Consider the following 72,089-nt stretch of genomic DNA (forward strand, 5'->3'; position numbering starts at 1 on the left):
CCTTCCTATAGAAGTCAATAAGACCTTATTGACAAGATGAAGGGTCAATTGATATAAATTTAAATGCCAAAGAGTGGTGACAGGTGAAAGGGATATTTTAGAATAAAATAATATTTTTATTAATAAAATAATATTAAAATAATCCGATGTTGGAATGAGTCGTATCTTGCAAGAAATAGGTTAAGTCTAAGTGGGGGAGACCAATAATAGAATTTTTTGATGACATGAATAAAAATAATATTTTATTCATTTATATTATATTGTATTACTTAGGTAGAGAAATTATTGGTCACATGCAAAATTGGATGAAAAAAAAATAATTAGTCAAGGAAAATAAGGTTATGTGGAAGATTGGCACATGCATGCGACAATACTATTACATGTAAAAGATGGTATATAAAGGTGTAATCTTAGTGAGGAACATGTGGCACCTCACCATGTGACAAATAAAAAGGAAGGAGACAAATGTAAAAGGTGAAATATGCATGTGATTTTACTAGTTAAAGAAAGCATGGAAGATTTATGCATGGAAGACACTTGGTGGCAATGTTGGACCAAAAGAAACGAAATGTAGATGCATGTAATGTTATTAGCTAAATGGGAGGTCAAATGAGAAATAATGCGGGAGAATGCATGTAAGGCTATTAGACATAAGTAAGGTGAATGACATGGAAATGCATTAAGAATGCATGAAGATAGATTAAAGAATGGATGGATAATGGAAGTAGATATTCAACCAAGTAAAAGAGATGGAAATTGTTGCATCAAAATTCATAGGTTGGCAAGGTGGCCAAATAACATGAAAAGATAAAAGAGTGTATAAATTGTAATTGGCTAAGTGGGTGGCCAAATAGAATAAAAGAATGAAAGTGTGCATGCAATTTGATTGGCTAAGTGGATAGCCATATAAATACGAAGTTTCAAAAAGTAAAAGAGAAAAGAAATTTGGCCTTGAGAAGCTTAAGAGAATCAGCCATTGAGAAAGGAAAAGAAAGAAGAAATTGTTCTTAAGAGCTCCATCCGAGAGGAAGAAAAGAGAAAGAAAAGAGAAAAAAAGAGAAGAAAAGAGAGGAAATGGAGGAAGGCTCAGGTTTGTGAGGATTCAGGAGAAACCATGGGTTTTTCACTTTTTCCTTGTTGAGTCTTGATGCTTACTTACCATTCAAAGTGAATATTGGAAGCTTGAAGAAAATTAGTGCTTCGGTTTGATTATTCAAGAGAGAGGAAGGTAAGAGTTGTGATTTGTTAGCATGCATGTTTTGAAAACCGGTTGTAACCATAAGAAACATTTTGTGGCAGCAAGATCTTTAAAGAATCAAAGGACCGAATGCATGCATGTTGATTGAAAACAGGCATATGGTGATTTGAGACAAAGAAATGATGGGTAAGTGTTCTTGACCTTGAGTTTCATGAATGGAAAAAAAGATAAAACATTTGTTGATGATTTATGTTTGTGGCAACAAAGGTGAACAATGTTATGAGGAGATATTGAATTGTATGTAGAGTTCAAAGTGATGTGGAAGGTAAGCATGCAGTGTAGGTATGTTATGGCACATTAGGTTCGGCTAGTTGAAAACTAGTGGTTGCATGTTAGAGTATTTATAAGAATGAAGATGAACAATGTGGATATTGATTAAGGATTCTTGGTTAAGATGTTGCCCATATATCATTGTGTATATGCATGAAATTGGAAATAATGTGTGGGGTCGGGTATAGTGAAAAATAATTATTTGAAATGTGAAGAGTTCTTGAAAATGAAAGGAACTAAGAATGTGGTACATAGGGCAACAAATGTGAGCTGAATTGGAATGATAAATACTAAGTATATTAAGCTTGATTTATAGCTAGGAAGTGCGCAAGTGGAAAAGGATTACCGCGGTGATTAACTAGAGTAGGAAACGGGGTGGCTGGCAAGCTAATTTAATTTGAAACCTAACAGGATAAATTGCGAAGTAACATCCCGCCATTTTAAGGTGAGTAAAGGGTGTCAATTTTAAAAGATTCTGTGCTATGTCAAAGTATATGTATAGTATTATTCAATGCCTTTGTGGAAAGCATGAGTTGCTAGAAAATGATAAGTGATTTGAATACTTGGTTTGGAATGATTTATACAACACTTTTGTGGAGAGCATGAGCTGGTAAAAACCATAGGCAATTATGGATGCAAATTGATTTGGAAGTTGTTTGTGTATAATATATGTATATATATATATATATATATATATGTAAAGTGTTTTAGAAACTGGGAAACAAGCCCATTTGCAATGTTTTGCATCAAAAACGTGCCTTGAATCTTTGTGTAGTGTGCATAGTTGATTGCACTTGATAAATGGCTTACATTTGAATTCTTGTGAGCCAGTTTTAGTCCAAACTTTATGCAAATGTTTACACCATGCATTTTAATGTGAAATGCAATTTTGAAAGGTTACTGAACCTTATTGTCAAATGATTTAAAGAAAAACTCTTGAAAACCTTGATTTGGTTTTGAAAATGATTTTGACAAACCGAGAGCATCGAGAGTAAGCCGAATGTCACATCGGGATAGTGTGACCCTTGCGCACAAGTAAGCTCTAGCTAGAGAACCTTTTGGGTCATCGACTAGCTGTTAGACGTGGCTAGGCCATGATTTGTGATTATACGTGGCAAAGCCACAGGTTGTTATACGTGGCAAGGCCACGAGTTGATATATGTGGTTGCAACCACATGATTTCTTTGATGTCGACCAACATCGTCGAGACTTTCATGGCTTTGGGAATCCAGTGGAAGGGGGCCTCTTGGATTGTTATTACTTGGAAGATGGTCCATGGGTTGATTATCTATGATTACCTACTTGAGAGTCTCGAGAGTTTTTAGACTTGTACTCTTTTGCACGGTGGAGAGATATTGTTTTTCCTCAGCTCCCTTTTTTAATTGAAAGCTTTCAGTGTTTTATATGTTGATCATGAGTTTTTAAATGTGGATGTACATGATTATTTTTACATGCCACACGATTTGGGAGCGTACGTGTTTTATATGGCCATTTGTATTTATGACGGAAATAAACGATTTTGATGATTGAAATTTATTTTACTATGCTTTGATTTTGGCATTGTTTGCCAAGGAAAGTATCGCACTATGATTTTTACGGCATTATTTTTACAAGGCACAAATACCTTTTTTGTTATTTAGTTTTATAAGGTTATCATTTTATACTCTGGTTTTAGCCGTCAAATTATTTGCTCTAAGCTTGTTTCCCATCTATGCCCTATTCACGGAGCTGATGATCACTGAGCTGAGATACTCACCCCCCTTTTCTCCCTTTTTGCAGATAAGTGATCAACCTAGTGTGCATTCATCAGCACTTATTGTCCACCGCGGATAGATAAAGGCATCTCATAACACTTTATTTCGAGTCACTCCGCTGCTAGAGGTCGAGTCGTTCGTAGTGTATTTTGTTTTTGTAAATAGACACTAGTCTCAATGTAAATGTACAGTTGGAGATTATAAATTTTAATGTATTTTTACCATTATGAGGAATAAAGGTTAAGTCGTTTTATTATGACTTTTTGTTCAAATCATATTACAAAGAGTTATACGGTTCAAAGCGATTACATGAATTGGTGAAATGAATATAATGTATTAACAAAAGTTTCAATTAATGCTTGTTCGGGACTTGGCAAGTTCTCCCGCAGGACTCGGACGCCAGTAGCAATCGAGGAGCGGTCGTTACAATTAAGTTCAAGCTTTAATACTAGCTACATGCGGCATATGGGTATATTGCTATCTTGTACACAAATCAATTTGTTCATTAAATCAAATAAATATGATCATATGCTATTCCAATTTTAGTTTATACTAAACTCCCTTTCCCAAATTATGTTTAGGTTTCTAAATCAATTTAATTGTTGATCAGGCAATTAAAAGCATTAAGAACAAATTGGAAAAACATTTCTATCCCATTGAAAAGAGGCTACAAAAAGATTAAAAATTTAGACTACATGTGAATTCAATTGCAATCCTAAGAAACGAAATTTAGCTAGACATAATTGCAAAGGTAGATAAAATCATATGAGGTTTTGCCATCAAAAGAAACAAGAAGAAAAGCTAAATAAGAAAAAAATAAATATTTTTGTAGTCTTGATCTTCAATCTTCAACCTCAACTTCTAGCTTTTTGAATCTGTCTTAGGATTTTTCCTTAATATGTGTGTGTTTGTGTATGTGTACTGGTAATATCTCTTTAAGCTAACTATTTATAACCTTACTTAACCTAATCTACCTAAACTAAACTATTTTGGCCTAAAAACTCTTAATTTGGGCTTAGAATAAGTGTAGAGCCCAATAAGGACTTAGTCAGCCTTTAACTAGCTCTTTTCAGCATTCCTTCTTCAAGTTTTCTAGCTCGATGCCGTGACACACCCCATCTAAGCTACGACGCTCCCTTTGCTTCATGTCTTCTTTTTGTTAACCGTTGCATTTCATCAACTTCGATTGTGATTTTCTCCATTTTTGAGATAGAACTAGGCAAAGTGATCTACATGAAAGTTGCAGCTCTATCTCTTAGCTTTCCAATGGTTCAAGAATTGTATCATTTGGACATTTGGAGCGAGAGTAATGCTGTATGAACATGGTCTAAACTCCTCAAACACCATTATTCACCCAATTAAGCCTTACTCTTCTAGAATCCTACAAAAATATAAAAACTAACAAAATAATAGCTAAACTAAGATAGATAAACATAAAATTAAATTAACTTAATAAAAATAAACTAAATAGAAAAATAACTAAATTCTAACCTAAACTTAAGAACATAGCTAACTTTAAAGAACAATTTAAGATAAAAATAATTCTATTTCATAGAATTATCACACCCCTAAACTTAAGATTTTGTAGTTCTCGAGCAAAAGAAAAGAAAACACAAAAATTAAGAAACTTAAGAAAAACTTTTCAAGAGACACAAATTCACCAAGTTATTATTTCCCAATTTTCCTCAAAAATTATCTCACAATTTCAACTCAAGGAAAAATATAGATAATCTTCAAATTCATGCATCAATTCAAATGAAAGCTCACTTTCAAATAGACTTCCTCTGTGTGTGTGTCGAATAATCTCCTTCAAAGAATATCATGCAATTCAGATTGGTTTATGTCAGTTAAAATTCCACTACGCAAGTATACGTATCGAATAGATAGTATATAAGCAAGCAGAGTATTGATCCCGCAGGGAATTGATCTAAAATTTTACTAAGTACTAAAATTAGAACAAATTAACCTTATCTAAACACTCAAAATTAATTGATTAACTAAAACTAATTAACTAAAATTAAACCAACAAGGAAAATCAAAATAATAATAACTTGAGAAAATATCAATCAAATAAGCCTAGGATTACAATATCCCTCACACTTCATCTAAATCTTACCTCTCTTCCTTAACTTAATTCAATGGGTTGAATTGCTAACCTAGAGTCCTAAATTATTTATAAGGGTCTCCAGACTCATCTTATAAAAATATCTATTTTAACCAAAACACTATATCCCTATGTGAATTGAAATTAAAACAGACTCATTAAGTTTAGGCTCTAATCTGGCTACATATGGCCTATAGGTATATCCCTATCCTATACGTAAATCAATTAATATGATCATATGCTATCCCAATTTTAGTCTACTCTAAACTTCCTTTCCCAAGTTTGTTTAGGTTCCTAGATCAATTTAATTGGTGGCCACACAATTAAAAGCATTAAGAACAAATTGGAATAAACAATTCAAATCCCATTAAAAATAAGTAAAAAAGAGATTAAAAACTTAGATTACATGTGAGTTCAACTACAATCCTAGAAAAAATAAAATTAGCTACTCATAGTTGCAAAATAAAATAACATTGCATAAAATTCAACCATTGAAAGTAACAAGAACAATAAAAGCCAAGAAAGAAAACAAAACAATATTTGCCACCTTGATCTCCAAGTTTTAGTCTCAACTTCTAGCTTCTTGAATCTCCAAAGGTTGTCTCCCCTCATGTTGTTAAACATATCCTATTTATACTAATAAGCTTAACCTAAAGTTCCTTAAGCTGACCTAGGGTTTAATTGGGCTTAAAAGTGTAATGAGAGGAACAAAAAAATCAATTGTCAATCTTTACAATTTTCCATTCCCGGTGCAGTACGTCCAGCCATTTTCCGACACAATTTTCTCTATCTTAAAGGCATAAATGGGCAACATAATCTTCCTATAAGTTGTAGCTATATCTCTTAGCTTTCCAATGGTCTAAGAATTGTATGATTTGGAGTTTTTTAGCTTGAGTTATGCACAAAACACTGAAGCATATGCAAGCAGACTTTCGAGTCTTTCAACATCTCACTTTCTAAAATTAAGCCCAATTCTTTTATTCCTAAAAAAAAATATAAAAGCTAATAAATAATAACTAAATTAAAAAGAATAACATAAAATTAAAATAACTCACTTAAAAATAAACTAATTATAAAAAATACTAAAAATAAATAAATTATAATTGAGAATTAAGGACTTAGCTAATATTTACTAACAAAATTGGACTAAAATAATTCTATAAAATAGAATTATCACACCCCAAAACTTAAGATTTTGCTAATCCTCGAGCAAAAGAAAATCACAAAAAGAAAACTGAACATAAAAAAAATCCCTGGACAAGATATAGAAGTACCAAATCATGTTTTCCCAATTTTTTTTCTTCAAAAATTAACTCAAATTCCAACTTAAGGTAACACACAACTAATCTTTAAATTCATGCATCAATTCAAGTAAAAACTTACTTTTCGAATGGACTTCCATGTGTGTGTGAATGCTCTCTTACAAAGAATATCATTCAATTTGGATTATTTTATGCCAAATCTAAGCATAAATTAGTACTAGGATCCCATAAGTTTGTTTTTCATCTCTCTCTCCACTAATGTAGATTAACATTTATTCAGAGATCAATAGGTCTTTATCAAGCTTGTAATGTAAGGCCAGGGTCAAGGTATGATAAAAGAGATATTTAAGCTCAAATTCACCCTAGGCACTTAATCAATCTAGGACATATAAAGAGCTCAAATTTTTTTTTTGGATAGCACCCCCAAACTTGAACTAAACTTTCCTTTGTACAACACACTTTATTTCTTTTCTTTTTTTTTTGACTCCCAAACTTATTTTTGACAATTATAAACTAGGGGTCATTTTCCTAACAACCATCACTTTTTTTTTTCCACCTTTCTTCCTCAATTTATCTTTAAGCTCAAACCATTCCTTAGAAAGACTAAAATACTTAGAGGGTGAAAGGTTCAAATTACTAGATTTAAATAGACAGGTCAAGCTAACATAATTGTGTAATCACAAAGAAAAGGTAAATTAGGCTTAAAAGGGTGACTAAGGATAAATATAACAAGGTAGGCTCAAAAAGGCTAAAACGGTCCAAAGATGGCTTGAATCACTTCCTATCCTAAGTGTTATCTAAGATTTTGCCTCGAGAGAGAATCCAACAATTTCTAGAATTCTTGACTTCACCATACTTTTTCATCAACATAAAATCTCTCTAACTCACACAAAATTTCTAAGTAAAAGAGTATAGTGCTCAAATTATTGGAAGTCACATTCTAAAATAAAGCTAACACAAGAATATCACATAAAATTAAATCATAACTATATGCTTCCCAAAAGCTAAGAATCAAAAGATAATTAAAATATCTTCCTAGGATTTGGACAATCATGAATGAAGTGTAACTATCTCAATTTTTTTTTTGAAACACAATAAAACATGCAACACATAAATAAATATGCAAGACATATCTTAAAATAAAGCTAACTAAAAAAAATAACTAACAAAATTCTAAACCACTTCCCCAAACTTGGAATAAACATTGTCCTCAATGTGATAAAAGAAAATAAAAGAAAAAGGACAAGAATACTCCCCTAACTTTGAAGCTACAGTCTACATGTCTTCCGCATCGTAACCACCCATCATTTACTCTCAGTAACGGAGCATTCATCAATTATATATGCAGCAAACAAAAAGTCCATGAATCCATTATATGGGTAACAAGAAATTGGCATTAATCTTCAAAATTTTTGACACTCAAAGCATTAATCATGAGGAAGTATGAAAAACCCATTAACAAACATGCACAATGGAATCATTCAAGTAGCAAAGATTACAAAATTTACTATGAACACCAACCTCATCCTCTCGCTACACAAAGTAATTGACAACCCAATGTTTGGAGGAGTACTTACCTTAGGAGTGTAGGATTTCAAATGGAAAATAAAAAAAAATCCAAGTAAAAAGAAAATGCAAAAAGTTGGAGTGAAAAAGAGAAAACAGAGGAAGGCAAGAGATTGGCAAGAGGAGGAAGAATGGGAGTGGGGATGGTAGCTAAAGAAGAAGAAGAGTGAAAGAAGAAGAAGAGAAAAAAAATTAAGAGGATTTTCAAAGGGTTAGGGCTGGGCTTTAACCTAGCGTTGTGGCCTTCAGGGTTGAGCGCCGAGGCGCTCAACCATTTTGCTAGTCCACTTCCTCCAATGCTATCAAGCCCTACTCTATTATATACTTGTCATGTTATTCATGTACTTGATAGCATATCTACATACGAAGATGCCTCGAAGAATCGTTAAAAGTCGATATCGTACCTAGTGGTATAATTAAGTCGATTAAAACCTCGAACTAGTTTGAATAGAGATTTTAGGATGTATTTGAGAGTTATTGAATCTTAGAATGTCTTGTTATGATGATACGGAATTCGAGGATTGATTTGGAGTTAATTTGGAAATTTTCCTAATGTAGGGGCAAAATGGTCATTTTGCCACCCAAGGGCAAAATTGGAATGTTTGATGATATTTTGACTAAATTTAATTAATTAGAGCATTATTTGAATTGGAGACGTGAAAATTTTCAATTTCAACATTTTTTTGAACATAGGGGTAAAACGGTCATTTTAAGTGTCCATGAGAATGAAATTGAAAATTTTGAAATTTTACACCACCATGACACTTGTCAAACCCATGAATTTCACCCATTAGTTTTTTAAGTGAGAGATTATATGTGGTGGGAATGAAATGCTTAATTATTAAGTTTTTAAACATGAACCAATTAAAAGGTGACAAGTGTCAAGCTTTAATATTATTTTAATTGCCTATATAAACTCACTTAAAACCTTCACATTCACACTCTTATGGCTGGCCAAGCAAGGGAACAAAGAGAAAAAGAGAAGAACAAACCCTAGGAAGGAAAAATTCAAGAGAAATTGTTGGATTTCAAGGAATCAAGCAAGTAAAGGTAAGATTTTTTAATTTTAACTTGTGATCTACCTTTCCCATGCATTCTTTTTCATTCTCCATGGCTGAAATTCAAGTTTTTAAGAGGGAACCTTTGTTGGCCAAATCTAGAGAGAGAAGTTTTGGTGATGAATTTTGCTAGATTTCATAATATCCTTGTGTTTTTAGTCATTTTGTGATGTTTGGAAGGAAAAACAAGCAAGAAAATCACATGTTCTTCAACCACCCTCATTTGGCTGAATTTTCTATAGGGCATGTTGATGATGGATTTGGTTGTAAATCATGTTATTTAGCTCGTAATTGATGATTTATGGTATCGGATATCGAAATCAGAATGAATTTCGGTTACGGTGAATAAAGTCACAATTAAGCTCATTGAGGTACTTTGGTGTATTTGGAATATTGGAAGTGTAATGAAGATATTTGGAGTTGAATTGGATGTTTTGGCTAATCAAACAAGGTATAGTGCGAGTTAGGTCGAATGCCAATTCAGTCCGATCATAATTGAACCCACGTAGAACACCATCTTTAAGTGATTATTCGAACAATTCTCATTCAATGTCATGCATTCATATAGAGCCTGAAATAGTTTTATAATAGTTTGGCACAAATATATTGAATTACGGGTCGTGTATTATGTATAGGTGGTGAGCCCTCTGATAAGGGTAAAGATATTGTGCCCGAGGACCAAGAATAGAAGTACTCCTACCATTCCAAACTCCTGCTATTGTGAATAATCAGATGTTCATCTTAATTATCTAAAGTGGTTTATACTTGTTTTAAGATTTTAAAGAATAAGGCACTTAATTTGCAAATTATTATGTTTTACATTTTAAATGTTGGTTAAATGAATGAGATTTATAAATTATTCTGAAACTAAATGTTGATTTTCGAAATAGAGTAAGTGGAGGCTATACATTTGTATTATATATATATACATGATTTTGAATTGATGGCTTATGAAATTGTGGTAGCATGAATGGCTGAAATTGTGGTTTTGTGAATTATATAAATTGTTTTGTCTTACATTGACAGGTTGGATAGTACTATATTAGCCATGTTAAACTGCCAAAATTTTATTGATTTGGTGGGTTATGTATTTAGCTTACTGCAATGGGTGGGTTTCCGTGGACCAGCCTATTAGAGGGCCACGGTCAACCCCGTTATATTTTATCTTAGTATGAAAGGCGCAGAGGGTATCTCCTAAGGTAAGTTTAGAGTTCACTTCACGTCGAACCATTACGTGAGGATAAAACTCAGCCAACGCCAAGGAATGGCTATATTTTAAAAGTAAAAACATGTTTTAAGGGTGTATGTCGTTTTAACATCCTTGGTGGACTCGGTTGGATGCTCGGGCCAAGGTGTCACCGAGTATGAGTTTTGGCACAAGCCAAGATTTTAAGAGAATCATAAGCCTTGTTGATTATTTTGATGGAATGTAATTGTTTTATAGGAATTGAAATAAGTTTTAAATGTTATGAACTATATTATGATGGGATGATTTAATTGTCTCCATTTACTCGGCTTTAGATGTTATAGATGAATTTTGCTTACTCACTAGGTTTGTAAAAACTCACCCCTTTTTTTTACCCATTTCAGGCTCAGGACAGTCTGTAGACAGCCAATTTTGTCGAGGGTTGCTTTTGGATTTGCATCCTTAGAAATCGAAGGTCTACAGTATTGTATATTTACGATTATTTTAGGGCCCACATGTCATTGTAGAATATTTTGTATACTTGGCTGCGTGTGCCACTGTATGTATGAATTTATTTTGCTTTTTCGCTATAAAAATTATTTACACAAAGTTCTATAAATATTGCTTTATAAGGAAATGAAATATTTTATTTAATTTGAATAGCTATAATTTCACTTTAAATTGATGAATTAGACAACAAAACTTATTTTTAGACATGAAATGGATGCTTATTACTCGTATATCATATTTTTCCCAAGTTTCAAAATTTTTGGGTGAAAATGAACAAAATACCCTTGTGTGGTAGAAATTACTTTTTTGGTTTTTAATTTAAAAATAGTTTATATTCCCTTAAAACATGATATTTAGTAACTATTGCTCACAGGGTAGACGTAAAATTGATGCAAAAGCCTTGCGAGGTTTTGGTTGACATTTCGAGTAATGAATGTCTATCGAGACATCGCAGCGGTTGTCACTAGCTCGAATGGAATACTGGGTCGTGACAAGCGTCGTGGCTCTCCCTTTGAGGGCCGCGGTGCTGAAACATTCTGTTTCAGCTTATTTTTTCAACCTCAGGTAGGGCCGCGGCTCTCAATTTGAGGGCCACAGCTCTGACCTTTTTTTTTATTATTTTTTTTAAACCAATTATTTGCAAAAGGAAACATAAAAAAAAAAGGATTATATCACAAGAAATAAATTGATACTAACAAAACTTAAATAAAAGATGAAAATTAGTAAGGTTGAGAAGCTTGGGTTGCCTCCCAAGAAGCGCTCGTTTATAGTCACTAGCTTGACTAAAACACCCCCTTTTTTAGTTCTTCATCCTCAGAATATAGTCTGAAGCTCATCCCATTAACCATGATTGTTCCCGTATCCTGATTATAAATCTCAATTATTCCACAAGGATAAGCGTTTACTACTTTGAAAGGACCCCACCATCTTTCTTTACGTTTCCATTTAAAAAGCTTGAAGTATGATCGAGAAAGCATCATTAATTGTTGTCAAATCTCGAAAAGATAATTAGATGGTGGTGGAAGACGTTCCGTTGCTGACTGCTTGGGTCTCACAGGCGGAGGTGGTGGCTTAAACTCAAAGATTGGTGCTTGCTCAATTGGAAGTGGAGAAGTAGGTTCACCTTTTCCTTAATCAATTAACTCCACTCTATAGCAACAATTTGTAGAGCTAGGATGTCTATTTGCATTGAAAATATTAAACTCAACTACCTCTTCTCCAACTTTAAAAGTTATCTTGCCTTTCCTCACATCAATGATTGAGCCTGCAGTAGCCAAGAATGGTCGTCTTAAGATTAAAGGAATTTCCAGATCTTCTTCCATTTCAAGCACAATGAAATCCACCGGAATGTAGAGATGCTCAACTTTAACCAATACATCTTCAATAATCTCAACAGGGTACCTGATTGCTCTATCTGCTAATTGCAAAGAAACTATGGTAGGTTGTATCTCATTAAGTCCAAGTTTCTCAACAATTGACAAAGGCATGATTGAAACACCTGCACCCAAATCACATAAAGCTTTAGTAAATTTAAATCTACCAATAGTACAAGGGATAGAAAAACTCCCTGGATCTTTAAGTTTTGGCAGAAGCTTGTTTTTAATTATTGCGCTACACTCCTCAGTAAGTGCCATTGTTTCAAAATCTTCTAGTTTCCTTTTCTTGGTTAAGATGTCTTTCAAGAATTTAACATAACTTGGCATGTTTTCCAAAGCTTCAGCAAAAAGGATATTTATGTGGAGCTTTTTAAAGACATTGAGAAATTTCTCAAACTGTTAATCAAGCTTTTGCTTTTTCAACCTTTGTGGGAATGGTGGTGGACGATAATTTACTTCAGAATTCCCTTGATTTTTAGCTTGCCCGTTATCTGTCTTTTCCACTTCAACTTATTTCTCAATAATTGCCTTGTCATCATCTATATGCTCATTTGAAGATTCAATTGATTTTTCATTCACCCTTCCAACTTCTTTTCCACTCCTAAGTGTAACTGCATTACAATGTTCCTTACCTTTGGGATTGACTTGTGTATCACTTGGTAAGGCACCTTGGGGTCTACTGTTGATGGAGTTTGCAAGCTGTCCCACTTGGGTCTCAAGGTTTCTCAAAGAGGCTCCATAGCTTTGAATTAAAGCATCAGTCTTTGACATATATTGCAAGAGAAGTTTTTCTAATTGGGACTTCTTTTCATGAATTTGTGGTCTATCTGGTTATTGAAAACTAGAAGGCATGATGGGGTATGGATTGGAAGGCCTTGCATTGTTGTTCCATGAAAAGTTGGGGCGGTTTCTCCATCCAGGATTGTATGTATTAGAATATGGGTATTTCTACTACCTGTTGAAGTTCCCCACAAATTGGACTGATGCAGAATATTATGAACATTGATCACTTGAATGGCCATCTCCACACATCTCACAAACTACAAATGAATTTTGAACTACATGAACTCCCAGTGTGTCAAATTTCTTGGACAGTGCAACCACTTGCGTAGCTAAGTTGCCAATTTCATAGGCTCTAACAGCTTTCCTCTAACCCGACCTTTTTGAAGGCCATTGATAATTATTTGAAGCCATCTCTTCCAACAAATTACAAGCATCTGCAGCATTCTTACTCATCAATGCCGCACTAACAGCAGCATCAATTGTGGCTTTAATTGGCCCAACCAGCCCATTGTAAAATGTTTGAACTTGCAACCAATCAAGAATCCCATGATGTGGACATCTTCGCAGTAGTTCTTTAGACCTTTCTGAGGTGATATCATTCCTCATCTTTGCAATCGTTACAGGCAGGAAGAAATTTGAGATAAACTTTTGAGCCAAGTCCTCCCATGTAGTGATAGACCCATTGGGCACTGAATTAAGCCAATTTTTCGCTTTATCCCTCAGAGAAAATAGAAACAGTCTCAATCTAATAGCATCGTCAATTACACCATTGTATTTAAAGGTATCACAAATCTCCAAGAAATTTACTAAATGAGAATTTGGATCATCACTGGGGAACCCACCAAACTAGATTGAAGACTGGATCATCTGAATGTAAGCTGGTTTAATTTCAAAATTATTTGCATTGATGGAGGGTCTCCTAATGCTTTGGTGCAAACCTTGCAACAAAGGAACAACATAATCTCGTAGTGCTCTATTTGCTTCGAGAACTAGATTAATGGCATTATTGCAATTATTATTGTTATCCTCAGCCATTGTCTGATTTAAAGCTGCAACTTGCAAATTCTCCCTTCAACATCTTCTGAAAGTTCTTTCTATCTTAAGATCAAAAGGAACAAGATTCAAGTTGTCTCTTCTTTGGATACAATGACCAAAGATATCTGCAAGCAAACAAAATATAAAATTAAAACAAGAAAAATAAAATTTGAAGTAAGACTAAATTGCTTGGTATTAGTACTAAATTGCTTGGTATTAGTATTAGTCAAAATTCTAGAAACAATTCCCCTGCAATGGCACCAAAAACTTGTCAGTTAAAATTCCACTACACAAGTATACCTATCGAATAGAAAGTATATAAGCAAGTAGAGTATCGATCCCACAGGGAATTGATCTAAAATTTTACTAAGTACTAAAATTAGAACAAACTAACCTTATCCAAACACTCAAAATTAATTGATTAACTAAAATTAAACCAAGGAAAATCAAAATAATAATAACTTGAGAAAATATCAATCAAACAAGCCTAGGATTACAATATCCCTCACACTTCATCTAAATCTTACCTCTCTTCCTTAACTTATTTCAATGGGTTGAATTGCTAACCTAGAGTCCTAAATTATTTATAAGGGTCTCCCGACTCATCTTATAAAAATATCTATTTTAACCAAAACACTATATCCCTATGTGAATTGAAATTAAAACAGACTCATTAAGTTCAGGCTCTAATCTGGCTACATATGGCCTATAGGTATATCCCTATCCTATACGCAAATCAATTAATATGATCATATGCTATCCCAATTTTAGTCTACTCTAAACTCCCTTTTCCAAGTTTGTTTAGGTTCCTAGATCAATTTAATTGGTGGCCAAGCAATTAAAAGCATTAAGCACAAATTGGAATAAACAATTCAAATCCCATTAAAAATAAGTAAGAAAGAGATTAAAAACTTAGATTACATGTGAGTTCAATTGCAATCCTCGAAAAAATAAAATTAGCTACTCATAATTGCAAAATAAAATAACATTGTATAAAATTCAACCATTGGAAGTAACAAGAACAATAAAAGCCAAGGAAGAAAACAAAACAATATTTGCCGCCTTGATCTCCAAGTTTTAGCCTCAACTTCTAGTTTTTTGAATCTCCAAAGTTTGTCTCCCCTCATGCTGTTAAACATATCCTATTTATGCTAATAAGCTTAACCTAATGTTCCTTAAGCTGACCTAGGGTTTAATTGAGCTTAAAAGTGTAATGAGAGGCCTAAAAAATCAATTGTTAATCTTTACAATTTTTTATTCCCGGCATAGTACGTCCAACCATTTTCTGATGAGATTTTCTCTATCTTCGAGCAGAACTAGGTAAAGTGATTTTCATGAAGTTGTAGCTCTGTCACTTAGCTTTCTAATGGTCTAAGAATCGCATCATTTGGAGTTTTGTAGCTCGAGTTATGCCCAAAACACTGAAGCATATGCAAGCAAACTTTCGGGTCTTTCAACATCTCACTTTCCATAATTAAGCCCAATTCTTTTATTCTTAAAAAGTATAAAAACTAATAAATAATAACTAAATTAAAAAGAATAACATAAAATTAAAATAACTCACTTAAAAATAAACTAATTATAAAAACAACTAAAAATAAATAAATTATAATTGAAAATTGAGGACTTTGCTAATATTTACTAACAAAATTGGACTAAAATAATTCTATAAAATAGAATTATCAGTTTATGCCAAATATAAGCAAAGATTAGTACTATGATCCCATAAGTTTGTTGTTCACACTTATTCAAGGATTTATAGCTCTTTATTACTCCTGTAATGTAAGGCTAGGGTCAAGGTATGATAAAGGATATATTTAGGCTCAAATTCACCCTAAGCACTTAATCAATCTAGGACTTATAAAGAGCTTAATTTTTTTTATAGCACCCTCAAACCTGAAGTAAACCTTTCTTTCTATAACACATTTTATTTCATGTTTTTTTCTTCTTTTTTTATACCCCTAAACTTATTTATGACAATTATGAACAAAGGGTAAATTTCTAGCATCTTTCACCTTTTCCACTTTTTTTTTCATCAATCCACCATTCTCTCTCAATTTAATTTTAAGCTCCAAATATTTCCTAGAAAATAAAAATACTTAAGGGTGAAAAGTTCAAAATTGGAAATAAATAAAAAGGCTTAAGCTAGTATGTGGTTACAAAGAAAAGGAAAAATAGGCTTAAAAGGGATTACTAAGGATAAATATATAACAAGGTAGGCTTGAAAAGGCTCAAATGGTCCAAAGATGACCTAAATCATCTATTATCTAAGTGTTTTCTAAGATTTTATCTCAAGAGAGAATCAAAGAAATTCTAGAATTCTTAACGTTACTATACTTTTATTAACACAAATTTTCTCTAAATCACAAAACAATTCTAAGTAAAAGAATATAATGCTCAAATTATTGAAAGTCATATTTTATAACGAAGCTATCACAAAAATATCAACACAAACTTAAATCACACCTATATTCTTCCCAAAAATTAAAATCATAAAATAATCAAAATATCATCCTAGGATAGGGAAAAATCATAAACAAGGTGTCAACTTATCTCCATTTTTTTAATTTTTTAATTATAAAAGCTAAAAATTAAAGCGAACAAAATATCCAAAATAATAAAATAAGATAAGCAAATAAAGATAAATAAAGACCAACAACTTAACAATAAATAAATAAAGACACCCCTTAAACTTAAAACTAAACATTGTCCTCAATGTTAAAAAAAAACAATAAAAATAAAATAAAGAAAAACGAAAATGAAAACTCCCCTTTTAAAGTAGGCACAAAAGGAAAACAATCTAGATATCCTTCTCCTTATCATCATCATCGTCAAGTCTAGCAACAATGGGTGGATCATCTGCAAAGGAATGTAAGCAGCCATAAATAGGGGTAGTTTTTCTTAACTTATTATTTTATTTTTTTTTATTTTTTGGGCACCATTGCACACCCCATGGGTGTTGCAGCGTCATAGGGCTTGTTGCCCCCACATAGTGCTAAAATCTGGGGTGCTGCTACGCCAAAGCTTGTTTCAAGACGACATTCTTAGATGTCGAAATGCCGAGGTGCTCCCTTTGCGACGTTGCAATGCTTTTGTCCTTTTTTTTTTTTTTGGGAAACTAGCAAAAGAAAACTAAAAGAAATAAGTAATTAATGACAATAAATAATAATGAAGAAAAAAATAAATTAATGTAAGTAAATTAAGTTAGAAAGCTTGGATTGCTTCCCAAGAAGCGTTTGTTTATAGTTACTAGCTTCACCATAGCACCTTCTTTCGCAATTCTTCATCCTCAAAATATGGCCTGAGCCTCAACCCATTAATCATGAATATACCCGGATCTTCACTAGCAATCTCAATTATTTCACAAGGATAAGTTTTAACCACATTGAAAAGACCGAACCATCTTTTTTTTGTGTTTCCATGGAAAAAGCTTGAAGTATAATCGAGAAAGTAACACTACTTGTTGTCCAACCTTAAAAGGACAATTAGATGGTGGTGGAGTATGCTCCTTCTGTGGTTGCTTGGTTTTAATATGTGGAGGTGGTGGCTTAAACTCAAAGATTGGTGCTTGCTCACTAATAAGTGGGGAAATAAGCTTACTATTTCCTTCATCAACTAAATCGACTTTATAGCAACTATCTGTATATGGATACTTGATTGCATTGAAAATATTAAACTTGACTACCTCCCCTCCAACTTTAAAAGTTATCTTTCCTTCCCTCATATTAATGATTGTGCTTGCAGTTGCCAAGAATAGTCATCTCAAGACCAAAGGAATTTCCACGTCCTCTTCCATCTCAAGTACAATGAAGTCCACCCGAATGTAGAGATGCCTAACTTTAACTAGCACATCCTCAATAATCTCTACAAGGTACCTAACTGTTCAGTCAACTAATTGCAAAAAAACTATTGTAAATTGTATCTCATCAAGTCCAATTTTCTTAGCAATTGACAAAGGCATAATTGAAACACCAACCCCTAAATCGCATAAAGTTTTAAAAAATTTACATCACCAATAGTGCAAAGGAGAGAAAAACTTCCTAGATCTTTAAGCTTTAGTAGAATCTTGTTTTGAATTATCGCATTACACTCCTCAGTAATTGCAACCGTTTCAAAATCTTCTGGTTTCTTATTTTCAGTTAGGATTTCATTCAATAATTTTACATAGCTTGGCATTTTTTCCAAAGCTTCAACAAAAGGAATATTTATGTGAAGCTTCTTGAAGATATTAAGAAAATTTTCAAATGGCTTATCAAGCTTTTGCTTATGCAACCTTTATAGGAACAGTGGTGGAGGATAATTTGTTTGAGGTAGCACTTGAGTGTTATTTTTCCCATCTTACTTCATAGCTTCGTTCACAACAATTACCTTTTCATCATCCTCATGCTCTTTTGAAGACTCAATTGATTTTTCCTTCATCCCTTCACCTTTTTTTCCACTCTTAAGGGTAATTGAATTACATTGTTCCTTACCTTTGGGATTGGCTTGAGTATCATTTGGCAAGGCACTTTAGGGTCTATTGTTAATGGCGTTGGCAATTTGTCCTATTTGAGTTTCAAGATTGCAAATTGATGCTGCTTGATTCTGAATGATGGCATCATTCTTTATCATGTAGGCTTTAGTTTCTGTCATGAAGGCCTTAGTCTTTGTCATGAATTGCATGAACATTTCCACCATAATAGGCTATTTCTTAAGGATAAGAGGTCTTGCTTGTGGTGGAAAGCCAAGATGATTGTTTGGCCTTGTATTTGCAGGTCCTAGGTTATTATTCCATGAAAAGTTCAGGTGGTTCCTCCAACCAAGATTATAGGTGTTAGAATATGGGTTATTCTACAGCCTGTTGAAAGTACCAACAAACTGAACTATTTCAGGATTGGATGGATATTGATCGCTGGTATGACTATCTCCACACAAATCAGAAGTTATAAAGGAAGTTTGGATAGCATTAACTCCTATTGTGTTAAATCCTTTTGTTAACGCAACTACTTATGCAGTCAAAGCATCAGTGTATCAATCTCATAAGCACCAGCATTTTTTCTTGAACTAGATCTTTCTAAAGGCTATTGGTAATTATTGGATGCCATCTCTTCCAACAAATTATAAGCTTCATCAGGATATTTACCCATCAATGCCTCACCAGCAGTATCATCAATTACAGATCTAATTGAACTGACCAGCCCATTATAGAATGTTTGAACTTAAAGCCATTAAGGAAACCCATGGTGTGGACATTTTTTAAGCAAATCCTTAAATTGTTCCCAAGCCTCATATAAAGATTCACTATCAAATTGTGTGAAAAAAGTAATATTATTCATCAACTTTGCAGTCTTTGCAAGTGGAAAAAATTTTGCCAAGAATTTGTGAGCCCAATCCTCCCATGTAGTAATTGATCCAGCAGGTAGTGAATTCAACCAACTCTTTACCTTATCGCTTAGTGAAAAAGGAAAGAGTCTCAATCTAATAGCATCATTAGTCACCCCATTATATTTGAAAGTATCGAAGATTTCTAGGAAATTGACTAGATGGGAATTAGGATCATCATTGAGTAATCCACCAAACTGAGCAGAAGAGCAAATAATCTAAATGTAAGTAGGCTTGATCTCAAAATTGTTTGCATTGATGAGAGGTCTTCAAATGCTTTGGTGTATGCTTTGCAAGAGGGGGACAACATAATCCTACAAAGTTTGGTTTCTTCAAGAATCTGAATGCCAGCATTGTTACAATGATTATTATTATTATCTTCAGCCATTGCTTGGTTTAGAGTTTGAACTTGCAAATTTTCCTTTCGAAGTCTTCCAAAAGTTCTTTCTATTTCTAGATCAAAAGGAACAAGATTTAAGTTTCTTCTTTGCATACAATGACAAAAAATGCCTAAAAGCGAGAAAAATAAAAATTAAATGAGTAAATAATAAAAAATAAGGTTTGAATTAAGATTAAATTTGCTTATTATTAGTATTAGTAAGAATTCTAGAAAGCAATTCCTCGGCAACGATGCCAAAAACTTGACAGTTAAAATTTTACCTACGTAAGTATGCATATTGGAAAGATAATACAATGCTAAATAGAGTGTCGACCCCACAAAGAATTGATCTAAAATTTTACCAAGTATTAAAATTCAAATAATTTAATTTTATCCAAACAATCAAAAGTAGAGATCTACTTAAACTAGAAATTAATTAACCAAAACTAATTAACCAATGATTAAAAATAAAAGCAAGAATATAATTAAATAAAAATCAAATTAAACAAGCTTATGATTACAATATCCCTGACACTTCATTTAAATCTTACCTCTCTTCCTTAACTTATTCTAATGGTTTGAATTGCTATCCTAGAGTTCTCAATTATTTATAATACTCTCTCAAGTCTCTTATAAAAATATCTACTTTAATCAAAACACTATATGCCTATGTGAACTGAAATTAGAATAGACTCCTTAAGTTCAAGCTCTAATATTGACTACATAAGGCATATAGGTATATTCCTATCCTATGCACAAATCAATTTATTCATTTAATCAAATAAATATGATAATATACTATTCCAATTTTAAACTACACTAAACTCCCTTTCCCAAGTTAAGTTTAGGTTTCTAAATCAATTTCATTGGTGATTAGGCAATTAAAAGCATTAAGAACAAATTGGAAAAAACAATTCTATCCCATTGAAAATAAGCTAGAAAAAGATTAAAAATTTTAGACTACATGTGAGTTCAATTGTAATCCTAGAAGAAGAAATTTACCTAAACATAATTGCAAAAGTAGAAAAAAACATATGAAGTTTAGCCATCAAGAGTAACAAGAATAAAAGCTAAAGAAGAAGAAAATAAAATTTTTGGTATCCTTGATATTCAATCTTCAACCTCAACTTCTCTCTTCTTACATCTCTCTTAGGATTTCTCTTCAATGTTTGCGTGTGTGTATATGTGTATAGCTAACTTCTGTGTCACGATCCAATTTCACGGGCCATGACCAGTGCATGAGCTCAATGAGCATAGCTCACTAAGCCCAAGCAAGCCTATCCATTTACCTTTGCTTGACAAATTTATCATATCATGCATACACACACACACCTTTTCCCGGGTGTGAACATAGCCAAAACACAATGGCATTATCGATAATAATATACATGCACTATACCAATCATGTATTTAACAATTTACATTGCATACACATATTCACATTGTTAGATTGTATTCACAATACAAAAGGACCCATGACTTCCAGTGGAGACATTTACAATAAAAGAGATTACTATCGAATGCCAAACACATACCCAGGAGATGCACTACGGGGACTCCTCGATCTAGGGTCCAACAGTCACCTGATCTGAAAACATGAATTTTTATAAAACGTGAGTACAATACTCAGTGAGTGAATATTAGAAGGGAACAAGCAATCTCAACCAGAAAATTTGACAATCATGATGCACTGGTTGAAAATAAAGCCATTTTCATCTAACTACTATTCCAAACCATTTTTCCCTTACCTAGAAATTTATTACACATTCAAGGATTAAACATCCTTGAATTTACATCGATCCTTCTAGCAAAGTAGCAAAACTGACGATTATTTACAAATAGTCACACAATAAGGGTTTCACAACCCGTACGATTCATATATGCATATGTATCACGTACAATTTCATTCACCAATTGTTCTATCAAGCAAGATAGCAAAATTAACGATTTATCACAAACCGTCACAAACAAGGGTTTCACATACCACACAATCAAACATATATACACAAAGATATGAGTAATTATATACACCGCCAAGTCTTCACTATTCTTGGTGGTACAAAGAAATAACTATCGGAGTACTCGGTAAGGGGTATCACTTAGTATCCCTCTTTGCACACCTTTGAATTTCTAAGAAATTGTGGGCGTTACGTATCGCCGTCCCCACAACCTTTATCATTAAACCTGCATTGCACTTCCCACTCAGCACATGCACGGTCGTAATTATCACATCCTTTGTCATTCAACTGGCATTGCACTTCCCACTCTGCACATGCACGGTTGCATCAATTTCACCATAATTTATTAATAATGCATATCAGCATAATACAAGGGTACACAGATTCAGTACACTTAATTTCACACAATTTCTCAATAAATAGGCATCATACAGATATACACAGATGCATCGCAATCATATTTAACATCACAGAAATATTTTCACTAAAGGCTTGTTCCCGAGATTCATTTTTCAATGGGAATTAGATATAATCATTCACGCATTTCATTTCAACTTAATTAGAATTCCCAAATAAATTTTGAAATGCAAATTCACTCATAGGTGTCGAAAATCAGGATTCCGAGTGCACTCGGACTAATAGTCCTCAAGCGCAATTCCTTTACCTTTTTCGGACGTCTCACTACCTTGTCAAATAACAAAGTCGAGAAATTTACCATATTGTCCCTAAATTGATATAAACTAATTTAAATTACTAATGCTTGATATGTAAATGCAAAAATACGTCCGATTATCGCTTAATTGCTGTATCGATTAAATTCGATCGATCACCCGATTAATTAGCGATTGTGTCCAAATCACCTCCAAATTAATCCATTTCTCCTCTAATACCTTAATTTACCACATACCATTTAAATAAAGCCCAATTCAGCATTAGAACCCTCACAGTTCCTTATAGAAAAATTCGATCATTTGGTGCACTAGCACCAAAATTTTTTCTACATAACCGTTTCACCTTAATTCATCATTTTTCAAGCCATTTTCCTTGAAATAAAAACAATCCCCCATTGATATTCAGCCCTCATGGTTCGGCCAACAAGGAACCCTAGAGAAATTGAATATTTCTTTTGTGTTTTTGTTCATAACCATGCTTAACTATCCCTAAACACTAACATAGTCTAAAATCAAATTATTCCAACAACAATTCCTCTTCCATACCCATTTTTCAGAATTGAATTCATCATGATAACTCAATATTCAACCATGGAAATCAAGAACAAAAGCATGGGTAAGCTAGGTATCAAGGAGAATTAAAGAAATTTTAACTTACCTAGCTTGTTTCCTTGATTTCTTCACTTTTTCTTTGAATTTCCACCTAGGTTTTCTTGTTTTTCCCTTTGTTCTTCCTTTGTTCTTGTTGCTGGTTGCCTAGGCCGAATATGGTGAGAGAATTGGGGATTTAATGGGCTGATTTCTATAGAAAATAATAAAATAATCAAGCATGCCACGTGTCACATGCTTATTGGCCCAATTTTTTTAACTTTTTTGACTTTTTCTTCTTAATTTTCCACCACAAATATTCTGGTACTTATCCAATCCTGCCACAAATAAAATCCCTTGGTCTTGACAAGTACTGAGGAGAAAAATTTACCGACTTGCCCTCGAGGCAGAAAAATTACGATTTTGCCCCTATACTCCGAAATGTACCGGAATCACATTATTTCTACTTTTCAACCTCAAATAACACTAATATTGATCAATATTAACCAAATGGGGCAAAAATCGTTTTATAAAAATTTCTATTTAATCCTCTAGTGGCAAAATTACTATTTTTCCCTTGTGCTCCAAAAATATCAAGAATCATAATTTTTCACTACTAAACATCATTTTATACTCCAATAATTATAATTATATTTCATATAATTATTCTTGGTCAAATGTGATCAAATCTTGGCTAGAAATCTCCATTTTATCATCAAATGGTAAAATGACTGTTTTGTCCCTAATCGGTCAATTTTTCTGATAGACTCCAAACTGGACCTTGAACTCTGAATCACTATTCTAAGCCATTCTGTGGGTTTTAAAATTTTCAAATTCCTCTTAAAATTTCTATTTGAACTAGTTCAAGGCTCGATTTAACTTAGTTGTACCACTCGGTACAATACCGTCTTTTAATCGAGCTTGACAAGGTCTCACATTCTGCTCAAGCTAGCTATTTATATCCTTACTTAACCTAGTTCTACCTAAACTAAACTATTTTGGTCTAAAAGCTCTTAATTTGGGCTTAGAATAAATGTAGAGCCTAATAAAGACTTAGTCAACCCTTAACATATTCTTTTCAACCTTGTTTCTTCAATTTTTCCAGCTCGACATCATGGCACACCCCATCTAAGTTGTGGTGCTCCCTTTACTTGATGTCTTCTTCTCGCTGACTGCTGCACTCTATCAACTTTGCTGTGATTTTCTTCATTTTCAAGTCAAAACTGGGCAAAATAATCTGCACAAAAGTTGTATCTCTGTCCCTAAGCTTTCCAATGATCCAAGAATTGTATCATTTTAACATCTAGAGTGAGTGTTATGCCTAAAATACCAAGATATGTATGAATAGGGCCTGAACTGCTTAAACACCATTCTTTGCCCAATTAAACCTTATTGTTCTAGAATCGTACAAAAATATAAAAACAATAAATAATAACTAAACTAGGATATATAAACATAAAATTAAATTAACTTAGTAAAAATAAACTAAATAGAAACATACCTAAATTCTAACCTAAACTCAAAAACTTAGCCAACTTGTAAGAACAATTTGAGATAAAAAAAATTCTATTCCATAGAATTATCACTCATCTCTAACTCTGAACATTATTTTCCTTCCTTTATACATCAATGTTCGCACTTACAGTAGCTAAGAATGGACATCCCTAGAGTAAAGGATTTTTCACATCCTTTTCCATATTAAGCATAATGAAGTCCATTCAAATGTAAAGATGCCTAACTTTAACCATCATGTCCTCTATAACCACAATTGGGTACTTGATTGTTTTGTCTGCTAACTGTAAAGAAATTGTAGTAGGTTGTATCTCATTAAGTCCAAGTTTCCTAGCAATTGACAAAGGCATAATTTAAATAGCATCACCCAAATCACACAAAGCTTTAGAAAATATAAAATTGCCAATAGTACAAGGGATAAAATAACTCCCTAGATCCTTGAGCTTTGGTTGAAGCTTATTTTGGATTATAGCACTACAATCCTCAACAAGGGCAACTACTTTAAAGTCTTCTAGTTTCCTCTTCTTGGTTAGGATGTCTTTTAGAAACTTCACATAAGAGGGCATTTGCTTTAAAGCTTCTATAAAAGGTATGATGATGTGAAGCTTCTTAAACACCTCTAAAATTTTTTGAAATTAACTGTCTAACTTTTGTTTCTGGAAACGTTAAGGAAAAAGTGATGGTGGTAGGCTTGCTTTTGTATCATTCTCTTGAAACTACTTGTCAGCATTCTCACCCACTATCTTATTCTTGACAAGCCTACCTTGATGTCCAGTTTGCTTGCTACTACTTCCAACCACTTTTTTGCTCCTACAAGTGATTGTATTGTAATACTCCTTCTGTTTTGGAATTAGGTTTAAGTGATTGCATTGCAATACTCCTTCTCTTTTGGAATTAGGTTTAGTATCACTAGTAAAGTCCCTTGAGGCCTATTATTAATGGCAATGGCAAGTTAACCCACTTGTGTTTCAAGATTTCGAATTGATGCCGCTTGACTTTGAACGATGGCATCATTCTTTGCTATGTAGGCATTATTCTTTTCCATGAACTACATCAACAATTCCTCCATAAATGGTTTTTTTCTGAGATACGCACTGTTGCTTGTTGTTGGAACCCAAGAGGCATGCTCAGCCTTGGAGTTGAAGATGATCCCTATTGTTAAAATTCTCCACCCACACAAGTATATGTAATGAACAAATTGTATAATAGTAAGTAGAGTATCGATACCATAGAGAATTGTTCTAAAATTTCGATAAGTACTAAAGTTAAAACAATTTAGTTTTATCCAAACAATTGAAATTGAATAACTAAAGCCATGTTAAGTTTCTTAAAGACATCTTAACTAAGAAAAGGAAATTGAAAGATTTTGAGATAGTTGCACATACTAAGAGTGCAATGTTATAATCTAGATTAAGCTTCCACCAAAGCTTAAAGATTTAGGGAGTTTTCTTGTTCCTTGCACTATTGGTAGTTTTAAAATTTTCAAACCTTTATGTGATTTAGGTGCAAGTGTTTTAATAATGCCTTTGTCTATTGCAAGGAAACTTGGATTTAAGGAGATTTAGCCTACTACAATTACCATGTAGTTAGCAAATAGATTGATTAAGTACCTTGTTAGGATTATAGGGGATATGTTGGTTAAAGTTGGGCATTTTTACATTCGTTATACTTTATTGTGCTTGAAATGGAAGAGGTTGTGGAAAGTCCTCTAATCTTGAGAAGACCATTCTTAGCTACTGTAAGCACAATCATTGAGGTGAAAGAAGGCAAGATAACTTTTAAAGTTGGAGACGAAGAAGTCAAGTTTAATATTTTGAATGCAAATAAGCATCTTGCCTCTACAAATAGTTGTTATAAAGTGGATTTAGTTGATGAGAGCAAGGGTAAGCCTATTTCTCCACCTACAAGTGAGCAAGCACCAACCTTTGAGTTAAAACCACCATCTCCACATATCATAACTAAGCACGACATGAGGAGTATCTTCCACCACCTCCTAGTTGTCTTGATTTTAAGGTTGGATGGCAGGTGTTACTCTCTAATTCACATTCCAAGCTTTTCCACGGAAATGCAACGCAAGGTGGTTGGGTTCTTTAATGTGGTAAAGGTTTATCCTTGTAGTATAATAGAGATTGATAGTAAGGATACTAACGCATTCATGGTCAATAGACTAAGCCTCAAGCATTATTCTATAGATGAAGAAGCGTAAAAGGGGGTGCCATAGTCAAGTAAGTGACTATAAAGAAGCGCTTCTTGGGATGCAACCCAAGCTTTTGAAACTCTTACCCTTTTTTGTTGAAGTTATTTGTCAGATTTTTTCATTAATTTGTTTTTGTTCTTTTTTTTATTTAGATTTTTGTCACCTTAATAGATCCTCCCAACAACTTTGGATATAATGAGGATAAAGAGGAAGATTGGAGGATCTTCACTACCTAGAGGAGTATGCTTGACTTTTAACATTGAGGACAATGTTAATTCTAAGTTTGGGGGGGGGGGGAACTTTTTAGTTTTTAAGCTTTGTTTTCTTCATTTTGCATTTATGTTTATTTTAGACTTTAAGTTTAGTTACGTTGTTCATCATTTAATTTTCTACATATTTTAAGATTTTGAATTAGAGTTAGTTGCGTCAATTTCTTTAATTCATTTATCCAATGATGAAAATTAGTTATCATGTTATTTTTTGCTCTTAGTAAATGTATTGCTTCTCACTTAAACTTGAATGTTGAAATGTATAATTGGTATAAAGTCGTAAGTTATCTCAATTAGAATCAAGCTTTAAAACTAGCATCAAGCTTTATAATTGTCTCTTCTCTCTTGAGATTTAAATTGATCATATCTTTCTTAAATGTTTTGAGCCTCGAAGTTGATATGCTTGGAATGCTTATGATAAGGGAAGTATTTACTAGTGCTTTACCAATTGATATAATGAGCTTTAAAATGATTCCATCTCTCATAATTGATATTGAGCTTTTACAAATAGGGAGATTTTACTTATACTTATCAATTGGTATATTGAGCTTTAACACTTGGTATTGGAGTTGAAATATGGCTTATGTGCTTATTGAACATCTTTATGCTTATCTTTCTTGAACTTCATAAATGTTATATCCACATTTTGCTTACAGACACATATACATGTGGCATTTTTATTGATGATTCTCTTGATGAATTAATACTTGAATGTGCTTAATGGGTATATTTCTTAATGACTTGGTTGAGGATATTAAGTACATATATATGATGACTTAATGACTTTATGGTTACATATCCATGGTCTTAATGCTTATATTCTTGATGGATTTTGCTAACCATTATTTCTTGAGCTTAAGTGTTTAATGCTCACTCTTTTTAACCTTTTTGATATAACAAAAAGGGGGAGAAGGTTTATGAGCAAATTTAATTTTATGCATATGTTGAAGGGGAGATTTTAAAATCATTTCAAATGTAAATTATGCTCATAGTTTTGTCATATCAAAAAGGGGGAGATTGTTAGCTTTAAAATTATTATAGTTTTGAGTACAACAAAATGATCAAATTTGCTTGAACATTATTTGAGTAATCCTTGACAATTTCTTGAAATGATTTAACTCCCATACATTTGTTCTTACATAGACACAAGCTTGTCTCTTGAAGTCATTGAACTATATATATAAGCTTATATGACTTAGGTGTATGAGTAGTTATGATTCTCATTCATTAAAGTCTAATTTAAAGATTAAAGGAAAATCTAGATCACTCATTAAGGTGGAGTTTTGAATATCCATTTTAATGATGACTTAAAAGGAGAGAAGGGAGACTAAGTTAAAAAAAGTTTAATAGACTTCATGTTTAATTTATGTGTGTGATGCTTAGTTATGGTTTTGTTGAATATTATGCAAAGAAAAGTAGATGCGTTATCTAAGGGGGAGCAACTTATTATGCATAAATATTTGAAGTATTCATATTGAACATAGACGTTGCATTCTTGATTTAGGAGTGTTTTGTCATCGTCAAAAATAAGAGAGAGAGAGAGAACGTTAACTTCATGTGCTTTTGATGATAACAAAACATTCCCATTCATTGGTGACTAATTATATTATTTAAGTGTGCAAGAAAAAGCTTAAATCCATCAATATATTTGGTATTTGAAAGCAAGTTAAGATGCTTGTTTAGTTGCAAGATGAGTTAATTGGTTAAACAAGCAAACAAGAAAGAGCTTTAATAAAGACAGATTAGTCTTAACTGATTAACATAAATCCTTAATCAATTAAAGCAATTAAAGCAAGATTAGTCTTGATAAGGTGTTGCAAAGATGTGAAGAGACAAACTTGATCCTAAATTGAGAAAAGTGCCATTTTATGGTACAAGAAGGCATCGTTCTTGGTCACCAGGTGTCAAGCAAAGGATTGGAGGTGGACAAAGCCAAGATATAGACCATTAAAAAGCTTCCACCACCAACCCCGATAAAAGGTATTAAGAGTTTCCTTGGACATGTCGATTTTTATCAGTGATTCATTATGGATTTTCCAAAATTGCTAAACCCTTGTGCAATCTTTTAGAAACGGATATCTCATTTAAGTTTGATGATACATGTCATGCTGCATTCATAGAATTGAAAAAGAAGTTGACAACTGCAGCTATTATTGTAGTTCCTGATTGGTCACTCCTATTTGAGCTTATGTGTGATGCTAGTGATCATGATGTAGGTGTAGTGTTAGGGCAAATAAAGAATAAATTTTTTCATTCTATATATTATGCAAGTAAAAGATTGATTGAAACTTAGGTGCACTACACCACCACCGAGAAAGAATTATTAGCTGTTGTGTATGCATTTGGAAAGTTTTGTTTGTACTTGATTGGCACCAAAGTTATTGTTTATACTTACCACTCTACAATCAAGTATTTGATTGCTAAGAAAGATGCCAAGCCGAGATTAATAAGATAGATTTTGCTGCTACAAGAATTCAATTTAGAGATTAGAGACAGAAAAGGTTTAGCAAATCAAGTAGCAAACCATATGTCATTATACAGTTGGTGTAGTTTTGGGCTAACGAAAAGTGAAGATTTTTCATTCTATTTATTTTACTAACAGAACATTAAATGAGGCTCAAACAACTTACACCACAATTGAAAACGAGTTTCTCACTATTGTTTTTGCTTTTGATAAATTTTCCTCTTATCTTGTTGGTACTAAAGTAATTGTTTACACTGACCATGCAGTTATTAAATATTTGATCGAGAAGAAGGATGCAAAACCACGATTGATAAAATTGGTCATTTTGCTTCAAGAATTGGACTTGGAAATTTGAGATAGGAAAGGTATAAAAAATCAAGTGGTAGATCATTTATCTAGATTGGAGAATGGAGAACAAGTTAGGAAGTTAGCATTGATGAATGAGACCTTTCCTAATGACCAATTATTTCATGTAGAAAAGCAGAAAAATTTACCATGGTATGCTGATTTTGTGAACTATATTGTGAGTAAACTCCTCCCTCCCAAATTTAATTGTAAACAAAAAGAAGAAATTCTTGAGTGATGTTAAATGTTACATGTGGGATGGACCGTTTTTTTGCAAGCATTGTGGAGATCAAATAATTAGAAAGTGTGTTCATGAAGAAGAATTTGAAAATATTCTTCACCATTGCCATTCATCTTATTATAGAGGACATTATGGGGGAAGACGAACTACTACAAAGGTTTTATAATCAAGTTTTCATTGGCCTTCTCTTATCAAAGATGCTCAAACTTTTGTTAAAAGATATGATAGATGTCAAACAATGGGGAATATATCTAGGAGACATAAGATGTCTCTCAACAACAGACTAGAAGTCAAAATTTTTGATATGTGGGGAATTGATTTTATAGGTCCATTCATTACATCTTTCAATAATAAATACATCTTGGTTGCTGTTGATTATGTCTCTAAATGGGTTAAAGTTGTTGCATTACCAAGGAATGACTTTAATGTAGTGATAAACTTCTTGCTAAGGAACATCTTTACACATTTTGGAACACCTAGAGCCATAATTAGTGATGAAGGATCTCACTTCTACAACAAAAATTTTGAGGCAATCTAGGCCAAATATGGAGTCAAGCACAAAATAGCCATTGCTTATCATCCTTAAACGAGTGGCCAAGTTGAAGTTTCAAATAGAGAAATTAAAAGAATTTTGGACAATATTGTTTGTCCTTCTAGAAAAGATTTGTTGAAAAAGTTGGATGATGCTTTATAGGCTTATAAGACTGCATATAAAACTCCAATTGAAATGTCTCCTTATAGATTGGTGTTTAGAAAAGCTTGTTATCTTCCAGTTGAGCTTGAAAACAAGGCATATTGGGCAATTAAAAAGCTTAATTTTGATCTTTAAGCAGCCTGAGAAAAGCATTTTTTGCAACTCAATGAGATGGATGAATTTCATCAAGAAGCATATGAGAGCATAAAAATCTACAAAAAGAAGACAAAACGATGGCATGACTAGAAAATCATAAGAAGAAGTTTTGAGCTTGGCTGGCATGTTCTCTTATATAATTCTCGTTTGAGATTATTTCTTGAAAAACCCAAATTTCGTTGGTCTAAATGTTTTACTGTAACAAAAGTATTTGCTCATGGAGCAGTGAAGTTAATTGATGATAAATCAACCTTCAAAGTGAAAGGACAATGATTAAAACACTATTGAGGTGGTGATTTTGATCGTCAAAGGTCCTCAATCACGCTTATTGACACAATTTGAATTAGAGAAAAGGCAAGCCAAAAACTATAAATCAAGTGCTTTTTGGGAGGCAACCCAAGCACTCTAACACTTTATTTTTATTTTATAGGAACATTTAAAGCTCCACTAAAAAAAATTCAAAAAAACATTTAAAAAAAAATTAGGGGAAGGGGGTAGGCTGCGGCCCAGTGGGAACAAATAACGCAGGTCTCGGCCTTGTGGATTTTAGAGACGTGGGCTATGGCTCCCTAGAGGGTAAGCCGCAACCCCATGTTTTGTGGACTGCCAACTTTGGGCAGCCGACAATGTTTCTTTAAAAAAAAAAGAAAAATCATCTAGGCAGCGGCTTCCCTAAAAGGTGGTCATGGCATAGCGAATTTTAGAATCGAGAGCAGTGGTGCTCACAAAGAGTGGTCACGGCCTGACGGTAGGGCTTAATATGGGCAGCGACGCCCCTAAGGGGCAGGTTGTGACCCCTCTATTGTGGGCTGCCAACAATGGGCAACCCCTTACCCAATACGCCCCATTACCTAAATATGAAACCCCCCCTCCCATATATAAACCCCCCTTCACTCCTACACATCTACCATTCCCTTCTAAGTATAAATTTCTGCACTTTTCACTTTTCTCTTCCTACACATGACTCTCCCGTCTTTCCTCTACTCATCCTCCCACAACTATTCACCTTCCCCTAATATCTTTCCATACCCATTACCCACATCATTATCATTCCCAATGCACTTATTTTAAACATCCTTGCTCAAGATTTAAAAGTAAGTTTTCAATTTTTCTTTAATATTTTTATTTTAGAAATATTGTTGATTTACTTTACATTATTTATTTTGATGAAAGTTTATGATGGGTATTGACTTTTTTTTGAGACATTGTGCTTAGTTATTTTATGAGTGTGGTAGATTCTTTGGATTTATGCTTTAAATTTCTATGGTAAGTTAAAATTGGAAATATGGGTGAGTCTTTTGATTTTAACTTTTTTTTTATGCCTAGTAGTCTAGAAATAATTTAATTGTTGGATTTTTACTAGACACTATGGGCATTAATTTATTTTGATGTGAAGACATATGGGTTGATATTGTTGGTGGTCTATAATGTTTTGTTAGTTCTTTTCTTTTCTTTTGATTGAGAATTAATTGCAGGAAATTTGAGAATGGCACCCAAACGCGTAAGACAAAATTTCAGTGGTTTGTTTGATCATACTAGATTTGTGTCAACTGACATTGTGACTAGACATACCAGTTTTATCACGACCCGGTACTCCCTTTGAGCCCGTGACAACCGCCGCGATGTCCCGATAGACATTCATTACCCGGAATGCTAATCGAAATCTCGCAAGGCTTAATATTAGTTTTCATACTTCCCCTGTGAGCAATAATTACTAAACATCATATTTTAAAAGATTATAAGCTATTTCCAAATCGAAACAATAAAAAAAATAAAAAAAATATTTTCTGTCTCATAGGGGCATTTTGGTCATTTTTTCTAAAAATTTTGAAACCTGCTGAAAATATAACACATGTGGGAAAATACACATTTCATAACTAAAAACAAGTTTTTATGTCTAACACATTCATTTAGAGTGAAATCGTAGCTAATAGAATAAAATAAAAATATTGAATAAAATATTCTATTTTCTTATAAAACAATATTTATAAAACGCTACGTGAATAATTTTTACAGCATAAAAGCAAAATAAATTCATATATACGGTAACACAAATAACCAGAATATGTAATTTAATTTACAATGACGTGTGGGTCCTCGAATGACCAAAGGTAACAAAGGCTGTGGACCTACAATTTCTGAGGAGGCGAGTCCAATAATAACCCTCGACGTAATCAGCTATTTACTGACTGTCCTAAGCCTGGAATGAGTGGAAAGGAGGGTGGTGAGTTTATATAAACTCAGTGAGTAAACAAACATCATCTAAAATATCTAAAGTCGAGTAAATGGAGATAACTTAAAATAGTTCATCGTACTATGATTCATAACGTTTCAAACTCATTTCAACTAAATAAAATAAATTCATTTCACTCAAATAATCAACATGCCTTATGAATTTCTTAAAAACTTGGCTCGTGCCAAAACTCATTCTTGGGGATACCTTGATCAGAGGCATCCAACCGAGTCCGCCAAGACTGTTAAAGAAAAGACATATATCCATAAATCACATTTGTACGTTTTAAAACATAGCCATTCATTGGCATTGGCTGAGTTCACCCTCACGTGGTGGTTCGACGTGAAGTGAACTCTAAAGCTTTACCCCAGGAGATACCCTCCGCGCCTTTCGTACCGAGGTAAAATATAATCGGGTTTACCGTGCCCCTCTCTAATAGGCTGGTCCACAAAAACCCACCACTGCAGTGGCTAATCAATATCCCATCGAATCAATAAAAGTTTTGACAGCATGACATGGCAATTATATTACTACCCTGCCTGTTAAGGCAAAACAAATAGTTCATACAATTTCCACACAATTTTCAATTCAGCCATTCATGCCAATATCACCATAAGCCATTTAATTCAAACCATAAATTTACAACACAAACAAATAGTCTGCAATTACTCAATTTCTAAAATCAACATTCAATTTCAAAATGATTTATAAAACTCATTTCATTTAATCACATTTTACTTATAAAACATAAGGATTTACCATTTAAACTCATTTTTTTCTATAAAATCACAAAAACGAATAAAAACTACTTTATATAATTAAGACGATAATAAGGTTACTCACAATATCGAGAATCGAGGTACTCCTAATCCCGATCTTTGGATACAATCTCCTTACCCTTATCGGAAGTTTCACCACCTAGACATAATGCACAACAAGCAATTTACTATATTTGTGTTAAACCGTTATAAAACTAATTTAGGCTCTATATGAATGTATGAAATGGGATGTGAAATGTTCGGATTATTATCTAATATAGTGTTCTACGTAGGTTCAATTGTGTATGGGGCTGAAATGGTATTGACCTAATTCATACTATACGCCGGTTAATTGGCCAAAATATCCAATTCAAATCTAAATAAATTCATTTCACTTCCAATACTCCAAATCATCAAATATAAGCTAGATAACATGAATTATAGCAAAATCATCCTCAACATTTTCTCTTGGAAAAATTCGGCCATGGAGGGTTCATGAATAATATGTGGTTTTTCAGCTTGATTTTTACACTTTACATCATAAAACAACTAAAAATACCTAAATAGCATGAAATTCATCAAAGTCCATTTTTCAATTTTTCTCTTGAAAAATTTAGCCAATGGGTGTAGGTGAAGGGCATGAAATTTCTTGCTTGTTTTCCATGCTAAACATCACCAAACAACTAAAAACACTAGAATAACATGAAATCTAGCTAAATCCAAGATCAAAACCCCTGCCCCCATGTCCGGCCAGCAAAGGTATCTTCATGCAAACTTGATTCGCAACCATAGAAAATGAAAAAGAATGCATAGGAAAGGTAGATGACAAGCTAAAATCAAGAAATTTTACCTTTACTTGCTTAATTCCTTGGAATCCACCAATTTTCCCTTGAATTTTTGCTCACTAGGGTTTATTCTCTTCTTTTTTCTCTTTGTTCTTGTCTTAGCCGACCATGAAGAATGAAATAAGAGAGGTGTGTGCTAGTTTTTTTTTTTTTAAGGAAATATTAAAATAACTAAAGCTTGCCATGTGTCATCTTTTAATTGGTCCATTTTTAAACTTAATAATTAAGCATTCTCCCATCACCACATAAAATATCTCATTTATCCAAAGTATAATAGGTAAAATTCAAGGGCTTGACAAGTGTCATGGTGGTGCAAAATTTCAAAAATTCTAATTTTACCCCCATAGACACGTAAAATGATCGTTTTGCCCTTATACTCGAAAAAATGTCGAAATTAAAATTTTTTACTTCTCAAGCTCAAATTATGTTCCAATAGTCAAACTTGATCAAAATTTCATCCACCATTCCAATTTTGCCCTCGGGTGGTAAAATGACCATTTTACCCCTACGTTATGAAAATTTTTAATTTAACTCTAAATCAATCCCCGAACTCCAAATCACCATATTAAGTCATTCTAAGGTTCAATAACTCTCGAATGCATCTTAAAATGTCTATTTGGACTAGTTCGAGGCTTAAATCAACTGAATTGTACCATTAGGTACAATATCGTCTTTTAACGATTTCTAAGGCATTCAAGTATGTAGACATTCTATCAAGTACCTATACAATATGGCAAATATATTATAGAGCTGGGCTTAACAAGTTCTCTTGCCAACAAAATTATAATAGCCAAACGAGGACTGGATCAAGGGTTGATTACACACCTCGACCTTCAACCAATGATTGATGGATGCCACTAGCAAAACTTTTGTGCTTTGCCAATAGTTGCAAGTATCCCTTTGGTAAGATAATTTTATGCTAACATTGTTAATGCTACTAATGATGGTGTTTTTGTGTGAGGTAAATTAGTTCCATTCTCGAGCCATGCCAATAATGAATTTTATGAAACTCCTGATATTGATAATGATGGCTATGGCCAATATTTATCTAAGCATGAGAATTAGGATGATATCATTCATATACTCTATGAGGAGGGTGCTCAATGGTGATTCTGCAATAATGCATTAGATTCATTCAAGAGGAATGTGATGAAACCAACTTCTAAGCTATGGTTATATTTTGTGGCTTCCAAATTACTTCCTACAACACATCTTAATGATGTCACAAAAAATCGAGCCATCCTTATTCATTCCATCATGATGGGATGCACAATTGATATTGGCCACGTAATTTACAAAGCCATGACTCACACTGCACAATCAAAGCATGAAGGCTTGTGGTTCCTTTCTCTGTTTACAGCTATGTGCAAGAAAGCTGGTGTAAATTGGGATGCTAGTAAGGAGTTGTTGCACCAAAAACTTCTAATTGATCTCAATCTCAACCTCCGACAACTTCAAAATTTTGTTAGGGGTAGTTTTTTTTCTACACACCATCCTTTATCCCCTCAACCAAGACACCAGCAACTATTAATGACTCAAAGAATTGAGAATTTTTAGCACTTAATTGAGCACTTCGGGACCTAGTTTGAGCAACACATGACTTATTAAACCCACTGTAATCAACATATGAACCAAATTTTTTGAGCTTATGGTGTTTTTATGGGAATGGACATGTCTACTCTTCCACCAGCACACAATCCTCCTAGGGGTGCCAATGAGGCAAAGAACAGTGAGGACAATGAGGCAGAGGATGATGGAGATGAAGATGTGGACTAGAGCTTCACTTGATTCATCCAACCATCATAGAAGTATTATTTACCTTTCCTTTACTTTTCTCTAACATTGAGGACAATGTTTACTTTAAGTTTGGATGGGTGAATTTATTTTTCTAGTGGTGAATATTCTGTGGAAGTTTTAGATTTAGTTTTATTTACATGTTTATCTAGATTTATAAATAACTTAGGATTAGTTGGTAATTTAATTTATTATTTGATCAAAGTTTAGAAATATAGAGTAAAGTTGTACCAATTTTGTCAATAATTTCCCTATCCAATGATGATAACTAGTTGTCTTGAATTCTTAGCTTTTAGTGAAAAAGGTTTTTGTTCAAATTCATGCTAAATTCTTTTGTTGAGTATCATTGTTAGAATGTGATTTACACAATTTTGAGCACTTTATATTTTGCTTTGAATTATTGTGAATATCTAGAGAGGGTTTATATTGATGTAAATTTTAGATTATATCAAAGAATTTCAAATTTGCTTGATTCTCTTTTGATGCGAAATCCTAGGCAATACTTAGTTAAGAACATGATTTAGGCCATCTTTGGACTATTTGAGCCTAAAAAGTCAACCTTGTTAAATCTTTATCCCTAACAGACCCCGTTGAGCTTAATTTCTCTTTTCTTTGTTTAACTACATAATAATTGAACTTAGCCTTAAAATAAAATTTTCTATTTTGCAACCCTCACTTCTAAACATGTATATTGTTTTAGGAGGTATAGATTGATCTAAATGTTTAAAAAGGTAGAAAGGTGATGTTGATAAAAAAAATTCAAAATATTAAAAGTCACCCCGCTACTTACAATACAAAGAAAATAAGTTTGGGGTTGTGAAATTATAAAATTGTGAGGAAAAAAAAAGAGAAAAGAGAGAAAAAATGTTGAATAGAAGAAAAAGTTCAAATATGGAAGAAAATGGTGTACTTGGAGAAGGCAAATAGAGCTCTATGGTACTAGAATAGATTCTATATGTGAATATATATGTGTTTGCTTAAATGTATGTGCTTAGACTAGAGAACAAAATGTGGAATTGTGTGTGATTATGTGCCTTAGTGCAAGCCACATGGGTGGCCTATGTTGATTGTGTGAGCCTAGATTTAGAAGTCTAGAGGATATGATAAGCGTCTAGGAGTAGATTACCCTAAATAATTGCCTCTTTTGATGAATCATGAGCATTTGATGCCTTAGAGACACTTAGAACCATATCAACCTTATAGACAATTTGAAGCTAGAAAAATGTGATTTATGATTTGATGAGGACTTATGGAATGTTAAAGGCATGAGGACCTTATTTATGGATATGTGTGCCCTCCAATGAATGAATTCCAAATGTTAATTTGATTTGAGGTTGAATGGAGTATGTTCCTCTATGACTTTGTACTGTGCCTACAGGGATGGTGGTAAGTAGGGACGATGGTATTTGTCCCACCTATGATTCATGCCAGCAATGCTTTGATGTCACCCATTTGAGAATATTCCGAGTGATGCCAACCGTCGAGAGAATACACTAGTCGATGATTCTGATTCTCCACCCGTTGCTTTGACATGCACATGATTTGTTCTCCACTAGTGGCTTTGCCCTGAGTGCGATTTGTCACTGCCGATTGGCCACCGTATGTGATTTGATTATGTCTAGGGGAAGACCACTCTATGATTATGATTTGATTTGTGTACGACAGAAGATGGCCTCGGATAGGCCAAGACAAATTTGATCCAAATCTGATATGATACTCTGGTGACTAAAGTGTGTTGTGGAAGGTAACTTTGATTAGCTGTGAGGACAAGCCCAATGATATGTATGATACCTATAGAGACTCTTTAGGGATGATGATTTCCCTTAACATTGGAGATGTTTGCTAGAATGTTTGGTTGTGCTTTAAATAATTGTTTATATATATATATATATATATATATATATATGATTTTGATTTATCTGCATCCCTCGCTAAGTATTAGATAACTCACCCATTTTGTACCATGTGTATATAAATAGGCTACTGGACAGGGCATGGCAAAGTTCGTCCATTGACAAACTAATTTTGGCATCCGATAGGTCTTCACTCGTTCAGTTCACTCTGCTACATCTGTTGTGAGCTTTTGCTCCTCATTTGGCCTAGATATGTATGTAGGCATGTTATGCCATTTGAAATTGTATTAAGGGTTGTTAAGCATAAACCTACTTTATTGGCCAATGTATAGCCTTATGGATATTGTGTATGAATTATGTGCAAGGGATGATGCTTTGTATTTGAATTTGAATTTTATTTATAAATATTTTGGTTTTAACATCACTTAGTTATGTGTTATGTTTGATTTTGAACTTTGAGACTTGCTCAGGTCTCATGGGCTTTACCTGCCAAGCTCATGCATCAATTGTAGACCTTCGGGTTGGGTCGTGACAAGTCGCATCCAACCTCCACCAAGGCCATGGCCTCAACCATTTAATTTGCAAAAATCGTGATGTATTTTTTCTCTCTAGGACTGTTGCAGTGTTTCAACTTTGACAAGGTTTTAAAGCACCTTTCAGGCTAATTGGGTGAAGTGATAGACATGAAAGTTGTATATTTTTCTCTTGAATTTCCAATGGTTCAAGAATCACTTCATTTAGAATTCTGCAAAGACAGTTATAATTGAAATACCAAGACATGTGCAGTGAACGTTTGCATCTAAAAATTTCTCTCATTCTTTCATTAAAGTCCTTCTTTAATAAACACCTACGAAAGCACAAATAAATCAATAACAACTTATCTTAGGCATATAACCATCAATTTAAACACAAGATTAACTAAGATTAGATTGACTCACCTAATTAACTAACTTAAAATAATTAAATAAAACTTAATTAATGTTTATGCATTACTACAATAACTAAGCTAATTTATTATCAAACTTAAAACCAAATAACTCTATATCATATAGTTATCATGAAGCAGTATAAATATGAATCTGATTGAGGTGATTACTATGTTAGACAACTTGTTCATGTGGCATAATATTTGCATGTTGTTTCTTAACGGTGACATACACTATAGGACATATCCTCCTCTTATAAAATCACCATAGCATCCTCGTCGTCCCTAATAACTGGGCGTGATAGCCCTCCATGTACACTGATCAATTAATGTATCTCAATTTTTTGATTTTGTGAGTTTACCACAACAACATCTTTAACCAGCTTCATCAGTCCCTTAAACGACAAATAACTCTTAACCCATCGAATTCATGTCTTATCACCTTTATAAATGTCATCGATCCAATGACCATCATGCGTAATCACAAGTTAAACATATGGCAGGCCGTTAAAATTTAATGAAAATAAGTGTCAAAATCAATTTATCAAAAAGTTGCTACATACCATGTTTTCAAACTTTCCTAACACGATGTTGAAAAAATGTTGTTTTTACAAGCTATGTTCAAAAACGTTGTTACAAACCATGTAGAAAAAATGTTACACACCATATTCAAAAAAATTTTGCTGCACACCATGTTCAAAAATAGTTTGCTGTATGCCATTTTCAAAAAAAAAAAAATTTGCACGCCATGTTCAAAACTTTTGTTATACACCATGTTTACAATGTTACTACACGCCATGTACAGACCAATTTACTACACGCCATGTTCAGAAAAATATTGATACACGCCATGTATAAAAACATGTTGTTACACACCTTGCTATGTTCAATAAATTTGTTACACACCCTGTGCATTAGAGTTATTACATGCAAGCATGGCGTGTAGCAACTCTAAGCAGTGTTCTAATTTACAGATTTCACTTGAAACTTTAACACATAAACTTTGGGATTCTGTGCATGTAAAACAATAAACCCATAAACATACCTTGATGAAATCTCTACTTTTTGGCTTGTAAATTGACGACGATATGGCGAAATGGTAAGAGATAGATCGACAACGATATGGTAAGATAGCAAAAGATAGACAAAGAAATATGGTGATGGTGATAAAATTAGAAAGAGCTGAATGGCGAAAGAAACTTGGATGGCAATAGAGAGGTGAGAGAGCTGGATGGATAGTGTTCTAGATGGCAAGAGAAAGAAATGAAGAGCATTTAATTTGTCTCAAAGGGTTTTAAAGGCATTTTTGTCAAGTCTTGGCAAAAGTTGGGTAAAAATAGTTAACTTTATATTCAAGACTATTTTTGAAATGGGCTTATAAGGTTGGTTGTTTTTCACAATTTGCTTTATTATAAAAGCTTGACATTTCAAATCAAAGTGTTTTATGATTAAACTTAGGGGGAGTATTTTAACAAGCAAATTTTGCTCAAAATTTTTGTCATATCAAAAAAGGGGAGATTATTAGCTTTATCAGTTTTAAAATGATTTTGAAATAACCAAAAATGATAAAAATTGCTTTAGTAATCCTTGAACTTATTTGAGTGATCCTTGAACTTGATTGAATGATTCTTGAAGTTATTAAAATCTCATGCACTTGTTCTTTATGTGTCTAAAAAGCTTTAATTCAAAAAATGATTGAATTTGTATATAAGTTTCAAAATTACTTGAATAAGTTTTATGACCTCCCTAACACTTATTCTTGAGATGTTGAAGTGTTTGAATTCCAAAGATAGGTTCACAAAGTAAGGAGTCTACCTTAAGCTATTCAAAAAGGATCAACCCTCATCACACCAAGCTCGATTCAAAATTGAGAAAGCATGCAAAAGAGCAATTGGAAGTTTATATGACACAACTTTTGGAAAAGGATTGACATCCTTTGCTTGAAGCTTGATCCCAAGACAAAATGCAAGAAATGCAATAGAAGCGTGGAAGATCGACATGTTATCCATGAAGCTTGATCTTAAAACAAAAAGCAAGAAAACCACTAAAAGCTTTGAGGATTGACATCGAGACAACCCAAGCTCGATCCTAGAAGGAAGAAAAAATGATAGAAAGCCACTAGAAGCTTAAAGAATTGACTTCAACACATCCAAGCTCGATCCTTGAATAAAAAGAGGGAAACAATTCAATTCTCGAATATAGGATTTACATCCAGGTTTAAAAACTTGATTCTACAAGTATAATTCAAAGAAGAAATTCAAACCAAGATTGACACCCTCATCATCTAGGCTTGATCCTTGAGAACCATTAAACACAAGGTTCAAAAGGAAAACGGCACCTCCAATGACTCCAAGACTTTTCCAACTATAAAAAGGACCCCTTGGAAACATTTCTAAGTGAGGAAGAGAAGTGAAAAAGGGAAAACTCTTAGAAATCAAGAGAAAGAAGAAGAAACACCAAGCACAAGCAAGAGCAGGAGCAAGCAACCATTCAAACTTTTCATTTAAGCTTAAATTGCCTTGATCTTTCACTCCAACACTTTATACTTATTCTTGCACCCATATTCTTCTTACATTTTGTACTCACCTAGCAAAATTCACCTTCTAGAGGTATCCTTGCTACTCGAAACTGTAAGAGATAAGATGTTATACCTTAGCCTAAGTAAAAGATAGAAAAGTTACGCTTGATCCTTGTAAAAGGCATTGTGAAGGTTGTGCTTGATCTTGTGAACATGTATTGTAAAGGTTATGCTTAAGCCTTGAAAAAGTATTCTTCATAGTAGATTTGAAACTCCTTAGCTTGCTAAGGGAGAAGACCTAGGCACCTATAGAGAAGGTTGAACCTTTATCAATTATTTGTGTTCGTTCTTTCTCTCTTCACTTCTTAAGATAGTGGTTTTAACTTTGAACAAGTTTTATAAATTTAGTCATCATCTACTAGCTTATTGATTTGTGCATCATATTTAGTGTTAGCATATACAAGAAGCTCTATTTCATTACTTGTGCAATTTATCTTGAAAAGTAAATAAATTTGTTTTCAATTTTCAAATACCTTAAAGTACTTATTATACTTCTTCTAGTATGTTCCAAAGTGAAAAACATTTTTGAAAAATGTTGTCTTCAAGTTTGCCTTCGTTAAAAAGGTTTTAGTTGTTGAATAAAATGTTTATAATTCCAATTCACCCTCCCCCTCTTGGAATTGTTTTCATATTTATAAAGAGCTAACATTATTTAACAATAATATTTTACATTAATTCTTGCAAGTTTACATTAAGGTTTTTCAATTGTTAATTTTCATTATAATTATTTTACTTATTATGATTCATTTATAAATTAAAATTTGTAAATCATTAAATACTTTTAACTCAAAAATATAAATTTATTTAATATTCACAAAAATTATATTTATTTTGATCTAATTAACTTGTTACATTAAATCTTTACAAGATAAGTTCATAGAAGATGACCTTCTTGATTTATTTTACCTTGAGAATGACTCCCCATAGAAGCAGAAAATAAAGAGATCAAATTACAAGGAGCTGAAGGATGATGTTCTGAAGACATTTAATAAGGACAAGGCTGAGTTTAACCGCACTGGTTTGTCTTCATCCTCGTCATCATCATCTTTAAAAGATGGTGGCCCTTACAAGCTCAAAAAATTGTGAAGAAATTTAGGTTGTCTGCAATTACGATGATGGTCACAAGCTAAAAGCATTGGAGTTTAGACGAAGGTGTGAGACCTCAACCTCTATAGGCTTATAACTAAGTATAGATGTAATAATACAAGCCAGGGGTAGTTTCGTCATTTTCTCTAATAAGCTTCAAGAAGAAAGTTTTATGATATTTTAAGGCTTAAATGGGTATAAGACTGCATAAATGATGTGTGCTGATGAAAACACGAAGAAAACTAGAAGTTTCAATAATTTTCATAACATGGGCAAAATGGTCATTTTTCACCTCGGGTTAAAATTTTAAGTTTTTATGAACCCGAACATGTCTAGACCATTATGGATCTTGTCCCAGTGTTAAAAGAGCAAAAAGATTGCATAAAAGATTGGAGGAGAATAAGTTAATTGGTGGAGGGGCATTTTCGTAATTTTAAGGGAAAGGATAAGATTGCCTATAAATATCTTGAATTTCCAGCAGCTTCTAGAGATTTTCCAACAGCTGGCCTTCTTCTTCTTCTCCTCTCTCACGTTTCTTCAAAACTCCATGGAAGCTTGATTTGAAGCTTGAATGATTTTCTCTCTCTAGCTCTAGTTTTCACACCTTTGAACCCTTTTGACTAGAACCCTTGAATTCTTTCATCCTCTCACTTCAAAACCCTTGATAAATCTCATTTTTGTACTTTCTCTCACTAGTTGGACGTTCTAGAGTGAGAAAGAGAAAATTTCACCATTTATTTGAAAACTATTGGAAGAGAATTTGACTACAAAGGAGCCCTAGGGTAAGTGATGAATTAAGCTTAATTCACCGGGTATGTGATGATGATGATGATGGGTATATGCGTGTATATATATATATACATATGTAAATATGTGTGTTATAGGAAATTGATGGATAATGGTTTATGGTTGTAATGCATGTGAAACTTGACATGTTAAACCTTGAGAAATTGTTATGTGTTTCATATTGGTTTTAAACATTTCAAGCAGGGTGGTTTTCTTTGGGAGAAAGGGAAATTTTCATTTGATGCCCTGTATTTCGCTACAGCGAGAAACTCTCGGGTTTTGAAAGGGTAGGCTGGTCGAAAACTCGCTGAAGCGAGGATGCATTTTCGCTGCAGCGAGAATGACTTGTAGCTTCTCGCTGCAGCGAAATACATTCTCGCTGCAACGAGAAACTTTCTGTTTCTGGGTTGCAATTTCGCTGCAGCGAGATTGAATTTTGCTGTAGCGAGAAACATTCTGTTTCTGGGTTACAATTTCGTTGCAGGGAGATTGAATCTCGCTACAGCGAAAAACTTTCTGTTTTGGTCTCTTATCTTGTTCAATTGTTGTCTTATCTTTCACTTCTTTGCTACCATATCAGAGCATGAACTTCCAACATTAAGGATTAAATGAGTTAAGTTTAAAATGAGGAGGTTTAGTGAGAAATCCTCGACCAGTTGAGAAACCCTCGTTCGGTTAATAACTAAATCCTAATGTCGCTGCAGCGAAGATTCGTTGTCGTATTTGACTTACTTGTGTAATATTGTAGCTTTTATTCTTCAAATGGTTCGTTATGTATGGGTTAATGATTTTCAAATGATTAATCATTTAAAGGCTTGATGAGGGATTTTTAATAAGAATAGAAACAAATTGCATTGTTTTGAAAAAGAATGCATCATGATTTCATTAAAGATTCCTTATGGTATGCTTGTTCCCTTCTTTGTTCACTCACTGGGTTTATACTCACCATTTTCAAATTCATGTTTTCAGATCACGAGGCAGCCGGTAACTAGGACGAGGTGTCCTTATAGACCTGTGTCCATCTTTTGGTAGGTGTCTCGGCATTCAGTAGTTGTACATTCATCCGAGTCCCTCTGTTGGAAGTCGAGTGTTATTTTATTTTGTATAGACAAACTTAATGTAAATTATTAGAATACATATTGTAGACATTGTATGTAAATTTTTAAGGAGTAATGCCAGTACGAGTTAGCAATGTATATCACTATTTTGATTCAAAAGTATGAAATATGACTTAGCGATATTTGATGCAATGATGAGTAGGATAAATCGATAAGCTTGCTTGGGCTTAATAGACTACGTTTATTGGGCCCTTGTGCCGATCATGGCCCTAAAATTTGGGTCGTGACAAAAGGTTTCTCTCAAGTACTTGCTGCTGCTTTTGTGTATAAGTTTTAGTTGGAAAACTTGTTTTGTAATCTAGCCTTTGGTGATAAAGGTATCAGAAGTTACATACCATTAAAAAGTCTATAGGAATGTCATGTTCTTTAGTGACTCAAAGAACTCTGATAAAAGAATTCTTAAGCTGATTCATTTACCTTTAAAAAAAATGATTTGTTACATTAAATCTCAAACATTTATGTTAATATTTTGAATAATAATTGTTTAACCTTTATAAGTTTTTACATTAATTCTTTCAAATTTACGTTAAGGTTTTTCAATTTTAAATTTCCAATACAATTATTTTTATCCTTACTGTTATTCATTAATAAATTAAAATTTGTAAACCGTTAATACTGGCTTGATGATATAAATTTAAATATTTACTTTTCTCAAAAATTATATTTATTTTGACTTAATTGACTTGCTACGTTAAATCTCACACATTAAAGTAAATATGTTAACCATGTTTTTTCCTCATTTTATAATTTTTTATATTAATTCTTACAAGTTTAAATTAAGGTTTCGTAGTAGTTAATTTTCACTATAATTATTTTATCCATATAATTATTCATTTTTAAATTAAAATTCGTAAATTGTTAAGTATTTTTGGCACAGGGAAATAAATTTAACTGCTTAATTTTCACAAAATTATATTTATTTTTACCTAATTAACTTATAACGTTAAATCTTATACATTTACATCAATATTTTAATAATACTTGTTCCATTTTTATAATTTTTCACATTAATTCTTATAGGTTTAGTCAAGATTTTGAATTGTTAATTTACTCTATAATTATTTTTAACTTTATTATAATTCATTTATAAATTAAAATGTATAAACTATTAAATATTTTTAGTTCGATAATATAAATTTAAAAGTTTAATTTTTACAAATATTATACTTATTTTGACTTAATTGACTTGTTATGTTAAATCTCACACATTTACATTAATATTTTAACAATGCGTATTCATTTTTTATAATTTTTTATGCTAATTCTTACATATTTATGTAATGGTTTTTCAGTTGTTAATTTTCAATATAATTATTTTTATCATTATTATTATTTCTTTATAAATTAAAATTTGTAAATTGTCAAATATTTTTAGCTTGAGAATATACATTTAAATGTTTAATTTTCAAAAAAATTAGATTTATTTGGAATTAATTGAGTTATTACGTTAAATTTTACACATTTACATCAATATTTTAACAATTCTTGTTGCACATTTATAATGTTTTACGTTAATTCTTTTAAATTTACTTTAAAATTTTCAATTACTAATTTTCACTTTTTTATCTTTATTATTACTCCTTTATAAATTAAAATTTGTAAATAGTTAAATATTTTTAGTTGAAGAATATAAATTTAAATATTTATTTTTCAAAAAAATTAGATTTATTTTGACTTAAGTAACTTGTTACGTTAACTCTATAGAATTATGTAAATATTTTAATAATACTTGTTTTACCTTTATGATTTTTTATATTCATTCTTATAAATTTATGTCAAGATTTTAAACAATAACTTTTCATTGTAATTATTTTTATACTTGTTATTATTTGTTTATAAGTTAAAATTTGTAAATATTTAAATATTTTTAAATAAAAAATATAGATGTAAATGATTAATTTAAAAAAAATTATATTTATTTTGTTTAAATTGACTTTTTATTAGAACTCTCAATAATTTATGTTAATATTTTAACAATGTTTGTTTCAACTTAATGATTGTTTACGTTTATTCTTATAAATTTACCTCAAGATTTATAAATAGCTACTTTTCACTATAATTATTTTATCCTTATTATTATTCATGTATAAATTTAAACTTGTAAATGGTTATTTTTTTTTTCTCGAGAATACAAATATAATAGATTAATTCACTTAAAGTATGTTTATTTTGTTTCCATTGACTTTTTACAGTAACTCTTGTTCATTTGCGTCAATATTTTAACAATAATTATTTGAACTTTATGATCTTTTATGTTTATTCTTTTAAATTTTCATCAAGATTTTTAGACGATTAATTTTTTATAATTATTTTTATCTTTATTATTTATTTGTAATTTAAAATTTCTTAATGTTTAATATTTTTATTTTAGAATATAAATATAAATGATTAATTTTCATAAAAATTATGTTATTCTCTTTGTTAGTTCTTTCCTTTTAATTATTATTTTTAAAAAAATTATGTAATTTTATTGCTAAAAATCATAGCTAATTTAGCTATGGATTTTATGGGAACGATAATAAAAAAATTAAATACAACAAAATATAGCCCTTATTTGACAGTGTTGCTGACCCTGATGGATTCTCTTCATATTTTTATCAACAATGTTGGGATATAGTTGGTAATGACCTCCTGAATGCAGTAGTTGATTTTTTCCATGGCGCTGACCTCCCAAGGGGAATTACGTCTACAACTATTGCGTTGCTGCCCAAAAATAATAATGCCTCGAAATGGAGTGATTTTAGACCGATAAGTCTTTGTAACATTTTAAATAAAATCATTACCAAGATTTTAGCTAACAGTCTTGCAAATGTGCTTCCTTCCATTATTACAGATAATCATAATGGCTTCGTAGGGGGGAGATTGATCAGCGATAATATCCTACTTGCTCAGGAACTAATTGGGAAGATTGACCGAAAGTCAAGGGGTGGAAAATGTAGTTCTCAAGTTGGATATGATGAACGCTTACGATTGGCTTGAATGGGATTTTCTTTATAGAATGCTACAGCAGTTTGGATTTAATTCTCAATGGATTTGCATGGTTCACCGTTGCATATCTAATTGCTGGTTTTCTTTGATGATAAATGGTGGTGTTGTGGGTTATTTTAAGTTAGAAAAAGGACTAAGACAGGGCGACTCCATCTCTCCGTTGATTTTATTCTGGTTGCAGAATATTTATCTCAGGGATTGAATGCTTTGTTTGCCAAATATCCATCTCTGCATTATTTTTCTGATTGCCCTATGCCAGTAGGCCACTTAGCATTTGCAGATGATATAATCATATTCACTAATGGTGTGAAATCCTCCTTGCAAAAAGTTCTATTTTTCTTGCAGGAATATGAGGCGGTTTCTGGGCAGCGAATAAACCATTCCAAGAGTTGCTTCATCACTCATCAAAATATGGCAAACAGTCGCATCCAGATCATTTCTCAAGCCATTGGCTTCATTTATAAGTGCTTGCCTATCACATATTTGGGGGTGCCTCTTTATAAAGGGCCAAAAAAGGTAGTGTTATTTGATAAATTGGTAGCAAAGATTCAAGATAGTATAGCAGGATGGGATAATAAAATATTATCTCTGAGAGGGCGAATAATGCTATTACGTAGTGTATTATCTTTTCTGCCTATTTATTTGCTCCAGGTCCGTAAACCTTCTATTTGTGTTATTGAAAGAATTGACAGAATGCTCAATAATTTTTTGTGGGGAGGTTCGGCAGGTACTAGAAAAATACATTGGGCATCGTGGCATAAGATCACTCTACCATCCAATGACGGAGGATTAGACATCAGAGGCCTAGGTGATGTGTTTGAGGCCTTTAGCATGAAACTTTGGTGGAGGTTCTTAACTTGTAACAACATTTGGATGTAATTTATGCAGATTAAATATTGTGCTTATCAAATTCCAAGGTATGTGCAACCGAAGCTTCATGATTCCCAGACATGGAAACTGATGTTAGCTAGTTGCCAGGTTACAAAACAATACATTGGGTGGCGGATTGGTAAGGGTGAGTTATTCTTTTGGCATGATTGTTGGATGGGTGAAGCGCCCTTGGTTAATCGGTTTCCATCTTTACATCATCTATGACAAGAGTTTGCTATTTCTATGATAATGGCAAATGGGATGTGGGTAAGTTGAACAATGTGTTGCTTGAGGATGTTTTGGCGAAAATTTTAAAAATTTCGATCAATCCACCCAGTGATGATAGGGCGTATTGGGTACCTGCTTCGGATGGTCAATTCACTACTAAGTCTGCTTGGGAGATAATTCGACAGCGCCAGTCGGTGAATCTTGTGTTCAATTTAATTTGGCATACAAGCATTCTCCTAACTATTTCTTTCTTTCTATGGAGGTTATTGCAAGATTGGATCCCAGTTGATTTGCAGTTGAAAATCAAGGGATTCCAGTTAGCTTCTAAATGCCAACATTGCAACTCAGAAGAGTCTTTCATGCATGTTATGTGGGAATGCCCAATTGCTACACAAGTTTGGAATTATTTTGCGAAATTTTTCCAAATCAATATTACTCATCCCTAAAATGTTTATCGGATTATATGGGCATGGTTGTACTCTGATGATTACACGAAAAAAGGACACATACGCACGTTAATGCCTTTATTTATTTTTTGGTTCCTATGGGTTGAAAGGAATGATGCGAAGCATAGGGACCTCGACATGTATCCTAACAGAGTGGTATGGAAAGCTTTAAAATTCATCCACCAATTATTTCATGGGAGACAATTCCACAGTTGGTAATGGAGGGGTGATCTACAGATTGCTCAAGCATGGGGTCTAATATTTCAACAGGCATCCCCACATCCACCAAAAATATTTTTTTGGCACAAACCATTAATAGGTGAATTTAAGTTGAATATTGATGGTAGTTCCAAGCATGATTTTCAAAACCCAACTGAAAGGGGACTTTTTCGAGATCATACAAGTACCATGATTTTGGATTTTTTAAAAAATTTTGGACCTTATAATTCATTACAGGCAGAGTTAATGGCACTACATAAGAGTCTACTTTTGTGTATTGAGTACAATGTTACTAGACTTTGGATAGAAATGGATGCAAAAGTAGTGGTACAAATGATACATAAGGGCCATCAGGGATCCTCTAGGACTCGGTATTTGCTCACTTCCATTCGCAGATGCTTGAGTGGTATCTCTTTTCGGATTTCGCACATCCATATAGAAGGAAACCAGACTGCAGATCATCTCTTAAATAGGGGACATACGCATCAGAACTTGTAGGTTTTTTCACAAACAGAAGGTCAGCTCAGAGGTATTCTTAGATTAGATAAAGTTAGTTTACCTTATGTTCATTTTAGATGAATGTAAAGGAGTAGTACTCTTAATTTATTTATGTTATTTTTGTTATTTAGATTCTTGTAATATGAAAGTGTTTCAATTTTATGATTATAGTAAAAAATATGATCATAAAATGAAACATTCCATTCTAGGTACTCTTCTTAATCTTTCTCAATCTCATGTAACTCTAGAGATCAGGTTCATGTCCCCCTCCCTTTTATACTTAATTTTTTCGATTATTAATGAACGTTTACAAGGTAGCTTGGCTTTGCAAAAATTTTTAGCATAAAAAAAAAATAGGCTTTATCTTCTTAAAAGTCGGGTTTAGGGATACTCAAAATCTAGAATCAAAGTTGTCCAACTCAAAAAAGAACCTATAGCTGCTATCCAAACTACACAATTTTTTTTATCGATCAATGGCTGAAATAAATATATCTAAATTTAATAGTTATTAGTCAATACTGGTCAATTTTATTGACTTTGTTGTAGAATTCACCCACTTTTTCCACTCTCCAGTTCAATTGCCAACTCTAAACATTTGGAGGTTTTTTTTTTTTTTTTAAGCTCCTCTTCTAATTTCTGATAACGTTATCCTCTGCTCATTCGCTGATTGGTCCACGTACTTGGATTTCTTTCTCCCTGCTCGTGCTTTTCTCATTTCGAGACCATATATCCAACTTGTTTTCTCCGCTGGGTCCGGATCCTTTGAGATCCATTACACAATAAAAACAAGCAAAGCAAGCAAATCCGGATTTGGAGCCCAGGAATGTCCGGATTCCGGATCAAACTTTTCTCATGCACTAATCCAAAGAGAAAGCAAACCAAAAGGACAACAATAAACAACACTGTCCGAATCCGGACAAAGCTCTTTTCAGCTCTCATGATGCATTGTTTTTGTTTTTATTACACTATATATATATATATATATAAACGACTCTGAATTCTGGAAGATTGGAGAGTGGAGTGGGTCAGATTGAGTGGCCATTGTTAGTTTTTCCTTTGATGTGATGCATTTAGACAGTCTTTTGAGCTTTAATTAATTAATTCATTTCAAAAATCAAAACTCTCGCATTCCCATAGCCAACAAAAAGGTTAATAGCTTTTCCATCACTAGCTTGATTCCTTGTTTTTCTTCCATTTTGCCTTCTCTGTATGTTTTGTTTGCTTGGATTAGTTTTGAAACTTAGAAAAGCTACAACCAGCTTTATGAACTTCTGTTAAGAAAGGCTAACCCCTTTGTTGTTCATTTTTGGCTCGATTACAGAGTGCTTAGGCGGAGATTTTTTTATATTTTACAGATTCAGTGTAACTACGATGTTGCTTAACTTTAAGACTTCTTCAATTGGATTACTTGGTTAATTTGCATTATGGCCGCTTTTCCTCTTTAGCTGCAATTACAGACCCCTTTTCTTGAAAGAACATAACCTTTCGATTGGTTTCATGTCAACTGAGAAATTGTTTTCTTTAGAAATTAAAAACACAGCTCAAGCTCAACCAATTCAACATGTCTGTAAAGCTGCTATGGCTTGTACCTTCCCGATCAGACCTCTCCAATATTTTGGGGTTCATTCATTCATCCCGAGATGGAAACCGGTCCTTAGGTTCCTCCAAATTTTTATTCCTAGATAGGAATTTGTTGTTCAAGTACAGTGCAAATAAGGGTAAGAAACAGAAATGGAACTCGTATTCTTTAAGGACGGATCTGAGGTATCCATGCATAGGTAGTTCTGGTTCAGAAAGCTTAAGCTCAAGCTCGGTTCCTCTAGTATCAAGCATGGTGGCAACTAGCTCAGCAGGAGAAATGACTGTCTCCTCAGAGGAGAAGGTTTACAATGTTGTACTGAAGCAGGCAGCTTTGGTTAAGAGGCAGTTGAGACCTAGTGGGGATCTTGATGTGAAACCAGATATTGTTGTCCCTGGTACTTTGAGCTTGTTGACTGAAGCTTATGACCGTTGTGGAGAAGTTTGTGCCGAGTATGCAAAGACTTTCTATTTGGGTTAGCCTTCTCATACCCGTTATCAATTGGAGTAGCTCTATTGTGAGCTTTGGGTTGGAATTAAGACCAAGTACTTAAAAACATTTGCTGTTGATCCTTGTTGTTTTGCCCATTCAGGAACTTTGCTGATGACCCCCGAAAGGCGGAGGGCTATTTGGGCAATCTATGGTGAGTTATTATTACCTATACTTGCATTCAATGTCATATGGTCTAGAAAAATAAGAATATAAAAGCATGATTAGCAGATAAGTTAAAAGGGAAGTTCAAAAAAAGTATAACAATAGGCAGTTTATGTAAGACACTCTATTGACACATGTAATTCCTGCTATTGCGTGAGACTCATGACTCTTTTCTTATTCCATATTAACTCTATATTGTTAACTTGTGTCTGATGGTAAGGTTGAAGCTGAGCAAGCTGTTTCTAATATCTTAAGACTTGCATGCTTTCTGTTGTGATATGAAGCCTTAAGAACCAGTGTGCATGATCTCTTTAATTACTAATGATGTTTTCTTTGTCAACTATCATGAGGAGTAATTTTTCCAAGGCTGCTGTGATAATGCAGCGTATGAGCCCTGTTATGTGATTCATGCTTGAAGATTTCTCCCACATAAACATGATTTTTATCAGTAGAATAAGCAAAGTTGTTTTCCTATGGTGTCTCATCAGTATTTCTTATAGAAATTTCTAGTATAAATTATGTATAAGATGTCAAAAGTCATATTGACACCTCTATGCAGGTTCTTGTTCTTTCCTTATGGCAACGCTGAATACTTATGTGGTTCAGTTGTAAGGTGTGCATATGTGGGATGAGATTACTTTCCCAATTATATTTTAACTCAAAATAATAGTGGTTAATTCATATTTACGGGCACCAAAGAATTTCATGTTTATCTCAGTCACCTATCCTTTCAACATTCATACACTAATCAGAAATTACTTAGTAAACTAAGCATATTAGTTGGTCTAAAAAATTCAGAGGTGTTTTACCAGTTTAATAATCCAGTTCCAACAAATTAAGCACTAATAATTTCTAATCCACAGTAAATATCATTTTTAATTTTCTTAATAATTTTTTCAAGCTTCCTGAACATATCTATTGTGATAGATTTTAAGTAATGTCTGATGGATGACTGTAAGCTAAATATGAAGCAGTTTATTTCTTCACTTCTTATGATGTTACGCACATATACAGTGTGGTGTAGGAGGACAGATGAGCTTGTTGATGGGCCAAATGCGTCGTATATAACTGCAACAGCTTTAGATAGGTGGGAAGCGAGGTTGGAGGATCTATTCAGAGGTCATCCATTTGATATGCTTGATGCTTCTTTATCAGATACGGTTGCTAAATTTCCCATTGACATTCAGGTTAGCTTAAGTTGATTTGCTGTCAGTCTCAGTTTCTTTGTATTATGACATTTCATTTATATTGGCTGGCTTGTGCTTGCCTTAAAAATGAACTGAAGAACAGCTTCTAGTTGAATTGTAATAATGCTTTATAACATCAAACTATTATATTGATATCCACAGATCATTTTCCACTTTGATGCTATTGCACTATTTTTTGCATTAGTTTGATATGTGCCCCTTAAGAGTTATGCCAGTGAAGAGAGTCAGTGCATAAACTTGTCTACTTGATTGGTCCTCCATCTGTTTATCATCTATTTTATGAAGCCCTAGTGCTTACTGTGGGGAAGAAGGGCTATGTGATTTTGAAGCAGTGAGACAAATTAATATGTTAATCTTTGTAGCCTTTTTCATTGCTCCTGGTTTCCCACATCAGTATAGCTAACAAATTTTTTGAACAAAATGAAAAAGGAAAAAGCAAAAGTCACAAATGCTTGTCTATTTTACTTTTAGACCTTCTGAACCCATTTTTAATATCTTGTTTGCAGCCTTTCAAAGACATGATCGAAGGAATGAGGATGGACCTTAGGAAGTCAAGATACAAAAATTTTGATGAACTATATCTCTATTGTTATTATGTTGCTGGCACTGTTGGGTTGATGAGTGTTCCTGTTATGGGCATTGCACCTGAATCTCTAGCTACTACAGAGAGTGTCTATAATGCTGCACTGGCTTTAGGGATTGCGAATCAGCTTACTAACATACTTAGGGATGTTGGAGAGGAGTAAGAACAGAGTTCTAAATATTGACATCTGCAATTTTTAGGTTTTGCTTAATCCTATAATTGTAGAAGTTATAATTGTTCAAATTCTTTTCCAGTTCAGCTACTAATAATTTAAAGTTCATTAGTCTTTAATTTTTATTCATTCTTTTGAATGAGAAGAAGAGTAACTTGTTTTTGATTCTATCTTCTTTTTCCTTTTTGGGTTAGAAAACGAACTCAAAGATTTCTGCTTTTTCTCTTTCTTCCTGCAGTGCACAAAGGGGAAGGATTTATCTACTGCAGGATGAATTAGCACAGGCTGGACTTTCAGATGAGGACATTTTTGCTGGAAAGGTTACAGATAAGTGGAGAAACTTCATGAAGAAGCAAATAAAGAGGGCAAGGATGTTCTTTGATGAAGCAGAAAAAGGAGTGGCAGAGCTGAGTGCATCTAGTAGATGGCCGGTAAACAATCAAGAACTCTAATACTAGAATAAGATAACATGGAGCATAAAAATCACTAGTCAACTACAATGAATGTAACCAAGTTTTCTTAACCATGTGCTATAGATATTTTAGTCTTTCTAGCACATCTGATGTGACATTTTGTTCAATGTCAATGAATTGTTGTTCTAAGGTAAACAAAGAGAAACCTGTTACTTAAGCTTAAAAATACCAAATAGAGACCAAGTGTTCTCAATTTATTTCTTCCATTAGTTTGGTCAGGAAAATTAAAGGTGCCAAAAATATTGGGACTGGTTGTTTTTGAGTTTAAGTTCTTGATCTTCTTGTATAATTCTTTTGAATATTGCAGGTTTGGGCATCATTGCTGTTGTATCGCCAAATACTAGATGAGATAGAGGCCAATGATTATAACAACTTCACAAAGAGAGCTTATGTGAGCAAAGCAAAGAAATTAGTTGCCCTGCCAGTTGCATATGCAAAATCCCTCATTGGCCCGTCAAGAACTTCCTCTTTTCTGGGTAAGGCATAATCTAACTAGCAAAATATAAAACAATAAAAGCATATAAATAGTCAAAAAGAAAAGGAAAGAGAAAGAAGAGAAAACCATGTTGGTAATATTGGAAATTGCCATGATGCAGCAATTATTAATCAAAAGGAGAGCAGTGACTGTGAATTACATTGTAAATTCATTTCTCTCAACGATGTAATTTTGCACTTCCTATGTAAGAGAGCCTATTTGTTGGTTCAGCACCGTGTGTTGCAGATTCTTCGCCTTGTTACCAGGATTAAATTTGGATATTTATATGGTAATGCCATGAGCTTGGGCCTGATGTTTAATGGGGTATTTCTCTTGGGGCCTGAAATCCAAAGATCCAGAATGATTAATGGGGTCTTGCAAGTTCGTAACTCTCATAGATTCCGAAGCACACTAGAACCCACATTTTATTTATTTATTTAGTGTGGTGCAAGATGTCATATGTCAGAACTGAAGCTCAATTTTGTGTGATTTTATATTTTGAAAATAGAATTTAAATAAGTGTCACATCCCCGTTTCTGAAAGATCATGATTGGCACTAGGTCTTACGTGGGTATGGGCTACTAGGTCTTAGTAAGCCTCATAGTTATCATTCATTCATATGTGACTTTTTTAGCCACCATCATCAACTATAAAAACATTTAACTCAATACGTACGTACATTTATGTATAGGCGTTATTACACAATTACATAACTTCTTAATATAAATAATATAAATGCATTTTCATTAATAGCATTTGTAAGAATATATTTCACGTTCACATTGGAATGCACGCTTGGTCCTCATATCGGCCCTTAGGCCATCATCTATAATATTTATGTATTTCCATATCAATATAATGCCATTCAATGGTGCAATGGCCAAATATAAAACAAGTATTTATAAACAAGAGTAATAAAAATTGACTCATCAAGTGGAACATAACTCAACTTCCTAAGCTTCAAGAAGACTGCAATATCACCTATCGAAAAAAGAACGGTTCATGTCTCCTGACACTGGTGACTAGAGAGCTATCAATGATTTGCAATAAAAATACAAGAAACTAATGTGTGAGTGACAAAGACTTCGTGAGTGGATTTAGGAAAGGGACAAATTAAAAGGTTAGAGCATTTGCATAAATATAAGCTTTAAATAACCATGCATGTTTGAGGTTTCAAATGCACATTTTCCAATTTTACATATAAATATAACGCAAACCTTTTAACTCATAGTGTAACCTTTTAAATAAAATATTTTATCATCTAAAAATTGAAAAGAAATTTACATTAAACCTTTGAATGTCTTTTAAAACCCTTGGAAGTTGTTCATATCTTTTGAATATATCCTGAATGTAAAACCATTTAGAACACATCAAAAGGGCTAACTTGCTCATCCATCATTCAGTTTCATTAGTATTGAGGCTTCCTTCTATGGTTTGATACCTCATCCATATAAACTCCGAGTTTGGGAGTTTGTGCTATTTCAACTTTTATCCATCTCATTTGACTATCTCTACTTAAGATTAGTCTTACATCTTAATTTCTATTCATGATGGACTAAGATATGTCACATCTTATTTTCTGAAGGGATCATGACCGGCGCATGAACCTACGTGGGTATTGATAACTTTATTTTGTAGAGTTATTTAGTCACATTTTGGATGTTAAAATAGCTAACTCCTTGTGTTTTAAGTCAATTTTAGATAGTTTTTATGTTTTTAGTTAATTAGTTTAAAGCATGATAACGTAGTTCAATTCAAGTAATTCTGGTTCATTTTCATGTTGAAAGTCTTAATTTAAGCCAATACTAATTTAGTCCTTGTCTTTGTAGGTTTTCAAATGCATAAAGTTCAATGATGATTAACTATGTAATGGAGACTAAATGCAGATTTCTACTAAACATGCTACGGTAATTCTTGTATAACTCGAGCTACAAAAATTCAATCAATGTGATTCTTGGACCATTTAAAAAAGCTAAGAAACAGGCTTACAATGGCACATTTCCCATATTTCCTAGATCAGCCTTGAGGTAGGAGAAAAGCGCATTGCAAGATGAGGTATTGCAGTAGTTTCTGCACCAAGGCGACATAAGGGAGCAGCGTCGTAGCCTTGAACGTGTCGAAAGACTCAAGGTCGTAATGTCCAAAGGAGCAGCGTTGCTCCCATACAAATTCTTGAGTACTTAGAGCTGCAGTGACCATGGAAGAGGGCTGCAGTGTTAGTTGGGAGTCCATGAAAAAAAAAAGGAGTGTAAAGTGTCGTGACGCTTAATGAGGAAGGCCGTGGCGCTCTAACATGCTTTACTAAAACACAACCATTCGGGATTTTGTTTTTTAGGGTTTTTTGGTGGCTATAAATATGTGATTTTCAACAACTGAAAAGGGTGGTCTCAAAAGGAAACAAACGATAGTTTAGAGAGAAAGAAAAAGGTTTTACAAATGAGGAAACAAGAAGAAGATGAAGACAATTGAAGATCAAGAATCGAAGGCAACCTTGTTCTTTATTCTGGTTTTCATTTCTCTTTTATTCTTTTGTTGTAGAAAAGATTTATTCTCTTGAAATTGTGATGTTTGTTGAAGAAAAGGTTCTACAAACAATTTTGTTTTATTAAAATATGTAGCTTGAATATATGAATTTTTTTTTTGCTTAGTATTAATGGGTGTTGTATGGTTTATTCAAATCTATGTTTAATGGTTTTCATTGCTTGATCATCAATTGAAATGATTAGGTTCTTTAAATAAAACTTGACAAAGGGAATTTAGATCAGACCATTGATTTGAATAGCTTATATTCAATTCACTTAAAGGTTAGGTGGTAGATTCGTATTTAGGATAGACATAAACTTAAATACATAGGCAGCCAAATTAGAACATAAACTTAATGTGCTTTTCTTAACTAATTTGCATAGACATATGAAATTAATTTTGAAGAGTATGTGTGCAAGACTCTTGAAAGAGACTTGCACATAAAATCGAATTCTAGGTTAGCCATTCACCCCATTAATCTAAGTTTAAAGGAAAAGATTAAATTTAAATAAAATATTGAGAGACACCATGATCTTAGGTTTTTAAAATAATAGTTTCTATAGTAAAATTAAATCCATATCCTTAGTTTAGTTTCAGTAGTAAATTTTAGATTAATTAAGTACTCATAATCAAGTTGCTTGGATAGGATAAATTTTGTTACAAATTTAATATTTAGTAAAAGTTTAGAGGCAAATCTTTGTGGGATACGATACATGACTTACCTCTATATTTCTTAAGCAATAAGAATACTTATGTATGCAAAACCAAAAACAAGTTTTTGGCATCGTTGCCGGGAATTTGCATTTCCTATTTATTTTGCTGATATTAAATTAAACAAAATTGTCTTAGTTCAAGTTTTTTTCTTTTTTCATACTTTTTTAGATACCTCCACACAATGGATGCTTTGATTGTTCAACTGGCTGCTTTGTCCAAAAAGTTTGAAACTTTAGGAGTTTAGGCCATTCAAAGACCATTTGTGATATGTGAGTTTTGTGGAAAAGGGCATTCAAGTAACCATTGTTGGGAATCAGTTCAATTTATGAGGAATCTCAATTGGCAGCAAAACAACCTATATGCCAACATTTGTAATTCTAGATGGTGGAATCATCTGAACTATTCTTGGAGCAACAATCAGGGATCTATATCAGCTCTATAGCCCAATATGCTTAATGGGTTTCCACCTTAAGCGAGAGCTCACATGACTAAAAAAAAAGCCATCTATGGAAGAGATGTTCATTTAATTCATGGCAAGGACTAATTCTCTCATTCATAGTCTAGTAGCTTCACTTAGAAGCCTTGAGACTTAAATGGGTCAACTTGCGAATTCTATTAACAATATGCCTCAGGGAACTTTGCTTAGTGAAACTGTGAAAACTCACCTTGAGTAAGAGGATAAGTTAGGAAATTCTTAGGTGAGCATATAGCTTCCATATTTTGAATATTAAACTTAGTTTTAACCTTCAAAAGAATTCATTGAAATCTCTGGTTTTTTGTCACTTTTAAAGTAAAAAATTTTCTAAGTTTGGAAGGGGTCAAAATATGTGACTTTTAAAGAACAATTATTTGAAAAAAAATAGCGATAATGATTCCCTTGATATTTAGATGACCAAATATGATTTTTCTATAATATTTTGAATGCGTTTGGTATGGTAAATAATAGCTGCAAATTTAATTTTAGTCGAAGTTTTTTGATTTTGTTCTTCAAACCAAAATTTAGATTAAATATCTTATTTGCATTAAATATCTGAAGTAAATGGAGAGTAAAAAGGAAAGAAGTAAAAATGAGGACATTTACGTAAATCGTATTTAATGTAAATAAACTAGGTAGGTTTTATAGGTAATATGTTTTCAAAAACTGCATTTTGTTTCAAATGTATCTATTCATGTTTATAATATAACGATACATATAGTATGTATCAATACATGTTCATAATGTATTGATACAATTTTTTCAAAACCAAATGTATTGATACATGAGCCACATGTATCGATACATTTCGTTGATTTTAGAAAAATGAAAAAGGTAAAAACATATTTTCACACCCTAACTTATAAACATACCATATTTTTGTGAGGGTTGACAACCCTTAATCGCATTTTCAAAGTAAAACCCTAACTCTTAAGCTCTTTAAACCCATTTTTGCTCAAAATCACCATTTCTAAAAGATTTAAGCTTAGTTTTGGGTTTTAAATGAAAAAAAATGAGATTTTTCCCACTCTTTGTCACAACTTGATTTCTGAGCCATGACCGGCACATGGACTCAATGGACATAGTCCACTAAGCCCAAGCAAGCCTATTTACGCAATCCTGCTCATCATCCCATCAACTATTCTTAAAGTTACATCTCACAATTCCAACCCTTAGTACTTTAATAATAACTATAGCAATCAAAAACTACATTTATATTAACCCAAAATAATAAAAACCATTGCTACTTATGGTGGCTTACCAATCAAAATATACATATATGGTCTAAGGCATGCATCTTAATACTTTACATCACATGAACGTATTTACAAACAAAAATGACTCTGGGCTTCCAGCGGAGTGACCAAGGTGAAGGTGCGGCTACTAAATGCCAAGATACCTACCAAGAAGACGAAACTACAAGGAAACCTCAACCTAGGTTTCAACTGCCTCCTGATCTGAAAACATGAAGTTGAAAACAGTGAGCACAAACTCAGTGAGTGAACATAAGAAGGGAGCAAGCAGCGATAAGGAAAGTTGATAATCATGATGCACTTATTTGAAAACAATGCAACTCAGTTCAAGTTCTTATTAAAATCCCTCCATTTAACCCTTGGTTGTAAAATCATTTAATGATAAGGAACCATGTTTAGCATGAAATTGGAAAGAGAGGAAATTTCCAGCAATCACCCAAGCAAGGCAACATAAACAGCATGTTTCTCGCTGCAATAAAATCAATTTGCAAGTCAATGAAAAATTTTCAAGATTCATCATACCATACAATCACATATTATAATCATGATCTTTTTATTGCATATACATATACTTAAGCATATACCAATTCATATACCACCCCATCGCACCCAGCTCATGTGCATCCCCCCACATCATGCACATAGCCGGACACCCCATCTCACCCAGCTCATGTGCATCCCCCCCACATTGTGCACATAGCCGAAGTCATCGTGTGCATCCCCCCACATCGTGCATACGGGCAGTATCACCATCCATCTCCCTTACCACCGTCATCACCGGCAAGTGCACACTCACCCCGCACATGCACGGTTGCATTTTGTCACACAATGGTACCATTTATGACATAGTATATATATATCAACATTATACAGAAACATATGAATTCATCACATAATCCATTTCATAACATAAAAACATTTCATAAGGGCTTGTTCCTGTGCAAGTTTTGAAGAAAGAACCAAGTAAAATGTTTTAGGGGATTCAATCAAACATATATGTGTATATCTCAAAACCTTTTAATGCAAGTTCACTCATCGGTATTTGTTGAACCTTTAATTGACTCTAACTTCCCTAATGGTCCAAATGGGGCTGAGGGCCTTATTGGAACCTATCATGCATAAAAACATCACAGCCAATCCAATTTACATTAATATCACTCAAAAAGCTGTTTTCCAAATCAAGCTTCAATAGCCCTTCCTATCTATCTTCCAATTACCATTTGACTGGCTATTTCATTTCTTTACTTTAGTAACACTAGAAATAGATAAACAATTTCAGCAAATAACACAACTCATAACTCTAATTACTAGCCATCATCAACAATTTAAAACCAGTCCTAATTCATCACTCACCTTGGTGGATTGTAATGAAATTTCTTCCCAAGAGTCCTCAAGCTAACATGAAACCTCTCTCTCTCTCTCTACAAAGTTCAGCTGGTGAGAGAAAGTATTAAAGAAAAACTTTTAAGGGTTTATTTATGTAGTACCCCGTATTTTGATACCGTGGCTAATAAAGTTTACGGATGCCAATTGAGGTTAATTACCGAGTTAAAAAGGGTAATTCAAAAGTGAACCTGTGAAATCTCGATCTCCATAGACACATAACTAGAAGTAGACGCGATAATGCGGACTAGGGGTAATTTCATAATTTCTCTTGGTGAGCTCCTACGAGTGGGTTTTTTTTATGCTATTAAGGTCTAAATAGGCCTAAGGAATGAATGAATGATGTTTATGATGGTAAATAAATGAGGAAGATAAAAATAATGATAATTTCCATGGTAGGGGTAAAATGGTCATTTTTCATCTCGAGTCTAAATTTTTAAGTTTCGTGAACTCGAGTACCTTTAGACTATTATGGACTTTGTTTCGGTGTCAAAAGAGCAAAAAGGTTGCACAAAGGATGGGAGGAAGACAAAGCCACCATGTTAAGGGCATTTTGGTAATTTTAGTGAAAATTTGGATTAACTTGAAGCTTAAATATCTGAGCTCCAGCAGCTTCTTCTTCTTCTTCTTCCTCCCATTTCACGTTTCTTCATCCTCCATGGGAGCCTCCCTTAAAGCTTCCATAACTTTCTCTCTCTAGCTTCACTTTTCATGCTTTTGAGCATTTTTTCATAGAACTTTTTATGCTCTTTCACTCTCCCACCTTAAAACCCTCAAAAGTCTTTGTTCAACACTTTCTCTCACTAGTTGAAAGTTTTAAAGAGAGAAAGAGAGACTTGCCATAGTAGCTTGGAAGCTTTTGAAAAGGAAATCAACTATAAAAAACCACCAAGGTGAATAATGAATTAGGTTAAAATTTTCAAGTTGTTGATAATGGTTGATGATTAGAGTGGTGAGTTAATCTATTGTTGAGATTGTTATTCATTTTTAAGGTGATTAGAGTAGTGAAATAAATAGCCACCTAATGGTGATTGAAAGCTAGTTAGGAATAACTAGTTGAACTTGAGTTAAGAAATAGCTTTTAGAATTATATTAATGCCAATTTGGGTTGGTTGTGATGTTGTGTGTGTATAGGTTCCAACAAGGCCTCACTTGCCCATTTGAACCATTAGTTGAGGTTAGAGTCAAGCAAAAGAATCAATAAGACCGGTGAGTGAACTTGCATTTTAAAATCATTTTGGGAGACATAATTGTATTGGTATGAAACATTGAATGATTTATTCCAACTTTTCTTTAAAAATGTGTGCCGGGGAACAAGCCCTTGAAAAAAAATATTTTGGTGTTGTGAAAATGTGAAATGTGTAAAAGGACGAACCTATGTGCTTTTATATTATGTTGATATATATATAGATATATATATATATAGATATATAGATATATAGATATCTATATATCTATATATATATATATACGAATATATGTTGTGCATTGATGAATAATGTTGTGTAATGATATTGACCCAGCTATGTGCAAGTAGGAGTGTGCATAAGCCGATGCTGACTCGGCTATGTGCGAGTGAGAGTGTGCATAAGCCGATGTTGACTCGGCTATGTACGAGTAGGGAGTGCGCATAAGCCGATGATGATGATGACTTGGCTATGACGATGAATGAAGTGGGGTGGTGTATGTGTTTATATATGTTTATATATGTATATGTGATAGAAAGTTTATGATTATAATATGTGATTGAAATGAATAATGAGAAACTTGGTTGTTGTCAATGTGTTCACTTTGATGTGTAATATGGTAGGAATGGATTGTGTGGCATGTGAAAATCCCTTAATTGTCATCTCCCCTGAATCTGGTTGCAGCAAGAATGCATTCTCACTACAGCGACAGACTCCTAGGTGGTGGGGGCATAAGCCAGCCTTGTTTCTCGCTGCAGCGAGGAAATTTTGTTGCAGCGAAAATAAATCTCTCTGCAGCGAGAAACTCTCAGGTTCTTATGTAGTATTTTCACTTTGATAAAGATTTTGACCACCTTCCTGTCCGAACTGGGAAAAATGGTAAACATAAAAGTTGTATTCTTGTCTCTTAGATTTCTAATGGTTTAAAAATCAGGTCAATTGGACTTCTATAGAGAGAGATATGCTAGAAAAACTGAAACACATGCAAACTGACACTGTTTCTCGCTGCAACGAAAAACTTTTTGTTTTGGCCGCCTGAATCTCACTGTAGCGAGAATGCACTTCACTGCAGTGAGAAACTTGCTGCCATGCTTGCTACCTTGCTTGATTTTAACATATGTTTCACCCATGTAACTTCATGGATTGATCTTGGGTTTTTGCAACACTATGAGGTTATTAATCAAAGTTTGAAATGAGGGGTTTTTAGTAAGAAACTAAATCAATTGCATTGTTTTTGAAACAAGTGCATCATGATTTCCAAATTCTTCCTATTGATTGCTTGTTCCCTTCTTATGTTTACTCACTGAGTTTTATACTCACGTTTTTAAACTTTATGTTTTCAGATTTGGAGGCAGTTGGGACCTAGATTGAGTTGTCCACATATGCTCGCCTTCTTGATAGGTACTATGGCATCTCAGTAGCTGTACCTTCACCCACGGTCACTCCGCTGACGATCAAGAGTCTTATGCTTGTGTACATATATAAGTAATGAAGACCATTAAGATTCATGTTAAAAATCAAATATGTATATTTGATTACTGATGCCACTATAAGGTGGCAAATGAGTGATACTATGTTAGCATAATACAAATGTGAATATTGGATTGCTATAAAATGTTACTAAAATATTTATAATTGAGAATTGCAATATGTGGTTTTAGAAATGACGGTTGAGAATGATGATCGGGATTGCTTAAATAGGCTTGCTTGGGCATAGTGGGCTATGCCCATTAGTCCCATGCGCCGGTCATAGCCCGAATTTGGGTTGTGATAGTTTTAGGTGAAGGAGTAAACGAGTATGAAAAACCCTACAACAGGGTGTATAAAGCATGAAAATTGGGGTTAATTTGAAAGAGTGATGGAAGCTTGAGAGAAGCTTTCATGGAAGAGGAGAGAAACGTGAGATGGGAGGAGAAAGAAGAAGAAGAAGTTGTTGGAGAAATGTAGAAGCTTCTGGAAAATATGAGATCTTTATAGTTAAAGCTTATCTAATTTCTTATGAAATTACAATAATGCCCTTAACAAGGCCACTTCTCTTCTTCCTTTTTTTGTGCAATCTTTTTACTCTTTTAACATGGGGAAAAGGTCCAAAATCCTCTGAAAGAGGTCCTTTAAGTAGCCCCCAAAAGTCCAAGCTTCAAAAATCCCTTAAACTTGTTATTTGTGGAAATTATAGTGAGGGCCGCGACTCTCAATTTCTAGCATCGCGGCGCTAAAATGTTTTGTCCGAATCTGTTTTTCGGTGCTAAAATGTTTTATTCGAATATGTTTTTCTAGCACAGTACTTTTACTTCGACAAAGATTGTGACCACTTTCCCGTCAAAACTGGGCAAAATGGTAAACTTCAAAGTTGTAGCCCTGCCTCTTAGCCTTCTAATGGTCTAAAAATCATGTCATTTGGACTTCTTTAGTGGGAGATATTCTTGAAAAACAAAAATATATGCAAATAGAGCAACAGCCCACTATGCACCTTTCTTCACCAATTGAAATTATTTTTTTAAGCCTACTCTTATAACGACATAAAATAATTATAAGTAATGTAAAAGTAGCATCATTAGCTCAAATTAAACCTGTAAACGTGAGTTCTACCTCGAGTTACTCATCTATGAAGGTCGAGGTTTCGCATTCTCCCCCACTAAAAGAAATTCAGTCCTCGAATTTAGGTCAACATTGGTTCATTAATCCCACTCTGGAATCTTATTTCATTCCTTCCTTTATAAGGAATTTTGATTTATCCATCTCATTTACCTTCAATTCAATTAGAATACTTCATTTATGTCTATTATCATCTTTTAGAATCAAATTGGAAATGCCCTCTACCATCATTATCGCTTATTGTTTCGATGCCATGCATGCCTTTATTTCCATCATTAACTCGAACCATAACTCCGTCTTAATCAGACCAATTTCGATCACATGTTACATTTATGTATACCTAATCACCTTCTTATTACTTTGTTCCTTGTCACACTTCTTAGTATTCATTCATTCATTTCATCCTCATACCATATTTGTAGCTTACTGCATCATACACGTGCCATATTCCTTTCTGTACGTATTCTCAATGTTAGGGGAAAATTAACGTCTTCAATTATCCCCACATCCTTCATGTTTATCTTGCACTTATGCACTTCAATCTTCTCCATCTTTCCATTATTACATGTTCGAAGATTCACACTTCTACATCAGTCTTAATCCAATGCAGTTGAAATTGTGTGGGAAGACAATTCACTCGCTAATCTTTATTCTTAATTATAATTCTTCCATTCGCCATTGCATTATTTTCAATAGTCCCAGTCCTTCATGCTTAAAATATATTGTCCTTATTATGCTTTAAAACTTTTTGACCATCCTTGACAAGATTAGATTCTATCTTTCTCACCCAATTCGCCAATATTCACCTTATAATACTATCACCATTTGTTCCCCATCTATTGCATTATTGCTGCATAGGGAATTGAGCATAATTATGAAATGACTCCTCATTTATTCTTACATCTCAACCATATGATTCCATCTTGACTATTATTCCGAAATTCTCTTCATAACCACATAGTTCAATTTTATAATGACATCTCTTATCATTGTACCATTTATGCAATTCTTCAAACACATTGTGTTCAAAACTCAGATTACTAAAATAATTCTTCACTTTAACTAGTTACATACACAACTCCACATCTACATATGTATATTCATTTAAACATCAACATCCATCACCGTGTGTAGGGACTCCTGTCAACTATATTCAGATTGAATTTCCTTTTTAATTTTCTCATTTTCGACATTTCTAGTTTATCCTTCTATTTCACTTCCAAAGATCATATTTAATCCACGAATATTAGATTATAATCAATTTCCAAATTACTCTTTGAGCCCTTAAGTTGTCATTCAACTTACATCTTACCATACATTATCCTTTATATAGTCCATATGAACTCACATTATACCAATGCACAACTTTACGTACGTACAATTTAAGCTTTTTTCTTATCATTTCCAACCACATATATGAGTTTCATTATACCATGTATCCTTGTATCACAATGTCATTATCCACATCTCAATCACTAAATATTATTTTCCTCCAATTATATTTCGGTATCCATGTATGCTTTACGATCTTATTGACCCTTCAAGTTCATCTTCACTGGATCATTGCATTTTATGCAATATCACAATTCCTAAAAGTCATCCTCGTTTCTCATTTACCTTTCGTACTTCCATCGTATATGTCCTTCTTCATTTCAATATTAGTTAATTACTTAAATTTGAGATTCATCGAGGTCGTGTACACTTCTTACATTTTTTTTAATACTAATTTTCCACATTAGGAAATCTTCATTAACCAGCTTCATTATCGGGATTACCTTAAATCATCTTGTACTATTCCTTTACCCCAATATACCATTACTTTCCCTTAGTGTCTACACAGTCAACACTGATATTTATAAAACTTAATATAGATTTTACTTAAGTATCCCTCAACGTCACTGGCACTATCCAATTTCAAACTCACATTGAGTGACCTCATAACTTATACTTTAACTATTAAGCTCTCTGACAATTCCAAGTTTCGCATTTCCTTATCATATATATAAAATGTTTTAAAGTACTACTAACCATTATTTCTGACACTTGTAATTCGGTCTATTCGTTTCAAAACTCTTATACATTGTCGAACACTTAGTTACTTATTTACTTATTAATCCTTCAAACACATTCAGTTCAAAAGTGTCAAACCTTGTTCTATAAAATAATTACGATGTCATTTACATGCTCAATAGAATGTTTGCATATTTAGGAAGTTCAAGAAATCGTTAAAAGACGATATTGCCCCTACTGGTACCATTAAGTTGATTAAGCCTTGAACTAGTTCAAATGAAAATTTTAAGGTGAAATTAAGAGTTTTACAGTCCAGGAATGATTTAAAATGGTGATTTAGAGTTCGAGGATCAATTTGGAGTCAAACCAAAATTTTCACTATCTAGGGGTAAAATGGTCATTTGCCACCTGGGGACAAAATGAGAATTTTTAGAAAAGAGTTTTTGACCCCATTTGACTTATTGGAGTATGATTTGAGGTTTAGAAGTGAAATATTTTAATTTCGGTATAATTTGGAGTATAAGGGTGAAATGGTAATTTTACCACCCCGGGGGCAAATTGGTAAATTTTCACCCTCGACACTTGTCAAGACCAAGGGATTTTATTCATCATGGAAATGGATAAACATGAGAAATATGTGGTGGAGAATTAAAGAATTAAAAGTCAAATATTTAAAATTTGAACCAATAAGAAAATGCCATGTGTCATGCTTTTATTATTTTATTATTTCTTTTTAAAAAGGCAAAAAATCAGCCCATTTCTGCCATAGTGATCAGCCAAACCAGAAGAGAAGAGAAACCAAGGAAGAACAAACCCTAGGTGGGAAAAATCAAAGAAAAAGTGTTGGAATTCAAGGATTTGATCAAGCAAAGGTATAATTTCTTTGATTTTGCTAGTGATTTACCTTACCCATGCATTTTCCCTTAATTTCCATGGTTAAATTACATGTTTTCATGATGAATTCATGGCTGGTCAAAATGGGTAAGGAGAGAGAAAGATGTTGGATTGAATTGATTTTAAGGTATGTTAGTGTTTTTAGTTAGTTTAGCATATTTAGAAGCAAAACAACAAGAAAAGAATCCATTTTCCCCATGAATCTTCATTGGTCGAATCTTCCTTGATGTGTGTGGGTGATGGATTGTTATTATTTCAAGAGAAATAGCTTAGAAAATGATGAATAATGGTGAGAAAAGTAAGTAGGAAAAATCACGGTGTTAGTGCACAATAATGGTCGAATTTTTCCATGAAGAAATGGGAAGGTTTTGATGTTGAAATTGGTATTATTTGAATAATATTTAGTGAATTGAAATATTAGAAATGAAATGGAGCAATTTGGAGCCAAATTGGACACAATTGTCATTTAATCGGGTAAGAGGCCGAATTAGGTCAGTACCGTATTTAAGCAGTAGTCGGATAAGTTGCATATCATATCATGCATATACACCGAGCCTGAATTGATTTTATAATGGTCAAGCATTGATGTGGTGAATTATGTATTGTACATTGTGGATAGGTGGTGAGTAAATTGCACTGGTAAAAGTACAGAGATTGTGCTTGAAGACTGGGATTAGGAGTACATCGACTCCTAGAACTGTGAGTAAACTTATTATCGTCTTAATTATCTAGAGTAGTTTTATACAATTGTGTGATTTTACAGAAAATGGGTTGAAATGGTAAATTGCTATGTTTTAGGAGAAATTGTGATTTTATAAAATGATTTTATAAATTTTATGAAAAATTGAATACTGGTTTTGAATATAAAGTAATTGGAGACTGCCTGCTTGTGTTATAAATTGTGTTTTAATTTATATGGCTTATAGCAATATGTGAGCATGACTGGCAAAGTCGGTATTTGTATCAAAATTATATATACTATGTATTTAGCCTTGAGAGGCTAGATTGCGATAAATTGCCATGTCATGCAGATAAAGATTTTATAAATCAGGTGGTAGATAAAATAATCCATAGTCATTGCAGTGGTGGGGGTTTTCGTGGACTGCCTATGAGAGGGGCATGGTAACCCAATTATATATTTACCTCCAAGGGAGATGTTGGATGAAGTATCTCCTGAGGTAAAGATTTGAGTACACTTCACGTGGACCACCGCGTGAGAGTGAGACTCAGCCAATGCCAAGGTATGGCTAAAATTTCGGATGTAAAGACATTTAACAGTCTTGGCGGACTCGGTTGGGATAACCCTTGATCAAGGTATCCTTGATAACTGAGTATGAGAATGATTATTTTTGGCATGAGCCAAGCTTTTCAGGAAATCATAAGCCTATTTGTTTATTTAGTTAAAATGAGTTGAAAGGTAATGAAATTACAGTATGATGACTTACTTTAATTCGTCTCCATTTACTCGTTTTTAGATAGTTTAGATGGTGTCTGTTTACTCACTGAGATTTTATAATCTCACCACCCTCATTTCCTCACATTTCAGGCTCAGGGAATTCCATAGTTAGCTGACTTTGACAAGGACCTTCATTTGGACTTAAATCGACAAAAGCTGTAGGTTTTCAGCTTCCGATGCATTTTGGTCAGTTGAGGGCCCACGTGTCACTGTAAAAGTAAATTTATACTTCAGTTATCTGATTTAAAGTATGTATGAACATATTTAGCTTTTACATCATATTTTTGGCGGGTTTCGGTATTTTTAAAAAAAAAATGATGAAAATGCCCTTGTGAGCCAAAAAATAATATTTTATTGTTTTGATTTGGAAACGACTTATGATTTCTTGAAATATGAGATTTAATAACTGTCGCTCACCGGGGAGATGCGGAAGCTGATGCTAAGCCTTGCGGGGTTCCGATCGGCATTCGGGGTAATGAGTGCCTATCTGGACGTCACGGCGGTTGTCATGGGCTTGATGAAAGTTTCGGGTCGTGACAAAAAGCATGCACTTATTCTCTGAAATATTTTAATGTATTCTCATTTATTCATACCTCAATTTGTATTCTTAGATTTCTCATACGCCACATATTTAACCTTATTTTTATTGCTACTCTCTTTTTTTTTGATTAGGTCAAAATAAGATTGCCAATCCTTTTAATGATGCTATAAATTAGTTCGTTTATCATGCCAACTTCATAATCCTTTATTCACAATTTCCTCACTTGATATTATCATCCCTATATCTCGTAAGATTCATCTTCAATTAATTTGACATTCCTTTTGATTTGTCACATCGTAGCTTATCTCAATAACTGTCCAACTTCCTTTTTTTTTTTCTTACATGCCATGATATATAAGGCAATGAAGAAACCTTTCAATTCATGTATCGTTCTCCTAATCATTTAAATCTCCACATAAAAACGTTCAATATGAAGGTCAACGATCCGAATTTAACTTGTACATTTATTTTCATACTTTCCACACCTTGCTCATGTATCCAATTGTGAGACCTTGACCCCTATTGACTCGTAACTAGCAGATATACGATAACATGAACTAGGGGTAATTTCGTCATTTCTCCTGGTCAGTCCCTGAAATTTGTTTTCTAATGTTATTGGGGTCCAAGTAGGCTTAAGGAATGAATGGATGAGGATAAGATAATGAAGAAGATAGAAATACTGATAATTTTCACGATAAGGGTAAAACGGTCATTTTACATCTCGGGTTGAAATTTTTAAGTTTTCATGAACCCGAGTATTTCTAAACCCTTATGGACCTTGTCTCAGTGTTAATGAAGTAAAAAGATTGCATAAAAGTAATGGAAAAAAAAACAAAATGACATAGTTAAGGGCATTTTGGTAATTTTGCTAGAAATGGATAAACTTAAGCCATAAAAATCTAAGTTTCTAGGATGTTCTTCAAATTTCCAGCACTTCTTCTTCTTGTCCTTCCTCTCCCACGTTCTCTCACCCCCTCATGGAAGCTTGCCTTGAATTTCCATATATTTCCTTGAGTTAACCCCGATTTTTCATGTTTTTGTGTACCTTTTCCCAAAGTTCTTTGTACTCTTCTACTTTCTCACCATAAAAACCCTTAAAAACCTTTCCTTATTGCACTTTCTCACTAGCTGGACATTCTAGAGAGAGAAAGTAAGATTTTCATGATAGTTTGAAAGCTTTTGGGAAAGAAATTCAATTACAAAGCTACCAAGGTGAGTAGTGAAATTGAGTTGATTTTTTTTAAGTTATTGAGAATGGCTAGTGGCTAGATCGGTGAGTGTTTTGTAGTTGAGGTGGGTTATTCATTGTAGAGTGACTAGAATAGTGAAAATATATAGTCACTTGATGGTAGATGGAAGCTAGTTAAAAACAACTAGCAGAACATGATTTAGTGGATAGCTTTTAGAAATATAATTATGCAAATCGGGTTGGTTGTGATGTTGTTGTGATGATAGGTCCCAACGAGGCCCCACAGTCCCATTTGGACCATTAGTGGAGGTTGGAGTCGAGTAAAGATTCAACAAAGACCGGTGAGTGAACTTGCACAAAATTTTTTGGGATTAAGGCACGTGGTTGATTGAGACATTTTAATTGTTTTTCTATAAAATGCATGGGAACAAGCCTTTAGTGAAATGTTTTTGGTGATGTGGAACATGATTGTGATGAATCTCTATACCTTTATATGATGCTGA

General features: G+C 33.3%; 1 protein-coding gene and 1 long non-coding RNA gene across 2 annotated transcripts; one reads left to right on the top strand and one right to left on the bottom strand.

The window, feature by feature from the left end:
* LOC108661803 lies at nucleotides 32,997-34,952 on the bottom strand. The gene is made up of 3 exons (XR_001927653.1): nucleotides 34,839-34,952; nucleotides 34,074-34,148; nucleotides 32,997-33,197 (listed from the first exon to the last, which is right to left on the bottom strand). It is a non-coding gene; the product is annotated as an uncharacterized LOC108661803 (long non-coding RNA).
* Nucleotides 50,998-55,686, top strand: LOC18601253 (phytoene synthase 2, chloroplastic). Its single transcript, XM_018120135.1, has 7 exons — nucleotides 50,998-51,370; nucleotides 51,544-52,276; nucleotides 52,394-52,444; nucleotides 53,470-53,642; nucleotides 54,170-54,405; nucleotides 54,657-54,849; nucleotides 55,199-55,686. Exons 2-7 carry the CDS (start codon nucleotides 51,784-51,786, stop codon nucleotides 55,376-55,378), a joined length of 1,326 nt encoding a protein of 441 aa, XP_017975624.1. The 5' UTR covers nucleotides 50,998-51,370; nucleotides 51,544-51,783; the 3' UTR covers nucleotides 55,379-55,686.

This window comes from Theobroma cacao, chromosome 4 (assembly GCF_000208745.1).
Source record: "Theobroma cacao cultivar B97-61/B2 chromosome 4, Criollo_cocoa_genome_V2, whole genome shotgun sequence".
In the NCBI taxonomy this organism is placed as follows: domain Eukaryota; kingdom Viridiplantae; phylum Streptophyta; class Magnoliopsida; order Malvales; family Malvaceae; genus Theobroma; species Theobroma cacao.

What these genes read in the sequence shown, in the direction of transcription:
- LOC18601253 (XM_018120135.1), top strand. Translation starts at nt 51,784, where the DNA reads ATGTCTGTAAAGCTGCTATGGCTTGTACCTTCCCGATCAGACCTCTCC. An exon ending in TGCAAAGACTTTCTATTTGG is followed by an intron (nt 52,277 to 52,393) that starts GTTAGCCTTCTC and finishes TTGCCCATTCAG; the next exon opens with GAACTTTGCTGATGACCCCC. An exon ending in GGCTATTTGGGCAATCTATG is followed by an intron (nt 52,445 to 53,469) that starts GTGAGTTATTAT and finishes GCACATATACAG; the next exon opens with TGTGGTGTAGGAGGACAGAT.